The sequence below is a fragment of the Corvus moneduloides genome, chromosome 3 (genome assembly GCF_009650955.1).
Source record: "Corvus moneduloides isolate bCorMon1 chromosome 3, bCorMon1.pri, whole genome shotgun sequence".
Classification (NCBI taxonomy): Eukaryota; Metazoa; Chordata; class Aves; order Passeriformes; family Corvidae; genus Corvus; species Corvus moneduloides.
Window position 1 is genome coordinate 103,662,367 of NC_045478.1, and position 66,164 is coordinate 103,728,530.

A 66,164-nucleotide genomic window follows, 5' to 3' on the forward strand; every position below is an offset into this window, starting at 1 on the left:
CAGCTCCATAGGTGCCACCAGCAATACATCAACGAAGCTGCTTTTTTGTCCAATGTGTTTCTTTTTTCCTTCCTGACCTTTCCTTTGGAACCATTGCATTGGAAATCAATGGCAGGTTTTATGTTCTGATTTTTCAGCTTTGCTGTCACTGCCCAAAATTGGCAAGAGAGAGAAAATTGACAAAAGCCTTAACAGGCATTTGGCAGGCAAAGAAAAATTAACCCACATGCTGTTTTTAAAAATCTCACAAGCCATTCTGTGGCAGAAGTCTGGGCTCACGTTACAGCTCTAGGAGTTCACGGAATTGCTCCTGTAAGCAGTGGGCATCCCTCTGTATTTAGTGTGATGTGGCTGGAATCACAAAAAAAGGAACCAAGCAGAGGTGCTGCTCCAGACCTTTGTAAAGAAATGTGTATGTGTTGCTAATACAGCTCAAGCACTTCTAAGAAAGATATTGGATGTTGCTCGTGTTTGGCAAGTAAGCAGGAAAGCACTTCCTGAGCCTTTATCTGCCAAGCTGCTGGGCTCACATAAACCAATTTTTTGGAGCTACATCTGTGAGCAGTTCTGGCATCTCTTTCCTGTCTCCCAACGTATCTCCTTGATCACGTCCTTAAGGGACCCAAGGAATGCTTAAGAAGGGAATGTGACTTCGTCTTGTCTCAGATTTTGGGCATCTTTGTGCTCAGATCATTAGCAGATAAGGAAGCTGTTTGCATCCCCTTTGGCAGTGAGGGATCAGTCTTTTCCAGTAGCTCCTTTTTGAGTGTACCAGTTGAAAGGTTAGAAGATAATTATTCCTATTTAGGGCAATATAGGTGCTTAGTGCACATTTTCCAAAGAAATAGCACTGCAAACCAAAACAGGAAAAGACCTGGTTAAAGAATGTTTAGAGAAGTTATGACATCCTTAGGAGCAGCTGAAGTTTTTCCTCCTGCACTTCACAGTCAGGTGAGAAGATTTCTGCACCTTTAGGGATTATCTCTGTAAATTCTCTGTGGCTGAGGAATCAAGGAAGGCAAGAAGAGGAGTTCATCTTTCATGAGAGAATGAAGAACCAAGGAAATTGCAGTAATCTAATACCCAGAAAGGCAGAAGATAAAATTATTAAACGATATCTTAGTAGTCATCTAGGGAATAAACTGATAAAAACAGCCAGCATAGATTATTCAAGAACCTACTTTCTCAAACCATTTCTAATTTCATTCCTTGTCAGAGCAACCAGCCAAGTGGATAAAGAGGAGGCAGCAGATGAGATATGTCTTGAATTTATTAAGAGTATGACATTGTCTTGCATGACATTCTCTTAAGCAAAGAGAGAAATATGGCCCAGCGGGTGCACTCATAAAACTTGTGGTTGGCTCTGTGTCGAGAACAGCACCAAGAACTTTGGAGGACAGGATTAGAAAAGGCTAATTTAGCTGGGGAAAGAGCAGAAATCAGTGTAGATGACTTCGGTAAAGATAAGAGCAAAGGCATTCAGGCAGCTGTGAATGATTTCTTCTGGGGTATCTGCCACTGCAACATGAGGGGATTTGCTGTAGCAGTTCTTTAGAAAATGTTTGCCCTTCATCAAAATGAATTGTGTACTTTCTTTCCTTGAATGGTCACTCCACTGACCAATTCTTAGATTAGATGGTGTATTCAAACATCTAGGGCTGTTATTTTTCAGCTAGATAGAACTCATGGAAAAGAGCACCACTAACAAAACCCACATTTCCTGGGGCAGAGGAAAAGATGTTCGCTGGGGACGAATCTTCTTGGAGTAAGTAATTAATTAACCATGGCTTTCTTCAGTGCTGAGTCCCCTGTTCTGATGGAAAAATAGGCATTGCTGTGGAGTTAAATGCTTTGGCTTTATATTGCAGTAGACATTACCTTTACCCTTTTCATTTTTGAAGGATGCAGCTGAACTAAATAAAATAAAAGATGTTGGAATAAAGGATGCCATGAAAATAAATACAGCAAACAATAAATTGCTGGATTGAGTGGTGTATGCCAAAGCATATGCCAAAGACTTTTCATGCCAAAAACACTAAGTTGCTACCAAAGCTGTATAAATTCTTATTAAAACAGACAATAAGAGTTTAGGATATCTAAAAAAAAAAAAAAAAATCTGCTAGATTTGGTTATCAGTAATATCAGGTCCTGCTTGTCCTGTTTCAACAGCAGGAGTCACCACAGCACCAAGTGAGCCCAGGGACAATAATCACAGACACATCTTTTTCTTCACTTTTAATATATGTGACACAGCTCACACAGAAATACACCACTGCTGCTTACAGAGATAGAAGACAACAAATAGACTTGATTGGAGAATTATACTTTTTGAGGAAATATTTAGGTGGACAACTTTTTTTTTCCACTACATGTTGAGCAGAGCAGGAAGGAGGGAGAAGAAGGAGTGTTGGAAAAAAAACCTGCATGAAAACTCGTTGTTTGATGTTCAGCACACATTCATTAGCTGACATTAAAACATTCAAAAAACACAAGTAAGAAAGCCTAATTAAATCAAAAACCATTTTCCACTAAAATATACCAAGTAATTCTTCAAGGAAGTACCAAAGCCTTAACCAAAGGGTTTTCCTGTGAGCGCTGCAGGGTTCATTTCAAGGCTATCCAGTGCAGACTTACATTTTGGTCACTGCACTACCACCCACTCTTAGCTTGTCTCTTGTAGGGAAGGTAAAAGCCCTGAAAATTGGTAGTACAGCAGTAGATGTTCTGCACTAACCACTTACAAACAGTCTGAAAAGCATGAAAATCAAGTTGTATTTCAAGACAACATGTTTAGATATAAAACCTGGGAGCACATTTATGCATTCCCAAGAAATGTATATCCTGGAGCTCAGGCTAAACACACACAGACTTTGCCTGTTCTGTCTAGTATAAATTATAAACTTGCTTTTGTCTTTTTCCCTTGAGGGCCTTTGCAAAGTTAATTGTCCCTGACTTCTTCCCAGTATTACCTCAGTAAATACAATATATGTGCACTGGCAAGTGCCTTGCACTGTGCACATGTCAATTGTAATAGATCAATAAATTATTTTCCTGTAATCTCCAATCTAAGGTACATTCAAGAGAGTTTGCAGAGAGCATATCACTCTGCGGAGGTGCTGGTGTACAACCATATCTATAAACATATTAAAATATTCAGAAAGGTGTAAAAATATTTTTAGCTGGACAGCCTTCTGTCTTGGGTGTCTCTGGCAAGGCTGGATGACTTCTTTCCTCAGGAACTCTGCCCAAGGCATGGCTGTCTGTGCCTAGAAGTGGGCTTCCCAAATGGAGGAAGAAAAGTACAACATCATGACCTTAGTGCAGTTGTTTGCTCTGGATCTTGAGGTGCCCTGACTCTCCCAGGCAGAAATTCCACTGTACAGCCCAAGCTACACAGCCACTTGTTTCTGGACTTCCAGCTGGCTGCCCATATCATCACACTCCACAACCTGTCAGGAGTGTCCCGAGGTCTCCAGCTGCTTTCCTATGGCAGGTTAGAGCAGTAACCTCCTTCAAGTCTTTCATTTCAATGCCTGCATCATCAGAAGCTCACTCCAATGTAAGTCAGAGGATAACTTGATCCATTGCAAAATTATGGCTGAGTTAGCTCATCATTTCCCCCCTTCACGGCTGCATTCATTGCTCCTTCCCATTTGTCAGTTTTGCAAATTCTTTGTCAAAATTCTCCTCCACCATTTCGAGGTCAGAAGTTCCCCACTACTGCAGCAGTTTTTCGGGTCCAATTAGAGATGAATTGTTCATCAGAAAGATGTCAGAATTACTGAAGCACAATTAACCCTCATTGTTTCCAGGGGCAGGACAAGTCCAGCCAGCCCCAGGTGAAATCCCTTCTCTCTATAAATCCCAGTTATGCTCACATTTGCTGTTATCAATATGTGCAGCCTGACAGATGCATTTTTCTTAGGCTGTGTGCAATCTCCATTTGCATGGTAATGAGGCCTTCCAAAGGCATTCAGCAGGTGAGCTGGGAGATGAGCTCCTTCCATCAGCACCTGTGTCTCGTGATCAGCAGTGTTTTTCAGGAACAGGAAAAGCTCCAAGGGAGCTGTGCCTGTGTGTAAAGCTAAGACTTGCCACCACCAGTGATGGGACAAGCTGCCAAATCTGCTTGTGAATTAACCAGCCATATTTTAGGATACACTAATTTATATACACTCGTACTGATGCCATGATGATTTTTGCCTTTTCTTTTATACCCCTCTTATAGCCTTTTACAACTTCTGTATTCTTAGTGCTTTTTGCCTACATTCTTGGACTTGTTTGTCAAGCTGAGAGACTAAACATTTTAGAAGCTTCGTAGCTGGGGATCAGTGTGCCCCAGACCCCAAGGTCCTCTCCAGAACACATTCTGTAAACTAAGATAGAACCATCCAAGTGAAATTTCCTTGGGGAGGGGAGCTCACTCGAGCCTCTCATTGGGGAATCTTTGATAGATATGATAATTAGTAACACCTATAATGTTATACCTGATTAATTGTGTGTGTGCATTGTGGTGTACACTTCGGTGCATTCCACCTGGGCATGGTGCACCTAAGGATCCTTAAAATAAATACCAAGGTAAAATCCCTTTTCCCCTCCTAACCGTGTTTGACTCCTGATTTTAAGACCGGGAAAAGGCATCAGTACCATAATATTGCATTAGAAGAGTGGATAGGAGACGGAGAATAATAATTTAACCAAGCTCTGGTGGCCTCTAACCCCAGTTTCCTAATGAGGCCGGGTTTTCAAACTGCACAGCACCATTCATCTTCCTCTCTACATTTTGATGACTAACACTGAAGCTGCTGCCCAATTTAAAGCTCATCAGACATAACCTGAGCTCTGGAAGATAATTAAATTCCCTGGGTACTGCCCCTTCTCCAGCTGTTTTCTCCTGGGCTATCCTGGGCATAGTTTACCTCATGTATTCATGGGAGCCTCTATTCTCCAGCGCTCCCTTACCCCTAAATTTTCTCCATCGCTGTATTTCCAGGCTGATCAGCCCTAGTTTGCTCTTCCATGGTTTCCTTGCCCAAAATCTGACAGGCTCCCACTGTCCCCATTGGAATTTGCTGAAGCATCTCCTAAAGACCCTGCTGAGGTGAGCAGACAGGTTTGTTCCCCACTGTCCAAGGTGTGGGCTGACAGTAACCTCCTCCCACAGCCACGACCATGATATTCTCCAATACCTTCTCTAATGACTCCAAACAACAGATTTGTTTTTGCAGCATTGGTGTTGTTTATCCAGGCACCCATCATCTGTTTTCACAACTTTTCTGGCACAGGTGCTGTTCACTGGGTACGGTGTTTCCTCCTTCTGGAATGGTGCAGAAAACCAGGTCCCAGCTGTTTTCTTCCTGCTGCCTGGTAGTTCATCTGGGCTCACTATTCCCAGGCATTCCCACTATTTCATTGCATTATCTCGTGAGTTATATAAAGGTAATGGTGTACAGAAACTGCTTTCCCCAGACAGTGATTGGATTTTGCTTATGTCATTAAAGGATTCGTTCCTCTGTTGTTTTCTGTAACAGCGAGTAATTCCCATGAAATATTAAGTAATTGATTTGCAGTATATGTCTGGGGGCTTTCTTTTTTTTTTTTAAGTAATTGATTTATTTAGTCATTGCAATTACAGTCCTAAACATTGGTCCCAACACACTTTTTCCTTGGCGCATGCCTTAATCCCATGTGGTTTTATTGCTACACTTAGGGTTAGGGTTAGGGTTAGGGTTAGGGCTGAGAAAACCATAAAGCCTAGAGCTCCAGAGACACTGCAGCTGCAAATGGCAAGCCAAGTCCAGGGCGGCACTGGCCTAAACATTGCTCCCAACACACTTTTTTTTGGCACCTATCATACCCCCATGTGGCTTTTCATGCTCCACCTAGGGTTAGGGTTAGGCTTAGGGTTAGGGTTAGGTTTGAGAAAAATATAAAGCACAGAGCTCCACGGACACTGCAGCTGCAAATGGCAGGCCAAGGCCAGGGCAGCACTGGCATAACATTTCTCCCAACACACTTTTTCCTTGGCGCCTGCCTTACTCCCATGTGGCTTTTATTGCTCCACCTAGGATTAGGGTTAGGGCTAGGATTAAGGGTTCGGGTTAGGGTTATGGTTAGGGTTACGGTTGACAAAACCACAGAGCCCAGACAAGTCCAAGGACAATGCAGCTGTAAATTGCAAGCCAAGTCCAGGGCGGCACTGGCCAAAACATTGCTCCCTTCATCTTTTTTCCTTGGCGCCTGCCTTAATGCCATGTGACTTTTATTGCTCAGCCTAGGGTTAGGCTTAGGGTTAGGCTTAGGGTTAGGGTTTAGAAAACCACAAAGCCCAGAGCTCCAGATGCAAATGGCAAGGCAAGTCCTGGGCGGCACTGGCATAATGTTTTTCCCAACACACTTTTTCCTTAGTGCCTGCCTTAATGCCATGTGGCCTTCATTTCTCCGCCTAGGGTTAGGGTTAGGGTTAGGGTTAGGGCTGAGAAAACCACAAAGCTTAGAGCTCCAGGATCACTGCAGATGAAAATGGCAGGCCAAGGCCAGGGTAGCACTGGCCTTAACATTGCTCCCAACACACATCTTCCTTGGCGCAAGACTTCATCCCATGTGGATTTTATTGCTCTGCCATAATTTCCTGGAAATTGCCATTAATGACTGCAAATTACTTGCACACAGGGCAAATTTTCTTATCACTTGCAGGAAATGGAATTATTAATTTCCAAATGTTATTTATGTGTGCTGGTTTTTGGTGCTTTGCCACTGCCATTCCACCTAGCGAGCAATGCACAGGAAAATCCAGTTATTGAGGTCAATCCCAAAGCACTGAGATCCCTGGTGTTCCTCTTCTCAGCTAAACGAGGCAGTGTAAAGAGAGGTAAAAATCCCTAATGGCACTAATGTGGGAGTCTGAGCACCTTGCTAACAGGTTTAATCTCTCATCTGAGGACTTTCTGTTGTCTAATACGGCTTAACTTCACATTTTGGTTGTTTCATTCATGTGAAACATGAAAATTCTGGCAATGCCTCCCCTATAACGCCATCTCTTTGAGGAGGGGGGAAACCCTGTATGAACATATAACCTTTTTAATCTCTCAGCTACTGGTAAATCTGGTGGAAACTACCAAAAACAGCAAAAAGGGATGGAGAGAAGAGTAAGGGAGACAGATACCGATTAAAAAAAAATCACAGTACCCTTGTTTTTTTAGGAAACCATGTGAATAAATAGGTTTCATGCCTTTCATCTACTAAGATGCCAAAGCATCTCTGTGCTGCTGAGGATGGGATTAAGCCAGACCCCCTCCAGTCTCTGCTGCAACAGAGCTTTTTTCCTCTGAAAACTCAGTGCTGAGGATGGTAAAAATTCAGCCTAATTAGACTCAAAAGGACAAAACAGGTGGCTGTCTTGGGAGTCACACTTCTTTCCTCTCAGTCCTTTCTGTGTTTATTTTGAAGCATTAGTGAAATGTCCTTGCCTTCTTGTCACAGCCCCTGTGGGAGAAAAGCAAGTACAGAGAGGAGGGAGCTTGGGAGAAGGGGCTTGGGATCAGACCTTACGAGCCCACTCCTAAAAAAGGACCCAGGAATTTGCTCAATGATAAAGCATGTGATCAAAGAATCAGAATCCTGGAACTGTTTGGGTTGGGAAGGACTTTAAAGATCCATGGGCAGGGATGGCACTCACTCGGTCAGGTTGCTGAGGGCCCCATGCATCCTGCCCTTGAACACTTCCTGAGGGGAGAGGGTACAGCTGATTCTGAATATGCACACAGGGATTATAATCCAAGGCAGGACTCCACATCTGATAAAATCCCCCAGCTGTCCCTCTCACCAAGCTTTGGGTCCCATTTGGAGCCTGCAAGAGAGATGCTTTTCATATCAAACTGGACAGAAGATGTGCTCCAGGAACATAACTCACAGTGACCAAGGGGACACCATTTTGTCACGGACTTGAAGTCCTCAGTGCCAGCCACTCCACACCACAGACACAGGACCAAAATCTCATTTGTATCTCATTTTTGTCTTCTGTTAGGCTGAGTTTTTTCATTCAGTCAGTGGTTAAACTTGAAAACAGAAGTTTAGAGACATGAGATAATTTCATCCTTGGAAATATTAAAAGCTTGAACAGACTCAGTGTCATAGGTTAGCAAGCATAGTCCCGGAAGGGACGTCCTTGCTAAGGGGTGCTTACAGTTTCCTCTGGGAACTGATAGAACCTATCAGCTGGCCAGTTTGAATATGGACAATTCTCTAAGCCACTTAAAGTTGTGACCACCTCTGTGATCCACATTTAAGAATAGGCAAACTCCCCCTCCAAGCTCTCTCTCGTTTCCAGTGCTGGGACAGGTGGCTGCAGGCCCCGTGTGGGGGCCAGCGGGCTCGGCCAGGCCCTGCTTGGGCCAGGCCGGGCCGGGCCACAGCCATCCTGGAGCCGATGGACCTGTTCCATCCGTGGAACCCCCCCCACTGCCTTGCCGTGGGCAGCCGGAGCGGCTCGGCTCTCCCCCCTCTCCACTGCGATAAGAAAAATTCAACATTCCAGCTGCAAAGCTGCAAGGCCGAGGTGAGATTAACCCTTTTTACTGCTGTGAAGAGCTGAAAACCTGAGGGAAGAGAGAGAGGAGATGCTTAAAGCTGAAATTCTCTTGTGAAGCTATGATATATCAGAGTATCCTGTTGTAATTTCATGAAGATATGGGGGGTGGAGTGTTCAACTCGTAAGCAAAAGCACCTGCGCTGAGTTAGGCAGATGCTGACGCAGCTGTAATTTCATGAGAAGTTTGGACAGGGAGAGATGAACCAGATGAGGACTTTTGCTCCAAACGGGAAAGGAGAAAACCTCAGTCCCTAGAGATGCTCCCAGAGATAGTCCTAATGATGAAGATGATGAAGACCCTTTGCTCCCAGGGAAGGAGAAGGGCCTCTGTTTTTGTTTCTGAACGGCTCAACCTTAAAATTATACCCCAAAAAACTTCAAGAGTGGACCCTCGAAAGCAGTTGCGGGAAAAGCTGCAAGTCGGGGGAAAGGACTCACACGCAGGCAGAGAGACTCCTCTTCCTAAATGGACTGAACAATATTTGGAAGTGGGCGGCTGTCTCGTTGTGATAATGTTTTCATAGCATGAGCAAGAAGAGACTTCTCTTTCTAAATGGGCTGAACAAGGTTATTATGGAAGTGGTAAACAGACTGAACATCTTAAGGGTTGTCTTTTCACATTGTCAGTGGGAGAAGGGAGGAAGGTGGGGGGAGGAGGAGAGTTCTGAAGGTGGTATAATTTTTTTTCCTCTTTTAGGTCTGTTAATAAACTTCTTTATATTCTTTCAAGTTTGGTGCCTGTTTTGCATTTCTCCTAATTCTTATCTCACAGCAGATAAACAGTAATGAGTATTTTGGACCAAACCACTACACTAAATTGGTGTTTCCGCCCGGGAACAAACCGAACCCGCGACACTCAGCCATGAGCAACCTGCTCTTCCTGGCCTTGCTTTGAGCAGGGGGAACAGACCAGAGTCCTCCAGAGGTCCTCTCCAGTCTGAATTATTCAGTGCTTCCCTTGCTTGTGTCACATACTAAATACATTCTGTCTGAAAAGGCCTGTAGTCAGTGCGTCTTAATGAGGTCTCTCAAAACTTCCTGTCACACACAAGCCAAACTGCAGGATTTCTTCCTCTTCATTTCACCCTTGGTGTGCTTATGTGGGTGTCGAAAATCACTTCAGAATGTCTAATTAACTCTAATTGAACCATTCTCGTTTTCTCACCGGTCTCACTCACTCCATTGGCCAATCCTGAAGTTTTGCTTTCAGGTTCAGTCTCAGTTCTGAGAGGGATTTCCAGAGCAGAAACAAATAACTAATAATGCCATAATATTTACTCTTGCATTGCTGTAACTCAAAATTTAGAAGCGTATTCAGACCCCTCCTTATCCAGAATAGTCTTAATATTTCCAACAAATACCAAAATGTGTTTCTAAGTTCAGTGAAACACTGAAGAAATCAGGAACAGATGATTTACTCTGCACAATCAATTTTTTCACATTTTTCATAAAAAAGGGAAGACATTTGGAATGAACATTTCATTTCCAAATACCAAGAGGGAAATTCTCTTCTTATGCTGCTTGTTTTGCTTCTGATATGATTAACTTGGCAGAAGCAAAAGGAGTTCCTCAAATATGGCAGCAATGAGGAATTTACTTTTCACCCTAGAGGAAAAAAGTTCCAGCTGCAAAGCTGTGGCAGAGCTTTACTCCAAAAAGCCCTCATTGGCTTCTGTCGCCTTTGCGTTGTGCCTAGTTCCCCTGCATCCCTCTACTTCATTTATAATCCTCAGGACACTCCTCCAAAAGCTTCCCAGACCATCTTCCATGTGTCTTCTCACCAGCTGGTCATAAATCAGCTGCTTCTTTACCTTCTCCTTGGCATTCCCTGCTCCAGTGAGTTTCTCCATCACCATGCTTGCCATATTTCTCTGCTCCTCCTTGGCTTGCCTTCAAGTAAATTTCCCTTCATCATCATTCAATTTTCAGTTCTGTTGGAGACAAGACAAAAAAAAAAAAAAAAAAAAAACACACTAAATGAAAAGAATTCAGTGGACTGAACAATCAGAAGCATATTTGCCAGGCTAGACCAGGAATGAGTTGTTAATGAAAGTGAAGGATAAAATTGTAACAAATGCAGGCTATGCTGGGTTTTTTCAGTTGAAAGTCTTTCTAGCTTGGAGGTAAGAACAATCATTTCATTATTTCTGAAAAGACCTGGCAGGGGTCCAGGCCCAGAATTTGATAGTGTTGAGAACTGAGGTAGGCATAAAAGAGTTATTTCTATCTCAATGAGATTTGATGTTCCACTTAAAATCAGCAGATCCCTTGCTAGAGTTAATTGGTGTCAGAGAACAGTTTCTTCTGGAGCAGCTCAAAGAGACACCAGCAGAGAAACAGCCTTGCTCTATTTCCATGTTTTCCTTCCTTCCCTTTGCTTCTCGAGGGAAAAAAAAGCCCATCTGAAGTATGAACACAGATGAGAAGCCTGGAATTTATTGCTCCTGAGCTCTTGTAGGGACCCAAGCGAGAAGTAACTGTTCCAAAGGCCCCAGTTTGCAGGGCATTTAGGCACCTGTGCTTGTTCAAGCATTCCCTTCCCTGAACTGAGCCTGGAGTGTTCCCATCCCTTCAGCCCATGAGCCCAGGGAGGGCTCAGCAATGGGAATGTTAAACGCTTCAGTGTAATCCCCCCCTCGCTCAGTGATTCCTGGTGGGCGAAATGTGTTTCACAAGGCAGAAGAAAGACACGGTTTTTTTGCAGGGTGGCTCATTACTGTGGCAACCAGCACAGTGACCTCCCCTCGCCCTGCAGCACTGATTTCAGAGATCAGGGAGACATTTCTGCTGAGTGTGCACATCACTTCCCACTCAGCTGTAGTGGCTGTGCAGACAATCCTAAAACAGGAGCTAAATGGAATTCAATTAATCAACGTGCCCCACAAAGCCAAACTTCTGGATGTAGCAGCTACTGTGCTGTCTAATAACCAGGAGGTGACAAGGGGTCTGGAAGAGGTTTTTTCATCTCTATATGGTGATGGCAAACAACTGGCCATTGACACAAGCTAGAGTTCAGTTATGTACATTTTACAAAACCAGGGGAAGTTTTCAGCAACACCTTTTTCAGTCTGGGGAGGGGCAGAGAAAACAAGAGCCTGAGCTTGGAGAACGTCATGTTTCCCAGGCTGCGCAGGAGTTTAACTTTCCATTCAGGGCAAGATAAGCTTCTGAGAAAAATTACTTTCTTTCATATCTGCAAGAACACAATTTGATTTGTTTTTAAGAGAGAAAAGGGTTTTCTTCCTCATTTCCAGTAAGTGCCTAACAGTTGCCAGGTGAAACAAACAAGGCAGAGAAATAGTTTCACTCTGGGCAATCACAGCCACAGCAGCATTTAGCTTTTGCAGAATGTGCTGCAGTCTTAACCTGCTCATTTTCCTACAAGAGCAGCCCCAAAGGAACCATTTGCTCACTCTTTCACCCTGCTCTTAGGGGGTTGTTGTTGGTCCACCAGCAGCGGCAGCTTCTGCACTCAGAGAAACAGCCTGGACACCTGCTTATTTTCCTGTGTGTGCAGACAGTCCCTTCCCTTCCCACAAAACCTGCAAGGTGATTACCTCCCACAGATGTTCCTTGTGCCTATCTTGACATAACTTGGTCCTTGTGCCACTTTTCCTGCATCCCTAGAGACCTCTCTGAGATCACCTATTCCTTGGATACCAAGAGAAGGTAACCTTACTGCAGGGATGGGGCAGTCAGGGAGAATGGTGGGACACTCACAGGGCTGTGAAATTCAACTGCTGAAACTCAGAAATCTTAGATCTCTTGATATAAAGGATTATTCAATCCTGTCAGACTGTTCTGTCACAAGGTGTCTGCACTTTGTCACTCTCCAAGCTCTTGCCACAACCCACAATAGGCATTAGACTTCAGAAAGCATGAGGTAAAATGTTGCATGGAACCATTAAGTCAGTTCCTCGTTTCAAACCCATTGCAGCTGGTGCCTTTTCTTGGTCTTAAAATCAAGAGTCAAACACAGTTAGAAGGGAAAAAGGGATTTTACTTTGGTATTTATTTTAAGGATCCTTAGGTGCACACGTCCAGGTCGAATGCACCCCAATGCACACCACAATGCACACACACAATTAATCAGGTATAACATTACTAATTAGCATATCTATCAAAGATTCCCCAATGAGAGGCTTGAGTGATCCCCCCTCCCCAAGGAAATTTCCCTTGGATGGTTTATCTTAGTTCACAAAATGTGTTCTGGAGAGGACTTTGGTGTCTGGACACACGCTGATCTCTAACTACAAAGCTTCTAAAATGTTTAGCTTGACAAACAAGTCCAAGAATGTAGGCAAAAAGCACGAAGAATACAGAAGCTATAAAACGGTACAACAGGGGTATAAAAGAAAAGGCAAAAAATCATCATGGCATCCCAGCCAGAGGACAAACTCTGCACACTCACCCTGCTTCATCCAGTCTTGCCAAAAATTGGTGAGGGGTGACTTTGGCAAGCTTTGCACCGTCTCTTTCTGTCTCCTCCTGTGGCACACACACGCCTCATCCTCTTGCTGCATGCTCTGATGGCTTCAGCAGATGTGCAATCCTCCGTGCAGAACCAGTCTGCATTGCCTTGGCACTGCCAGGGGACTGGGCATGGCCATGAAGTTAAAATCCAACAGTAACAGTTGGGAAAACACCACACAGTCCCTGGAAACTCTGCTTTTCCATTGCCAAATTGACTGCAGCTGACTACCCTCAGATGTCCCAGATGAAGACTGTGCTTTTGCAACAGAGAGAGCTGCATTCAGACTGGATGTGAAAAGATGTGATTTTTGTTGTGCTGGACCACATTTCCATCTGGCAGGTGTCAGCATGCCAGAATTGCTGGGGCCATCCTCGTATCTATCCATCTGTCTGTATGGGTCATCACGCTTGGAATACCGCAGAGGAATAAAGTAAAAATCAAAATTCTTCTGCTCAACAGCTGCATGCTCTGGTGATTTCATAAAATGAAGGGAGGGTTGGAGAAGTCTGCCTTTATGTGGTCACTCATGTGTGCCCGTTAGTGTGGCTGTCTACAGCTCCACCATCTCCCTCCAGCTTTTGAACCCATCAGCTCAAGGCCTTGGGACACAAAGGAGGAGAGGTCAAGTTGGGCATCACTCATTTTCCCTGCTCCTGGTGTGTCAGATCAAGGCTCATGCCAGCACAGTGTACACACCTCCAGGCAGTGACAGATTTACAGCCCTGTCCCTCTCTATTATTAGGATCAAAGGGGCCCTGACCCTCAGCATCCAACACCCGAATGAAAACAGAGAGGTTGGACTCAGGTCAGTTCAGTGGAGAAGGTAAACCTTACTGCAGTCTGGATCAATCCTGCCAGGGGCAAACAGGGTGACAGATGGGAAAATAAGGTGTAAAATCAGAGGTAAATGGGCAAGAAAAGGCAGGGAGGAAAGAGGAAGGTCTCAGCACTGAAAAACAAATGAGCAGTATTTAATTTCAGCCCTGCTCTCTGTACTCAAAATATGGGCTATCTCTCAGAAAATAATGTTTGATTAACAAACATGAGCTGCAGCCTGGAAAATTTATCTCCTGAGAGGCCCCACACCTGGCACTTGCTAAATGCAGCAATATTTTGTGCAGGATGACCTGCCACTCATTGGCCAGAGTGTGGCTAGCACAAGTCCCACTGATGGCTAGCAGGTGGTAAATGAACATGCTGTAGGCAGGACTGAGACACTTCCAGGTAATACAGTAGCTACTGTGGTGCTTTAGATCTCTAATGATCTGACTGGTCAGAGCAAGATTGACCACTGACCATCATTACCTTGTGTGCACAATACAAGTTCTCAACATGCTTCAACTCACTTAGAATCACCAGGGGTTTAGGATTACTGTTAAAAAATGTTAAGGGTCACACCTATACATACACCTTCCTTGGATGTTCTTACGAGATTTTTACAATGCACAAACACATCCTGGTTACACCTACAACAATATCAACCCAGTGCACCTGGTGTCCAAACCCAGTCACAGCCAGAGCTTTCTGAGTCAGAGCAAGATTCTTCCAAGCCCCATTTCTCTATTGTCTGTTTGAGTCTCTGCTGTCCCTCTTTAATTCAGTGGCTCAGACCTTTGTCCAGTTCTGTCCTTTCATGACAGATCTTCAGCCACAGACAGGTGAGAGAAGGAACTAGTTACCTTTGGAAATAGCCTTTGGAAAAGCCTTCCTTCCCTCATCCCTGGACTGGACATTGTAATGGGCCGTGCTGAGAGTTGTACCAGGGTTCTTGTGGAAGGATTTCAACGTTAGAGAGCATTTGCTCTTTAACTCATAGTACTCAGAGACCACAATAAGCATAAATCACATCTGCATATGCCCAAAATCCTTCCTAATCATCAATTCATTCTGCAGCAATGATCCCTTTTCTGTTCATGCCAGCTCATCTGTGCTGGGGGCAGAGCTGCATTTTCAGCCTCAGAACCCAGAGGGCAAAAAATAAGAGGAACGCCCATTTATCACCTTCTACAAGACAACGAGCTTTGTGCCCATCTTACAAGTCTGGGGAATTGTCTGCTGCTCTTGAACGCACAAGCTTGACAGTGCTACAGTAAAAGCAAGTGGATTTTAAAAATTCAGTGGTCCAGGCTCTTTCCAGAATCTGTAACTCATTCTTTCCCCAGAGAGACAAGAAACTGAGATGAATGTCTCTGCTGGAGTTGTGCCACATGGATTAGTGAAGTGGGACTTTTCCCCTGTGTGCAGATTGACTTCAATTCACCCTGGCTCTGTTTCAATGAGCCTTGTCCAAAAGCAGCCACCTGGGAAGGACGAAGGGTAATTAACTGATGCTTTTGAGAACATTCCTGCAATGAAAGTACAAAAAATAAGCCAAGGGCAAGGAGATGTGGTGCCTTCATATACACATATTTGTGTGTGTGTGTGTTTTAGCAAGCAAACTTCAAACAGTGGCTGCCATCAGGGCTTTGCAGGAGAAGAAAGCCAACAGCAGTAAATCTAGGAAGCAGCTGTTTGACAATCTGTCTTCAGATAAAGTTTCTTCCAGACCTGAGTCCAGCCCTGGGCTTCCCAATACCCAGGCTCCTCATCTGTCTAGCTTTGACTCTTAAATATGTCAGAAGCACAGTAGGAGCTAGAAAAATACGTGGTTTCATTCAGATCCTATAGCACAGAATTGGCTGTGATTTTTAAGGAGAAAAAAACCAAACCAGGATTCCTTAATTTGTTATCTGGTGTCTCCTGTTTTTGCTCTCTGACCATGGTTCCCATGCTCTGTGGGACAGGATAGGAACCAGAGTTGCTCCCCCACCTCCACCCTGCTCAAAACTTTCAAACCTCAAATCTGGTCTGCCTCTGACACCAGAGCTTCCCATACTTAGTTTTTCCTTTTTCTTCACGGATGTCTCACTTGCAAGCAAAGGCAGGTGTTTGCCTCTGCACAGCAGGTACCAGGATATATCCAGCCAGATTTGGGAAGGGAAAAAATGAGCCTGGTACACCCTGTGGGCCAAAGGGTGCAGCAAAACCCCTGAGGGCCCGCTGAAGCCCTGGCAGGAGCTCTGGTGGGCAGCACTTCTTCCCCCAGAAAACCAATTTGCAGTCCTAGGTCTCCCAAGCATTTTTTTTTTCTGTTTTTCTGGCAGCTATATCCTGTCTCTTCTCCCCATGCTGGCTACTTTTCTCCATAAAAATCAGTGCTAAAAGTAAAATGGGGAAATTATTTTAATAGCTTTTAAACACCTAAAAATCACTACACCCCAGAGGAACCCCTGGCAGAGTTTAGCTCCCTTCATCTGTTCTGACGTCCACTGAACACTTAATTCATGAGTTTCTATGGCACGGGGTGATCAAAAGCCAATGACATTATTATTCATTGCATTTGCACTTTGTCTGAAGAACTTGCAGGTGAGATGAAAATGCTTATTCAAATGCAGGCTCTAAAACACTGTTCACAAATCCATCTGGACACCAATTAAATTACATCATGAATCCAAGATGTAGCAACTTCTTTTATCTGGAGACAACCAGAACAATGCCTGGGTGAGGAATTCTGAAAGCACACAGCTTCTGGTTACAACTTGAGGCTTTCATTAAGGAAAGGTTTCACTTAGTCTTTCTTTAGTGGTTTTTTTCATCTTTTGCTGGAAGTCCTTGAATCATTCTTTCTCCTGGGTGATACTGACAGCTCTTTTTAGAACAAGATTGATGGCCCATTGTCAATAGCCATCATGCTCCTGTAAGAGAAGTGAGAGATATGAAATAATTCGGTTTTCAATAATTCAAGTGATGTTGCTAAATTTGGAAAACAGACACTGGGAGGAATAGGGACATGACGGAACCTTTTTGGGGGAAAATAATTCAGGACTTGTCACTGAGTTTTAATTTGATCAGGAGTGTCGTGGCATCAATAGACCAATAGATTTGTATTCCAAACACTGCTTTACTACCAGTTTGAGTAATAATCACCTAATGAAAATAATCACCCAGAGAACACATAACACATAATTTGATACCTTTTTGGCCAGACTTTTAGGTATGTTTAGTCTTCTAGTTCACTTCTGTTGTTCCTGAGTCCTGAGTCCACCTTAGACTGTTGGGAGTAGAGCAGACATCAGCTCATGAACACATCCACAAGGTTCATCCCAGGACTGATTCCCTCCCTGCGCAGAGAGGTGCTCCTGTACCTACGGGGCAATGGAAACAGACTTCATGCTGCAATTCCCTTCCCTGTCCATCAATAATATTTTACTTTCCAGCTGGTACCTGCTGAGTCCTGCGCTGCAGGGCCAAGTCCAGTATTTGAACAGACTACTGATAGATGTTTTAAAACCAGTGAAGGTATGAAATAAACTTTAACAGATGGGAAAAGACAAAAAAAAAAAAAAATCCACTAGCATGTCTTTCTCAGTTGAATTTAATAGCCTCTTAGCAATTGACATGGTCCCTCCTGGAGGTAATTACAAAATGTAATCAAGGCACCAAATGACCTCCTTGTGCAGCATTTATGTGTTACCACTCAGTAATGCTATTGCTTGGCTCTTCCCTGCTCATGCTCTCCAACACTCTTCTCCAAGGGAGGGCAGGACACCATACCTGGAGCAAGCTACAGCTAAGCACAAAGGACCAGAAAGGCAATCCATCTCTGTCTCAAAATCTCCCCAGATTGTGAACACCTAGAGAATCTCTTTCTGCACCTGAGAGATGAGTAATTTTTTATCACTGGTTGATCATAGAATCACAGAATGGCCTGGACTGGAAGGGACCTCAAAGATCATCACCATGGACAGGGACACCTCGAACTAGATCAGGTTGCTCACAGCTCCATCCACCCTGGTCTTAACCACTTCCAGGGACGAAGCATCCGTAAGTTATCTGGGCAATCTGTTCCAGTGGCTCACCACTCTCACAGTAAAGAATTTTCTTTGCTCTCCTTTATCCTGACACCTTGGAGCTCCCTATTGTTCTGTCAAATTCTGCTGAAGTGAGGCTCAGAGTTACAGGTCTGAGACATGAAGCTCTGCTTGTGCCAGTCCACAAAAACACCATCACGAGCTAATTCTTATTCCATAGGAAACCAACCTAAAAATCTACTCACTAAAACACTAGAGCTGAGTTCTGGGCTTGGAAGACAGAGCAACACAAGCCTGGTGAGAGTTTTATTAAGATGATACACATCTGGCTGAGGTTCAGGTCTCCAAATGGATACCTTAGGAAAGGAACAGGCCTTCTCCTCCTGGGATGTCTTAGCACGGAGCAATCCAAACAGCATCCATATAATCGGAAGAAAGCTGCTCTCATCTACCACTGGGAGTCAAAGCAGGTGCCTGACAGCTTCTTATTACAGGTCACGCCTATATATGGGATTAAAAAAAAATGAAAAAAGAAAAAAAGAGAAAGATCAATAAAATAAATTTACTCTTCATGGTTCTCTGCTCTCATTCTGCTTTGATGATGGACGGAAGAATCAGCAGCAAAGTGACTGGAATTTCAAGTGGCAACATGAAAATTTAGCCAGCTGTCTCCTCTTCAGATCCCACTTTTCTCCCACCATTTTGTCTCCTCCTACCCCAGTTTTAGAAGTTTCCTTCCTAAGAGGGTACTTCCCAGGGGCTTGAGAGACCGTGGAAGGTCCCTTAGTCACCCCCCCCCTGGACAGTAACCCCCTTGCAAACCAGACTCCCTGTTCCCAAGCCACCCCCTGACAGCTCCAGAGAGTTTGGCTCTTGGAGAAGAGCACCTCTATGTTTCATAGCCCACAATTAACTTTTCTTCTTCCAAATTGCCTGAGCACTTTTTAAACCCAAACATGCACATGTTGGCTGTCACACCAAGCAGCGAGAGGAAAAAAAAAGGTGATTTTTGAGAAAATTGTGACCACCGTGTGGTGCCTGAGAGTGACTCTCAAGAACACCATCAGCACTTCCAGCCCCCAACAGATACAAGAATGAGTAGGCCACGATGCTTGCAGAGCACAACCATCCTCAACCCACCCCAAAGAAAGCTGCCAATTGGAAGCTGGGAGCACCCTGCTGGGAAGAAAGCCCAAATCTGTAGAAATCCTTTTTTTCATTCCATTTTTTTGGAGTGAAAGTCTGAATATAACTTTCATGACACAGAAAGTTCTGAATTAATTTCTCGTTTAAGCTAATTGTTGACTTCTCCACAGATGTTAAAATGAAACTGCTCCGTAACGTGTGGCAGATTGAGCAGGATTAAAATACACCACCATGAAAATGAAGTTTTTCCTTCTCAGGCCAAAACAAAGGACATTTAAGGCCAGAAAGTGCAGCATGCATACACTGCATTGTTTTTAAAAAAAAAGGCAGATCCAAAATGATTCACAGCAATTTTTTTCCCCATTAAAAGTATAATCAAACCCATCATATTCTCATAAAAGAATTTGCTGTCAAGAAACATGGCAATTTCTGATGGCAAAATCTGCTGTCTGGAAGGTTTCCTATTTAGCCACAGATGGAATGCACTGTGAGATGCTGCATTCTGGAAGTGCTGACAGAAAATAACCTGGTTTCTGCTCCCTTCCTCCTGTACATACAGCCTGCTGATCTGTGCTTGACCTCCTTCAGGAACTGTGGGATCGTTTAGGAGAGAATTGCACAGATTCCCGTGATGATTCTTTTTATTGATTTTGCCAACTAAGGAACTCAGCTATTCCTCCAGGAGCAGCAGAAGAGGTAGGTGATAACACAGTCAACACCAGTGAGCAGTTTTAGCAGGCACAACAACATCTAGGTTGCAGAGTCAGTATTTTGCAGGAGAGCTTGATGGAGTACGTCCTGCTTTTTTTTTCCTAGAATGTTCTCTGCTGAGAACTGAGGGGCAGAAGTGCTCCACTCTTCAGAGCACATGTAATTTCCCCTTGTGCTTGAACCCAAAATTTTTATTCCCTACCTCCCAGTCTAATCTTCCTCCAGGTGCAAACACTGCGGGTGAATAATACAAGTGTGTGCTGGACCTTAAGGGACAATAATTAAGGGGAATTAAAGGATGCAATCTGAAATGCTAAACCTGCAGCCCCTGCTGATAAACATTGCCCCTAACTCATGTTGGTACAAAATACTACTAAACCAGTGGGATTTGCTGTAAAAATTGCCTTCTTGCAGTCAGGCATCCAATTTTTGTCCTTCCTTGATGGATATTCCCCAAATAGGTCTTTTTCTTTTTTGACAGAAGGAAAAATGGGAACATTCAGGACAGTTATCTCTGCATAGTTGAGCTATACAGATTTAATCAGCTCCCATCATCTGAGCAGCACAGCTTCTACCAAGGACCCAAATGGTGCCGACTGCAGCATTGTGCTTATTAAAGACCCTGATTTGGCCTTCATTAGGATTAGTGGGGAGATTGTCAAAGACACCTAAATAATTTAGCAGTACAGGTCATTAAGGATAAGAAATGTCCTTCTGGCAAACCCGAGGCACTGCTGAAAAATCCCACTGAAGACTGCGAGATTGCGCACTGTCCAGGGCAGTTCTGCTGTGTCCCATGAAGAAAATCTCTTTTAAAACTGTGCATTCCCAAAGGCTGTTCAGTCGTGCTGTTGAGTCACTTCTCCCTGACTGCCTGAATGAAGTATTCCCATTCTTTTTAACAGGCCGTCTGCTTTCACAACTGTGCACTGCTCCATTAACACAGTGATGCACACATAAATGCTAGGAATGGCCACAAATGCTGCCATTGGCCAGGAGACGTTTTCTGACTTACTAACATACAGCACTGTTGAAATGAGTGCCATCCCATCATCAACCACTGGGAACCAGGGGATGATGAACACACTTTGCTGTGACTGTCCAGAGCACAGAGGGAAGAAGAAGGGTGCTTAAGGAGAGATTCCGAATCTTCTCCTCTTTCAGGGCTCCTAATTTAGAGGGAACAAGGCACCATCTTTTTGCTGTCAGAGTGATGGGGTTTCAGGCAGAGTAGCTGGGAAAAGAAATTTCCTGGCTGTAGGGAGCTGAGTGTCTCACAGAGCTGATTTTTCTGTGTTATTGGGTGCTGCTCTGACCCCTGTGGCTGTCCATATAGGGAGAGCTCCAGCAAGGATCAATCAGCTGCTTAGCTGAGCATAAAAGGGAACATTAGTGCGGCCTCAGGGATTTGTAGGAAAATTACCTGAGAAAATAAATGTTGCAAAGGAAGCATTTCTACCTGCTGCTAAAGTAACCCTGGCAGTAGAGAGAAGCTTTGCTTCATTCTGAAGCACCTGAATCTCTTCCAGGGTGCCTTGCAGCAGTAGTAGTAGATGGAAGGAGCGATCTGTGCCTAGCAGAATTATTTCCTTCCTGCCTGCTTTGGCAAGGCATAAATCTCTTCTCTATTACCTGGGCAATGTCTACTCATTGAATCAGGGAGCCCTTCAATTCAGCAGCAACACTCATTTACTCTCCATTTCCATGTGCCCAGTGCACAGGAAGCAGAACAGCCAGGAGCTGCAGTGGCAGCCCCAGGTCAGGGTGAGCTGTCCCTGTTGGCAGTTCCCACCTCCAGAGATCTGGGCTGCTGAAGGAGATGATTTTTATTCTCCTGTACCACCTTCCTGGATTAAGCTGAAGGGCTCCTTATCCACCAGGGCACAGCACCAAGTGGAAACCAGTCTGGTATCTCCACAAAGCACTGCGAGAAGAGGGAAAACTGTAATCACACCCTCCCCATCCCTCACCTTTCTCCCCTTCTCTCTGTCCTGTTCTCCAGCACTTCCACCTTCCTCAAGAAACCCTGCATAGTATCTCCAATGGTAAATCATTCCCCCAAGGGAAGATGGTGTCTCTGGCAGCAACAGTTTCTCTCCTCAGCCTGTCCTCAAGAGCCTGGAGAGATCCCTTGGCTTACGGCCTTTTCATTGTCAGGGGTAATCTCTCCCTCCCTATAGCCATGGGTCTGGGAGGTGATTCATTCTCTGGAGATTTGGTTCAGTCCAGCCCAACCAAAAGAGACAAAAAAATTCCCATGCTGGAATACTGCTAGGGAAGAAATCTGTTGGGATGATTTTTCAAATTTACCTGTGCAAATTTTGCTGATGCTGCCCAGAGGAAAGGTAGCAAGATGTGATCTTGTGAATTCCTGCCAGCCCTGCCCTTTGTGATTTACCTGCTGCTGGTACCCAGGGCCAATATTAATGGCCACCTGCGCAGCACTGATCTACCTGGTCATGAAAGGCACAGGAAGGTGGAAAAGGAGAGGAATGAAAAGCTGTGCTTAAATTTCCAGAGGGTCTTTCTTTGTCCTCCTCTGTAATTGTGGACACTGAAGAGTTTGCCAGGAGGAGTCCTGTCAGGTATGTTCTTGACAGGTGGGAGTATGAACACTGGAAGGGATAATTTTCCTTTCAGCACCTGGACCTACTGGTTTTCCAGTGAATGTTAAGTTGCTGCCTAGGAAAGTTTTCTTAACTTATCTGAAAGATTTCAATGGAATACAACAGAGAAGCAAATCATCCTCTCCCTCCAACCTTTTCTTGTCTTTAGCATTTCCAAGTTTCAGTGCACTTCTTCCTCGTACAGCTGTATTAGGTGTTTCAGTTACCCCCAGAGTGAAATATGCTCCTCTCTTTCTAAAAACTTCTAGATTGTTTGAGCAATTTGTTCCAAAGGCTTAATGCAGTGAATGAGGTTTTGTTTCTTGTCCTCTTCCCCAGTGGTGTGCTGATCATCCTTTTCATAAACTTATTTCTTGCTTCAAATGAAGTGAAATGACATGGGAAATAAGCTGGGATCTCTACATCGTTCATAATTGATTTGATACAAATATTTGATCATTTGAGCAGATTGCAGAGTATTTCTCAATACTCACAAAGAAACTGATTTTTTTTTCCTTCAGAACTGCCCCTCTTGAGAGTCTTTATTCCTAAGGTTTCAGCAAATTGACACAAAACTTTCAGAATACAATTGAGCAGAGTGGGTTTTTTCATCTATTTTTTCATCTAGACTGTCAAGACTTGAATTTCTCATTAAATGGTTTAGGACTTTTGTCAAGATCCACTTTTCTGAAGAAATGTTATTTGTTTACTCTGTTCTGTTGAGGGGGTTTGTTGTTAGTTAGTGAGGAGAGAATTGCACTAATTAGGACTTCAAAATACGTATTTTTTTGCCAGTGGTTTCCCATTAGAAATGATACAACAAGAGAGTCTTACTCATGAGGGAAATTAGATGTATTCTCCAAAGGACAGCTCCCATGTCACTGTCTGGCAGTTTCCCCAAATAATTGTATTTCCATATACCCTACAAAAATCAAATCAAGATTCTAATTTCACCAACATTCTCCATTTTTGGGCAATTTTCATTATGACAGTTTCCAATAGGAAAAGAAAACCCAAACAACACTTTCTGTGGGCAAGGCAAGCAGGAAATTTTTGACCAGCTTTGGGGCAGCACAGCTGGCATGCAAGAAAGTCATGTGAAACCTTCTTCAGACAGGCAGGAAATATTGTCAACTCCCTGGACCTCCAGTTAGGTGGTCACCACCTTCCTGCTGTTTAAGTCAAAAGGAGATATTATACCTCTGGGAGAAAGTGGGCCCCTGTGGCCACATAAATTGTTCAACTTACAATGATCTATTGAGTAGGGTAATATGTGTGTTGTAAAAAGAACAACATGTGGAAATACATGTAACAATCTTGAAATTATCTCTTTTGCTGGGGATTTACTTTGAATGAAGGAAAGCTAAAAATTTCTATACACAATTAGCTACTGTGGATGTTACTCCAGAGTCTGGAGTGGCTGGAGGTTGTTGTGAAGCTACGAGAGACATTTCCTGCTCTGAAAACCTTTCAGGCAAACTGTGCATGGAACTCTGAATATTGTATGAAGTGTCATCATTGTGACATCATTAGAGATGAGAAATGCCAACACAGGGAGGTGATGTGAGCAGGAGTACACCAAAATTCAGTGGCAAAATAGTGACCCTGGCCCAGAGACAAACACCATATCCCCCGTACCCACCAGGAGGCTGCTGAGGAGGCAGAGCCCCACTTCATCCTGGTCCATGGAAGCAACAGAAATGAGCTGAAATTATAGAAGCTAACTGGATTTAAGGAAAAATATTTTATTATAAGGATAGTGAAGCACTGGAATGGCTTGTCCAGAGAGCTGGTAAAATTTCTGTTCATGGAGAACTTCAAGTCCCCTCAGGAGAAAGTGCACAGTACCCTGGTTTGAATTCATAATTGACCCATTCTGGAGCACACACCTCCAGAGGTCTCCACCAGTATGAATAATCCTCTGATCTTGTGCAGCATGTTAACCTCACCGCTCTCCTGGTTTTTCCCTCATTTTTTTTGTGTCTGTGCTCTTCTCTCTGCCTGTGCTTGGGTTCCTAGAGGGTGATCAATACAGGTCAAGAGCTGGACTGGCAGCTCTGTGCAGAAAGAGGAAGAAGAAGAAATATTTGCTTATTGTTACTGCAGCTGAAACCACATCAGAACACAGTTTCTCTCTCATTGATAATTTAAGAAGTAAAGAGGCTGCACCAGGGACACAAAACTGGTGAGCTGGTGAACAAGCTGCTGTCAAATGGATTTGTAGTATTGGTAATTATGGTTGTGACTGATGAGTTGAATAAACTCTTCTCATAAAATTGAGACAGCTTCTGCTAAGCACATCACAGGCATGTAATCATCTTCTGCACTGTCCAGGGTGTTACACCCTTCAGTAAAGGTGAGCTGTACACCACTGCTCAGAAAAAAGGCTTGACTTGCATGAAGCCAGGAAACCAGAAAAGAAGGAAAATAATGCTCAACAAAACCAGAGAGAAGAGGAGCTGGAGAACTTTCCCACACTGTGCACCTCTGCACCACAGCATAGAAGAGCTGACACCACCCACAGTGGCAAAACAGAGCCCCAAAGCCATGCTCCTGGTGCTCTCACAGGCAGGGAGGGCAGAGGACAAGCCACCTGAGGCTGGTAATATCACAGGGCACATAATGGCTTTAAACTGAAGCAGGGTCAACTTAGATTAGAAAGAATTTCTTACGACGAGAATGGTGAAACACTGGAACAGGTAGAGGTTGTAGGTGCCCTGTCCCTGGAAACATTCATGTTCAAGCTGGACAGGGCTCTGAGCAACCTGGTCTCAGTGAAGATGTCCCTGCTCACTGCAGGGGTGTTGGGATTGGTGGTCTTTAAAGGTACCTTCCAATCCAAACTGTTCTATGACTCTATAATGAAGTCACTTTCTGAAAACTCTTCCCTTGATAAAAATCCTCTCTCTCAAGAGGATTTATCCCTTGCAAGAGGGAAATAGCACTGGGAAGGCGTCACCATCCCAAATTATCTTCAAACACCTTCAGTGATGCTTGCTTCTGATGCAGCTCCTTCAGCATCGTCTGCTGCAAACACTCTCCTCACATGCAGCTCAGTGCCTGGCTTCTGCTCCCTGATCCCTGCCACTTCCCTGGCCAGCACACACTGTGAATCCTGAAATTGAACAGATCGCTCACAACTGGCTTTCTGTGGAGTAGCCGTGCTTAAATTGGCCTTCCCTGAGCGTTCAGCCCAGCGTGCTGCTGGCTTTTGCAGGAAATGAGCCGAAACCAATTCCTGGGATGTTGAAATGAAATCCAGCTTTTGAACATTGGCCGGAAGAAATCAGGGGTGGCTGAGCTGCTCAGGAGCACCCTAGCACGCTTGAATCCATCCCCTGCAGTCCAGGGTTGGAGGGACCCACAGCTCCCTGGAGGGCAGGGAGATGGGGCAAAGTAGATCTGCATAACTGCAGCTTGGGCAATAACCATAATGGCACAGATCGGGGACGCTGATCCCCATCCACGGGGAATATCAAAACCACACCCCAACCCTTGGCACGTGGAGCTGCTAAGATTTCAACCTCCAGAGACGAGAAGCAGCACATTGCGTACAGCTGCTGTTTTGGTGCCACACACACGCTGGACAGTGTGAGGGTGGGTAATGCCGTGTGCGCGAAGGCAGGAACGCACCAGGAGCACGGTGCACAGCCAGCTGTGGGAGGTGAGTTTATGACTCAAAACCCTGGATAGCTCAGGCTATAAAACACCCAGGATTTGGGTGGGGGTTTTTTTAACTGAAGGTCCATTGTAGCGCTGCATTTCCTCACTGCTTTTCTTACTAAATTGTCCGCCTTTCCCACATTGTCCCGCCTTCCCTGCCCCAAATCCTGGCCATACCCTCGGGTTCTCCCTATTGGTTCCAGTACCCCAACTCCGCCCATGTACGGCCCCTGCGCCCTGACAAAATCCCCGGCTCCCTGACCGTATGGGCTGCGTGCCTTTGGGAACAGGCTCTTCATCATGCAAATAAATCTTCCTCTGAGGCCGCTGTGCTGGGACCCTTGTGCCTCCTTTGTTGTCACCGTGTTGCGGAGCCCAGCGAGCCGGAGCCGGAGCGCGGGGCAGCCCGAAAGGGCTGCGGGAGAGCGGAGCAGCCGCTGTCCCGGGAGCGGCCCCGCAGCGCTCTCCGGGAAGGCTCTGGCTTCCTAAACCAGCGCAGGAAGCTGAACCACCGCAACAGTCCATATCTAATATAGAATGGAAAAAGGCCTCTTTTACCTTTGCAGATGACTGCACAGCAAAGGGGCTCCTGCAAAAATGAGTTTGGTGCTGAAAAACAGAGATGAGCAGCTTTTTTATCTGCCCCCATCTTTCCCTTTCTTCTCCAGCCTTGGGCCTTTCCTGATTAGCTCTGCAGGAGGAAAAGCTCACTTCTCAGCGTTATTGTTACTGCCCTATTTTCCCCAGTGGAAGGAGACCAAAATTCCCATTTATGGCTTGGGTTTTGGACTCTTCCTTATGGCAAGCTCAAGAGAAGTCACGTTGTTCTCTGCTTGTCAGGTAGGATGCACCACAGGGGCAGCTCTGAAAGTGAGCGGGGCAAAAAGCTGAAGCACCACCCAGTTGGAAACATGGCACAGGGACAGAAACCACAGGGCTGGAGGGGGTTCCACAAGGGATGAGACATTAGCAAGAGGGGCAAGGGAAGGTGCAAGAGTGTGGAGCAGTCACTCAGCTGTGGGAGGAAAGCCAGAAGGAGCTCAGGGCTGCATGGAGAGCTGCAAGAGCAGAACAACCCATACCTTCCTTTAGCTGTGGAAGGTCCCCACCCACACAAACATCCCTGACCTGCCAGTGGGAGGCTGGATGATCCAATTTGCAGTGAGAATGTAATTCATTAGAAGCAGGAAGGAAAAAGGACACATCATAAATTTGATGGAAATAACACAGTTTTGAAGGTACTGACATGAATCACAAATTGCAGGAAATTTGTTCAGTAGAACTGGGTAGCTCAGAGTGATTCAGATGTTTCATTTCACCTTTTCTTTATGCAAGTGCATCCATCCTTCTCTTTGAAAGGAGACTTTTATTTCATATTTTAAAGCGATAATAAAAAGAGCTAAATAACCTGAAAGTTATATGAACTATTTTATCAAGAGAAATCCAAGGGGTCCACGGTATAATGAGCACTTGAATAATAGCATAAAGCACTTATTTTACCTCAGCAGCGACCCCAGCATACCAGGTTCCCCAGAGCAACATGGGCCAGAGCCCTGAAGGGCTCTGTCCTGCAGAAAATGTTCAGGTTTGTGCCGATGAAATGTGAGCATTAGTGCATGAAGCTTGCAGAAGTCCCTCAAAAGGATGAATGTTGCATGACAGCCAGAGGCAGAACAAAATCTCATTCCCCATTCATCAGTATGGGTCCATTTTCTATGAGCTAATGCTGGTTCAGGTAATAATTAAAGGAGGTGGGAGGGACAGAAAAGCTTCCTCTTCCTCCCCTTTACAAAGTAAAAAAGTTTCTGAGTTATGGGATGCCTGTTTTAACAGAAGTGGCACCTTAAGCTTGTGATCATCCCTACACAGTTTTTATTTTGAAATCTAATTAAGCAGGAAACTTTTATCATTACTAATCATTTATTTGCAATTAATACGATGAAGATGTTTTTCACTTCAGTGTCTCACTTCAGAACAAAAAGGAATTGCAAACCATCCACCTTCCTCTTGGAGCTCTTGGAAAAAACGCCCCTAGGCCTGAGAGGAGCAATGCTTTCAAACCCATCTCAGCTGACACCCTGACACCTTCTGCTTTGAGCAGAGTTAAAAACACCATTGTCCAAAGGCCAAATCTTTTTATTAAGATGAGAATTAAATAATGTGAAATCAATACAGCACTGTCAAACTTCTGCCTCCAAGAAGATTTCTGCTAGGTCCAGCCTACAGCTGGCTGGGGGTTCGCTCTTCAAACACATCTGCACTTAACACCTGCATATGGCATTACTCAACTTCCTTCCTGAACAACATGGGAGGAACACCTACATTTTCCCCAAGGCAGTGATTCATGATCCCATCTCTCCTGCTGCAGCTGCTCAGGAGTGACATGGAGCCAAAAAGAAGCAGAGAGGGAAGAGCAAGAGGTAGAAAGGTTGTGAATTCCTGTTGGATTGTGTTTTCCAGCAGTCCTGACTGAAAAGTAATTTCTGTCCACAAATTGGAAGCGCAGTTGTGCTGAGAAGGATGTGTTCAGAAAGAAAAGCCAATGTCAGAGAGCTTGAACCACACTGCCATTTTTCAACAACTTCTTCATCTGATAGTCTCCAGAATCAATCAGAAAAAAACATTTCAACTCCAGCTTTCCTCTGTAAGAGGAAAAGTCTGTAAGATTTCTGCCAACTGTCAGCATGTCTGGCTTATCCAGGAGAAGCAGAAAAACTTCTAAGCAAAAAGATCAAGTGATCCAATTCCCTGAACATTTAACTCCTCAGGCTGGGATGCTGAGGGTTTATTTATCGTGGGGTGGAGCAGCCAATTAAATATCTGAAGCTTCTGCAGCCTGTCAGGGAGGTTACCAGCCTCAGTTACCAGCATTTGTAGCCAACAAAAGGAATGAAAAATGCACTCTTTGAAAAGCAAGGCTGAAGATGATAGGTAGGGAGTAAGCCAGAAGGATGCAGGCAGGAAACAGCAGCAACCTGCCCTCTCTGCCTATCTGCACGGGGCTGAAAAAAATGGGGATGGAGTGACACTGGCTCTGCTGGAAGGGGATTGCCAGCCCCTCGAGCAGCAGTGGGCGTGGCAGGAGATGACAGCTCATGGCTTGCCCTGATTTTCACTCCTGCTTTCAGCCCCAGTGTAGCCAGGCCCTTTACTGCGCTGCCACCTCAAGCCCTGAGCCCGCAGCTGCCAGCCCCTGGCTGACACTCAGCTATGCAGCAGAAAGCAGATCTGGATCCCTGGCCAAGGTCTTGCACCACCTGAGAGATCCAGCCTGGTGTTACCCCTCGCATGGCTCTGCCCCAGAACATTTGCATGGATGCATTTTGCATACATCTTCTGTGGGTGCCAAGGGGATGGAGCCAGGCTCTACTTGGTGATGCTGAGCAACAGGATGAGAGGCAACAGGCAGAAACTGGAACGCAGGAAGTTCCACCTGAACGTGAGGAAGAACAGGTTGCCCAGAGAGGTCGTGGAGTCTCCCTCACTGAAATATTCAAAAAATATTCAAGAAATGTCTGGACGCAATCCTGTGCAATGTGTTAGAGGATGAACCTGCTCAAGCAGGGAGGTTGGACCAGATGATCCTCTGTGATCTCTTTCAACATGTCCCATTCCGTGATTCTATTTGTCTGCCCCTCTAAGACACATCTGGGTGTTGCTTTATTGTCCTTACAGCCCCTCCAACAGCATCTCTTGACTGGAAGAACCTCCTGAAAACGGTAATAGCATCCAAACCAGATCAGGAGGAAGGTGAATCCTCACTGGCTCTTGTTGCTTCCTCCAAACCTCCTTAGAGCAAGTTTTCAAAAGCGCAGAAGATATAATTAATTGCACATTCTCATGTGCACAGCAGATGCTGGTAATTTGTTCAGTGTAAAACTTTTAAATAAAACAAAACTGCAACACCAAAAAAAAAAAAAAAAAAAGAAAAAAAAATTCCTGCATTTCTTTATGGAAAATAAGGGTCCTGCCCTGCATGAAATTATTATTTTCCAGTAAGGGGAATGAATAAAGCCTATCCTAAATCATTTTTTAACTCACTGAGAATTGAGAAAGCATCTCAGAAATTTATAGTCAGATATTCATTGGAAATTGCTGAGGCATCAGCAGCACTACCTAACAAAACCAATCCTAAAGTTTCATGGAAGTATGGAGGTGGAAAGATACCAATACTGTATAGCACTATTAATTTCTCCAAGTAGTAGAATGACTCCTGTTTCGTAAGGGTCAGATTGAGAGAGTTAGGAAATGTTCTTCTGCAAAACCTGAAAATTGTTTGCATTACTGTAATGAGGCAGTTTATTCTGCAGTCCCCAGAACAAATTAAAAGTTACATATTGACAAAATTGCCCCAAAAAATAAGAGCTCAGCTCCTATGTAACTGCAGCATTGAGTATTTATTTCTACCAGCAGGTCCCACATGAGTTTGGGATTATTATTTTGGGCAAGGGAGGAGCACCTCATTATTACAGAATCATAGAACAGGGTTTGGGGTTGGTTTAGGGCCATCTAGTCCAACCCCCTGCAATAAGCAGAGACATTTCCAACTAGACCAGGTTGCTCAGAGCCCCATCCAGCCTGACCTTGAATTACTATCACCATTTTACAGGCTAGGGAAACTGAGGCACAGAAAGATGAAGGAACTTGCCCAAGATCACCCAAAAGGCCAGTAGCAGAGGCAGAAAATAAGTCTGTTAGGATCCAGTCCTGGTTTCTGGGACACTCTGTCCCCTCTGGGAAGCAGTTTGGCTCCCTGTTGCCTCCACCAAGGCTCTCTGCCAAGCTGAGAACACCCACAGGCCAACCTTGCCAAGGTATAAATCTCAGCACCAGCAAAGGACCTCCCAAAAGCCAGCAGTGGACCACCTGCAGCAGGGGGATTCATGGAGCTGTGTGCTTGCCTTCTGGGTGAATGTGGAGAAGTTGGACATGGGTGTCCAGAATTTCATCCTGAAGGTCCCAAATGCAGAATATCCACTAGGGACTCAGGGGAGCAGTGGCAGTCACGCAACAGCCTGAAGCCTGCAACAGGAGAACCACAGCATCCACTATCACATCCTTGGAAGAGTCAGAGATTGATGCAGACCTCCTTGTACTACTGGGAATCTGCTCGTAGGTCCTCTTGTGCCATCCATTCTCCAGGCTGAGCCTCTCAGGGTGTCTTGGGGTCACTTTATGATGTGTATCCCATATCGCTGTTCTATGCCCAGAAATTAATTTTGTGCCTTCCTGTGCCTTTAAACTGAGCCTGAGAGGGGGGAGAGAAGAAACCGAGCAAACACTTCAAAGCAGTTTGCAGTTTGTTTTCATGTTTTCAAGGACATGGAGATAGAGACAGCTCTGTGTTCAGCTGTGGCAAGAGGAGGGGAGGAAGCACCCAGCTTGCTTTCTTTCCAGCCAGCTTTTGGCCAGTTTTCAGCTCCTTTTCCTTCGGAGAGCTGAACTTTGTTTTCCTGGGACTCCAATTTTTCCCTTCTTCTCTGCTGGACGGTTTCAACATCAGAATACATTGGGAGGACTTTCCACCGAGGCCTTGGCCCTGGAGGTGGGCCCACCACCCTGTCCCAGCTCCAAGGAGGGGGAGAGAGAGAGATCTATGAAAGGACTCTGAAATTTTCCCAGGTTTCTCTCAGCAAATCGAGAGGTTTTATTATTTAACATTATTTTCCTTTTCCTGTGTGTTTGTTAAATAAATAGTTTTTATCTCTTTCACTTTCCTTTGAGGAAAATTTATTTTTTCCCGAACCTGGTGGGGGAGGGGTGGTTGTAACCTGCCTTCTCTCAGAGGATATATTTCCAAATTTGGGGACAATATTTACCAGCACACAGGGGAATGCTCCAGCCCAATCACCTCTCCCGTTTGCAAGGCCTGGGGCACTTCAGAAACATGGAGAAGACACAATTCTTCCCCAGCACAAAAGGGGCGAGCCAGGATTTGTCCTGGCCCACGAACACCTCTGTGCATGCAATCCATTTTCTCCTGATCCATCCACCACCCTGCCATCCCAGTTACTATGCAGCAGCCAGATCAGTGTGGAGCACGTTTCCCTCGAGGATCAGTAATTCATCTTTCCTTGGCAGCCTCTCAGCTCCTGCAAAAACACTTTGTTCAGGCCTGCAGGGCTGAGAGTTTGAAGAAATGTTACTTCAGCTCTAGCACAGCCCAGTAAATGTGATTTGTGCCAATGCTGGTAAAAGGCCACGAGCTTTCTACTGCCCTGACAAGGCAAGAACTCAGGGCATGCTAATACAGGAGGAAATGCACTAATAATAACACATTTTGTGACATTTGGGTAATTGGTTTTATGAAGGACTATAAATAAATTCAGGCAACAGTTTCTGCATCCTTGCAGAAGTGGTAGCAGTCAATCAGGGAGAAAAAGTGGCACTGCCACCCCTGCTCTAACCACCACCAAATCTGTGTAAACATGCCCAGAACCTCCTTTTCCATCCCTCACAGCCTGAGATGTTCCTCCAAATAATGTGTTATTTTGATACACAAATGGCTTCTGCCTTGGGAGCTAAGAAGCAGCTTAGGAGAACCAAGGAACCAGACACCACCCTTAGACATCTTTCATTTTCAAAACTGTTAGGTTTTGGTGCAGTCTGAAGGTCTTACCCACATTTTATGGTACTCCATAATAATAAAAATTGAGTATACCAGCAAAACTGACCTATAAAAATAACCCTAAACTCATTAAAAGTAAGACATGATAAAAGTCAAGTTACTCCTGAGATGAACTAAAATTAGTGAAGTAAGTGTTCTCTCAGATCTGAAAATCCTCAAAAAATGGTAGCTGGTACACAAATCCAGAGAAAAAGGACAAAAACTTCACACCTGAATGTGAAAAAAACACTTTTCCTCTGCTCTGGCAATGGCCTCAGAGCACATTTAGCTCTGACCAAGGGTTGAGCCATTCTGTGGTAAGCACAGAAACCAAAAGGTTTCCTTCAATTGAAGAGTAGAAAAAAAATAATCATGAGTCTGTCTGCTCTTACTGAAGATTTCTTTCCAAACCCGGTAACTGAGGACTGAGATGGTGACAAGACAAGCATCACTATAAACTTTCTGCTGTTCAGTAGCTGTTCAGCAGCTCTTTAGCAGCTGTTTTGCCTCCAGATAAGTAAGAGATTTACCCTTCCACCACCCCAAGCAAGTATTGAAGAGAGGCAATTTTGTGCAGAGCTCTCTGGGGACTCCAAAAAGGAAAACAGCTTTCTGAACAGTCCACAGGAAGGCTTGGAGGGGACATCCTGGCTCCCCCCAACACCACCATCAGAACACCACAGCTGGCACTGGATCATGCTATCAAGACCTCCCATCCTTTACTCAACACCTTGTCTTCACTCACATGCACCTCATTAAACTCTGGCTGTTAGCAGAAAACAAGAAATTTAGCCATGCCTAACCAGGGCACAGGCAGTACCATCCCCAGCCAAGCACTCCCAATTAACATTTGCACCTTCACAACCTTTACCATTTGATAGGAGACAATTTGCAGTTTTCCCAGTCTTACCTCAGAGTGGGGACTTTCACCCTCACAGGGAATAAATGAGCCCTTAATTGATGGCACAACATCCCAAGAGTGAGCAAGCAAGCAAAAAAAAAACCACCCTGATTTTCATTTCTTCTGCACAATGATCCCAATTATGCCATATATCACAACATTTGCATTGCCACAACACAGCCTTTTATATCTGCTTGAGTTGCCAGCTATTTAATCTCAGCCTACCTTTAAAAAAAGGCTTGTAGAAAATGAGATGCTTGCTTTATGCTGATGCAGTTAAGAGAGCTAATTTCAATTCCAAAGCAAACAAGATTTATGCAAGTCAATAGACTGAGGTGTCCAGGAGCCAGCTAGAAAAAGGCTCTTGTTCTGTTTTAATAATCCATGGGACAGTCCCAGGAATTTACATAAATTGAATCCTCCAGATCTCATTTCATTTTGGGCAGTGACTTCCTAGGGTTTGGAGGACATTTACCACTGACCTCAGAAGTGCACATACAACTTTTGCGGGCTTTGCATGTGGCCCTGAAACATATTTGGGGCAGCATAAAGACAGTTTCCCACTTGGTGCTTGTTTACCAGGATTAAATGCCACTGGGATGGAAAGAGGGCAGTTTCAGTGTCTGCAGAGCCAGTGGTTTACCTGCCCATTGCAGGGTGTGTTCAGGAGCTCCAGTGTTTACAAACAAGGCATGCGTCGGCCGCTGGTTTTGGGAAGGCCATGCAAAGTTCTACAAAGGCACAACAGGCTGCATTTCAGTTAGACCAGAGATCTGAAGAGTCACTAAAATAATCTGTCATTAACATATTATAACATCCAGTTCCTGCTTCTTTTCTCATGGCAGCGTACTAAAAAACAGCTGATTATTTCACCAACAGAAGTTAGTATTTTCCTATCTGATCCTGGTTGTCCTGAAGAGCTAAATGTAAGGAGATATCTTCAGTGTAAGGTTTTCAGCAGAGCTCAGGAAAGTTCATAGCCCTTCCCTGCACACATTTATGTTGATAGCTGTATAAAATTTGTAGCAGCCACAAATACAATTTGTCAGTCTCTGGGTTAGAGTGCCTCTCCAGGCACCTGCCAGGTACAAGGGTAGTGGAGGTTCAGTGGTCAAGGATGCTCATATTTCAGTATCCCAATTCCCACACTTGCTTACACAGCCTCAGGATTTCTGCTTGCAGGGACAAGACCGACAGAAGCTCTGCAGCTCTTCATCACATCTGAGCTATTGAGAAAAACACATTTTCTATTACAAAGCGAATAGAAATCCCATAGCAACAAAAGCAATTTTTATCATGCTCTCAGAGAACATTGTAAACACTCCTCCACCTAGGGGCAGATATGTTTGGGTTTGCTCGTTGCACTTACACAAACAACTCTCTTCAGAAGCAGGACAAGAAGATGGGGTAAAATTAGAGTAACTTCCTTCAGTTTGCAGAACACCTGGACACAACTGAGAGGTGTCTGTTGGCAATGGAAATACCCAGGCAAAGAGCTACAAAAATGGGTGCTGATCCTTCAGGAGAGCATCTGTATGGGACATCCAGGATTCCGAGGGGACAATTGATGTAGTCCCCTCAGTCGCCCTGACTGAGCACAGGACACTGATCAGTCCCCTCCAGTGTCCTTCTGGCCAGGTGATCAAAGCAGGCTCCATGCAGGCTGGATCAGACCTTCCTCCAGCAGACACCTAGGACTAGACGGACGATTACCTGCTGGGATAAGGAACAGGGCTCTGGCAGATGCTTGGCGCTGCCTTCCTTTTGCTGAGGGTAAGAAACCGGCCTGTCTGCCATTCCTGTGCATCTCCTGTGAGATGCTGACCCCCTGTGGAAAGAGTTTAGGTTACATGTATGAGGCTCCAAGAGTTGGGAAAGGAAGGCTTGACCTAGTCCCAGGTATCTGGGGGAGCCAGGGACCACTTTTCCATGCTGGAAATTCATCCAGTACTGTCACTTACCCTGCTCCTCCCATGTGCAGCAGCAGTGCTTTCTTCTCTCTTCCAGTGCTGGGAGGCACAAGTGTGACAGTCAGACATCTGTGTTTCAGGAGGGCTTGTGAAACAGCATCTTTCACCAGATAACACAAATGCCCCAGTAAAATGCAGACAGTGATGATTAAGCTCAGGGAAGAGCAGCCCAGAGGGACATCTGGTCACATCTGCAGCTTCAGTGCTGGTTTCAGATGCTATCACACAGCATGTTCCCCAATGGTAGGGGTTCCCTCAATATTCTCTATAAAAATAAAATTTTAAGAGGTAAAACTAAAGATATAAACCTTGCTTGCCTGTGTCAGTATTTCTGACCAAGGCCCAGTCTATGTTTCTCTGCAGCAGGCATCTGGAACGTGACCAAAACATGTCAGTCTGGGGCCAATGGTTAATTTCTCACTCACTGCTCACTCTCATTATTTCCCGATCGAACTGGCTCTGTTGATAGATGGAGGATGCTCAGTGGAGCATCTGAAAAACCTGTCAGGCATTTTTCCTCCCACCTTTCCCCCTATCATCAGCTGAACAGCTCTGCAGTTAATACTGAGCTGACATTCTTTGTGACCCAGTGAAAAATTTGGTTTCCAGCAGCCACATCTCTTCCCTGGTGAATCCAACCATGGCAGACTCATGCCTGTGCTCTTCTCCTCTAATATCTGAATTCCTTGCTTTCCTAGAACAACCATCTGCAAGAAGCATTTCCTACATTTGGAAAGTAGTTTACAAGAGCACAGAGCAAATAAGCTTCTTGCCAGTTCTTCAATTTCCTATCAAACTGAGATCCCAGATAGTTTTGTTCATGCAAGCAGTTGGGCAAAAAGCGTGTCAGAGCTGTAGAAACATCATGTTTCGTTATTCTCTCAACATCTCACAGAAGAAATAATTTTCACCGAACCATCTGAGGTGTGCAGCAGACACTGAAAATGTCAGATTAAATAGGAAAAACATTTCCATCTATGTTATCTGGCTAACACAGAAAGCAGTGAAAAGACCTGCCGTTCAGCAAGGAAAAGGGAAAAGTAGGTAATTAAAAATCTGTAGTCATCTTAACCAGTCCCATGGGTTTTACCAAGGGAAGGTCAGTGCAATTAGCCAACCTGCCCAGCCAAGCCATGCTCAGAGGCCCCAAACTAATTTCATTTTATAGGTTATGGCTTGTCTTGAGAGAAGCCTGTTCCTGAAGAGTTCCCACATATCCCTTCTGGAACCAGCTCTGTGACCCCCAAGCTCACCAAATTGTGTTTCTGCACAGATGGAGCCTGGTACATCCAATTTCACCCAGGTGAGCTGCAACATGGTATGTGAAGAGCATCTGTCCCACTGGCTCTGGTGCCCCTTCTCCTCTGAACATGCTGAGAACTGTATGGCTGCATTTGTGAACCACAGTCACCCTTAATGCCCAGCCAATCTTCTCTCCAGCCTCCTCCTGCTTTTAGCCAGTTCTAGCACTTGGAGATGGTAATTTTCCTCCAGGGATGCCAGGGCTTCCCTCCTTGGCCCCACAAGAAGGGAAAAATCCACACAACTCACCTGTAGAGATGAAGAGACTTCACCTAAGACAACAGAGAGGGACATGCTTAGGGTAAGCATCACTGTTTCACTGAAACAACTTTTCTCTTGCTAACTTTTATACTCAAGACACAGAATCCATTCCCTGACATGTACTGAGTCCCAGTTTCTTCTGCAGCTGGGTGCTGGAAAGTGTTGGAGTTGGCAGGGCACAAGGTATGACGTTTCTCAGCCTGTGGGGAAGAGAGGACAGTGCCTCCCAGCAAGGCATAGTACAGTGAGGGCATCATGAGTCACTGGGGGTTTTTCTCCAGCTGGAAACAGGGAAACGTTTTCCAGTTGTCAGCCCTATGCTCACACACCCCCACATCTGCCTCCAGAAAGCTTAAAAATAGTGTCCAGCACACACCCCAAGACTCATCCACCAGCTTATCACGGGGACGAGCAGCTGAACTTCTCTTCTTCCCTGCTGCAAAATCCTACCTACCAGCAGGAGCCCATCAGCTCCCAGAGGTTGGGCAATGCCACATGAGTGAGTGATGACACAGAAGAGAGGCTTTAGCATGTGTCACCTCAAGCCCTGGGTCCTGCCCCAGGTCTGCTGTCCCAGTGAGCTGTGGCCCATGCCAGAGGGTCAGCAGGGAAGCACTCATAAGGGATTTGTGAAGCCTGCAGGTCCTCTTCAACCCTTCCTTGCCCAGCTGGGACTATGCTGCCCAGAGAGGAGAAACAGGCACCTGCCCTCCCACCTTCTCACCTGCAGGCCACCACCAAAGCTGGGTGAAATGAGTCATGGAAAGGCTCAGCACAGCCAGCACTAGGACACTTTCCTGCTTAACCCTGCAGAAATGATCTCCAGGTGACCATTGCATCCCACAAAGAAAGGGACATGAAGTCTTCCCTCTCCCATGCCAAGAGATAAAGCACCAAGATTCAAAACTGGATGTGTGTTTGATGGGTAAATTTGACCTTCTGAGGGATCCACACTAGGGATTCTAAGGCATTGCATGTTAACAATGAATACAACCAGCCAAGCATCTTTAGACACTCACTGAGAGGTCTCCATGTCTTAGGCTAAGGAATATTGTGTACACTGAGCCCATGCACATCAGGAACAGCTCTGAGTGGCCTAGACTGAGGGCTGCAGGATGACCCAAATCCTCACATGGTCATTTCCTTCCATAATTGCAGGAAATTGCAATTTCAGCTGTGTGTACAGGGAGGTGTCCATACCTGGCAGGAGTGCTGATACAGCTTCAAGAATCTCAGAAAAACCCTGCAGGGCCACAACCCAGGGAGCAGCATGAGCAGGGAATGATGACCCAGGAGCTGGGAGCCACAAGTCCATGTGAGCACAGGCCTGCAAGTGCAGGCAGTGCTAAGGAGAGCTACACTCCTCACATGGTTGGCCCTAAACCTATCCCTGAGAACCAGAGCCAAGAAAAAGCCTTGGGTTCATGTAGCAGCAGCAAAGCTCTAACCCCACTAAGTTTCAGGAAGAATGGCCCCAGAATTGATCCATCAGATGCAAGCAAAGCAAAGCAAGAGATTACATGAAACAAGCACATCCCTGTTCACATCTGACACTGACATTTGAAAAAGTCAGGCAGAGAATGCAGCTAACAAATGAGGGCTCAGTGCTCAGCTGGCCCCATCACCGCCAGCCAGCCAAGCAAAAAGACCTGAGGAGCAAAATGCTCTTGGCAGAGGAACTTCCACTAATGCTCTTAGCCTGTTGCAAATGCAAAGTAACACAGCCCACAGTGGAAGGTGTTTAAATTAGGTCAGGCCTTTTTGGCACTTCTCCAGGTGCAGAGCACACAGGGATAATCACCAAGGCTGACACTCAGCAGCTTGTGAGCATGGAGTAATCTGTGCCATTCATTCATGCCCTTAGTCACTGGCATTTCAACAGGAAAATGCAAGACCTTTGGATTCAGGAGCTCCTAACACTCAAACTCTCATCTTCTCTGGCACAGCCATTCTTTTTCCCACGTGCTGTTCTGAGCTGATAGCTAATAAATAGAACAGAGTGCTGGAAATTACTCATTATGTCTATCTGTACCTTCATTTCTTGCCTAGACTCTTTTCTAAGGAGACCAATGCAATTACCTGTCCTCAAGCCAAGAGGATAACAGAGGCAAACTCACCTAAAGCACGAGGGAACCCCTTCATCACTGCCTTGTGCTTGTACAGGTGGAAGCCAGGTAATAAGCATGTATGAACTGAGGACTTAGAGAAGGACAAGTGAGGACACCTGAGCAGCTTGACCCAGGACTTCCAGGGCCAGCAGATGGAAACATGCAGAGTCACTGACCTGGCTGGCAAGAAAAAACAGGCCACCTATATGCAGAGCACTGAGAATGGGGTGACGAGGAGGGAAAACAAGGATTTATTCCTGTTGGATCTGAACACAACCCAGATGCAGATCTCTGGGGTCAGGCAACCAGCTCATCCTCCCAACAACATGAATCAAGATGTTGCCTGATGTTCACTGCAAGCTTGGCAAACCCTGGCAATGATGGGAAGTTGCATTTCCCTTGGGAAGAAGAGGAACCCACGTAAGATGCACTTCCCAGGAGCTGGACTCCCTGTATGCGTGGGTGAGATTTACACCAAAAGGCTTACTTCAAAGTACAGAAAAGCCAAGACACAAGATAAAGCAGGAAATGTACTACCAGGACTGTGAAAAAACAAGAAGCACCCCCACTGCTCACCTCAGCACCTTCACCCACTCCCAAGATTCTCTGTTGACCTGGCACCTTTCCCCTACTACTTGAAAATGTAATTTTTTCAAGGGGATCCTCCTCCTTCCTTACAGCCTTACAACAAAACAGCACAGCAGCCAGAACCCAAAACCATTACAGTCTCAGGACCAGCTAATCTTCCCAAGATCAAAAGTTTTCCAAAGCAGAGTTCCTTCAGTGAAAACAGCTAAGGCTTCCATCTCTTACTCAAAACCTGAAGCCAGGTTAAGGAAGAAGGAAGCATGGTTTGTTTCCTATGGGATCAGAGCCACATATTCCTTCTCATCCCATTCTTTGGGCAGGATAGCATAGGTGACAAATAAAAGCAAGCCCTCCCTCCAAGACAGCAGACGATCAAAGAAAACCACACATCATGGCAATTATTAATTAAGTTTTTATGTTTACAGTAGTCATTTAACGTGGATACCAAGGGGTTTTAATAAGAATTCTGATGTTGGAGTGAATTCATTGGGAAAGCTGTAAGAAGACCAAAACAGCTGCTCTAAAATAATAATTCCAAAGAAGAAAAAGTTGAGATCATACTGTGCTTTAAAAGTGAAGTTACATGGTTTAATTTGCATAGCACAAGCATATGTCAGTAGCCAAGTTATAGGCATTGATAAAGCCCATCTCAATTTGTGTTATTGCCTCTTTCTTTTAAATCTGAAGAACTGGTTGCTGGTCTCTGCTGGAATCTAGGTAGGCTTACTGGCACTTGCTCTCCAGCAGCTCCACTTGGTTTCGCCAAGGAACATTCAACACTACGAAGTTGCAAATGGTGTGCTAAGGAGAGGAAAAAAAAAAAAGTAGTTATCAGAATAAGAGCATGAAACAGTGTTATTTACCACTGTTCTGCACTCCTGTGGCTCTCTAGATGTGCCCTCTCCAGACAAGTATTCTGGAGCAGCACTACAGGGCTCAGGGCAAGTCACATCTCTTAAATAAACCCTAAGAAATAATCTGATCCTCAGCAGTGCTGAGTGCTCAGCTTTATCTCCTTTATCCATTCACAGAGGAAAGCTTTCAGCACAGACAATACTCAAACATAAGCCCACAGGCACAGCTAAGCCACATGCACCTGTGTCAAATCATTGCAGTTGCTAGAGTGGTACAGACCAGCTTCGTGTTTCTCTTATGTGCAGCTAGACCTTACACACGTGCAGGAAAGGGCACATACAGCCCATCACTGCCATCAGCAGAAGGAATGAAGCACTATGGAAAAACCAAGGCCAGACGAACTTGGTGTTCCCACCCAAAAAGCTCAATTACTCATTACAAAATGCCTGTGTAATAGCTTGGTGGGCACAGAGAGATAGGGTGATCTGCTTCCTTTGGGCAGTGCTTTGCCCAAAGCTCTATTCACAGCAATACAAGTCCCACAGGAAAGCATGCCAAGCATGTTTACATCACCAAGGGAAAGAAGAGATGAGAATTTTACGGGGACTGAGGACCCTGGACTGAGAGCCAGGAGGCTTGGCAGAGTTTCCTCCACATAGCCTTCTGATCCAGACCATGACTACTTCTTAAAAGGACTGAGACACATGCAGTGCTCCAGCCTGAGCTCCACTTACAAAGCAGCCAAAAGGCCCTGCCTTCTCTGACAACTGGCACGACAAGTTCTGCAAGGGCAGAAATTGCTCTGCCTTGTCAAGGATAAAGGCATAAAGTCTCTGATGTCGGCTGAGGCAGACAGGGGACACTGACCACAGCCATCTGTATTAAGCCAGCCAGTGGGATGGGGGTGGAAACTGAAGCAGTCAGCAGGCTGTACCCCGGAGCTTACCTTGGCCATCTGGGGCGCCTCATGGAAAGCACAGTGCTGGATATCAGTTGCTGGCTTCGTGCAGGTTGTCCGGGCAATCTCCACTTCCATTATGTACTTGACTCCAGCCACGATCTGCAACAAGACAAGTCAGCAGAGGCAACTTTACTCACAGCACACGGAGAAGGGCTCTCTGCCGAGACAAGCCTGGCAGAGAGGCAGGCAGTGTTCCTGTTACATGATAGAAAACAGACTCCGAAAGTACAGAGGGAATCGTATGTGGCAACCTCCACCAAAGAGGCACTTGGCATCCTCTCAGAAACAGGAAACAAAATCCAAGTAAACACGTCCCTCAAAGCAGCTTCCTTAGCAATAAACAAAGACACGTGCTAACTCACGAGCAGCACAGGGAAGCCACTGGCTACTTCCACAGCGCGCAGCACTCAAGGTCACTCAGACTGAGACAAGCCAAGATATGAAAAAAGACTTTTAATCCCCTTCTGTGGGGAAAAAACGACAGCTTGAAGAGGCCCTCAGACTCGCCGTGTGCCCTTTCTCCAAAGGAATCCGGCCGGCCTCATTCCCAGCCCCGCGAACAGAGAGGGCCGCCCCCCGGATCGCTCACCTGCCTCTTGGCGCTGATGATGCGCACCACCCGGCTGGAGTACATGTCGTTGCTGGCCCTGTTGTACGCCGTCATGGCGAACTGCAGAGCCCGCTCCAGCCCCTCATCGTTCTCGGGGTCGTCGATGGTCTGCGGGGCGCCCACCAGCCGCGGGCGGAGCTCGCCGCCTCGCACGGCGCCAGCGAAGAAGAGCAGGGCCGCCGCCAGCAGCACCGCCACAGACACTCTCTCGGCAGCCATGACTACGCTCTACCAGCTCCCCCTCACGGCCGTCGCCATTTTAAAGCCGCGGGGCGGGGCGGGCGGTGTTTTGGGCCGAGCCCCGCCCCGCCCCGCCCCGGCCGGGAGCCTCCGCCCCCGGCGGCGTTGGCCGAGGGCTTGCACAGGGTCAGGGGCGCGGGGGGACGCAGTGAGGGGGGAGGATGCTTTCCCGGACGGGCACGGGAGGTTGGAGGCTTTTTCCAGACTCTGTCTCCTCGTGGGTTATTCTTGTGCTTATTTCCGTCTACTGTAGAGGGAAAATAAAAGCCACAGAGCATTTTAAGGTACCGGTGTTGTTCCCAGCACAAAACACCTTGAGTAAGTTCCTACCTCTGCCTCCGCAGCGCTGGTGTTGCCTCACTTACGCTTCGAGGGGCAGAGGCGGCTTCCCAGACGGATGGCTTCGCTTCCCGTCTGCTCCCATAAACACCAACAATATCTCCGTCGTCCCATCAGGAACCCTAAGTTTGGAAAGACAGGAGTTAATATAGCACGAGAAGCCAGCTCCGGTGAGATTTAAGGCCTCATGGAGTTGTTAGGCTGAGAGAGGAGGAGGTTTTGCACCTGAATATCCACAGCTTGCCTTATAATGGAAAGGGCTTGTCTGCTGACTGGAATGGCTGCCTGCATGCCAGCATTTTCCAGCATGGAAAAACCCCTGCAGCTGGCAACAAGCTGAGCTATCAACACTGACAGGACATTGGGGTCGTTCTTATAGCAAGAGATATAATCATAAAATGGCTTGGGCTAAAAGGGACCTTGAAGATCATTTCATTCCAACCCCCCTGCCATGGACAGGGACACCTTCCACTAGACCTGGCTGCTCAAAGCCCCTGGATGAACACCACCAAAATCGCCTGCAGACACCCAAACAGAAACAAGCTGCATTTGTTGACTATTGCCAGTCCAAACCCCACAAAATCAGGACTTGAAACAAAGCAATTATGAGGAGAAAAAAAGGCTTGGCAAAAAAATTGTGTTCTACAGTTGATGAATAAAGAGCACCTGGTTCATGAAATAAAACTCCATTTTGCCCATTTGTTTCTGAAGGGTGCAGGGGTGCAACTATCTTGCTCTATCGGAGGTGCTTTTTTAAAAATATAAAACAGAAATTCCTGAATAAGCAGATGGCCAAAGAATCTAGTAATTAAAGAATCTACCAAGCAGCAGGAGACTAATGATAATATTGCAAGAGGTTGTAATACTGTGTGCTATCAGCATAACCAGAAAAATAGTGGGTTAGCATCTTCTTTTGTGGTTGGTTCAACACCACTGGAGCAATATCCAAAATATTTTCATCTGCCTTTTTGTCTGTGTTTCAGTTTCACTCAGGACTGCTGAGATTTTTATGACACCAGGCTTACTAATTTCTCCAGATAACTGCTACATTCCTTGTCCTTCCTCTTGACATCCCTCATCTCTCTTTCACCATTCAAAAATATAGTTGTCAAACATGAAAGTTTCACTTTTACAACTCTAGCCATTACAATATGTGCATATGTGCAGAAAATCCTTTAAATAAATGTTCTGTAGCCTCTAGCCAAAGCTTCTTGCCACCTGTATGGGCACAGAGATCCTGTGAAGTACAGTCAGCCAGGTCATTGTCCAGCTGGACAGTTATATGGACAGCTCTGTGTCTGTGGGACTGAAAGGTAAAATGCTCCATTGAATTCTTTGGTAAGGTTTGTGGGATCAAGCCCATAAAGACCTGGACAACAGAAATGGCAGATGGAAGTAGGATGGCCCACATCCTACTGGGTAGTGTTGCTGTGGGCCATGTCCCCAGGGTACTTTTCATGGCACAAACATTAACTCAGGGGCTTGTGTTCTTAAGGAAAAGAGTGTCTTTAAATGTGGAGATTTCTCCCCTTTGCAATTCCTCACGTGTACACAGGGCTATTCTCTGAACACACTTCCAGAGATTGGTTGAACTTCCCAGAAAATTCTCCACTGTGGCAGCCCCTCACACATTATCTGAGTGCCTCCCCCTCCAGGGCTGCTATCTGCGTTTGTCTAAAGATAACAGCCTTTGGCTGGTTCCTGCAGGGCTGCAAAGCACAGCCTGCAGAGCTCTAATCTCTGCACGGCTCTCAGACAGAAACGGGGCCTGCAGGAGGAACAATGGCTTTTGTCGTCACCCACTAATGAGAAAGCAAACCTCAGATACTGAAAAATAATCACGCTCCCTACAGGTAGGAGATTACCTTTGAAATATCTCTAACCCCATACACTCTAAATGCTTTTTTAATCTGCTTTTTGACTCCTTTTTAAAATACATCAATCATAAATCAAGGTTAAATTTCCCAGTTTTCCTCTGTCAAACTGGCAGCCAGAACCAAATGCAGAGTTTGTATATGTTCACATGAGTCCCAGGGGCTCACCAAAAAAAGGCCTCTTGAGCAAGACAGTCAGCAGTTTATGAGTTGGGTCTGAGAGTGATTCAATACCAAAGGCAAACCTATTTCACTGCTGTAGAAGAGTGTCCTCTGCTTACAGAAACGAACCCGCCCCATATCAGCTTATTGAGTGATGCTGGAGAAACAGAGTCTCTGCCTTCCTTTTAGACTCATGATCACCACTCCCTGCTCTGGCATGCAGAGGCGTTCTTTTTCAGGAGAGGAATGGAGGCAGTGCCATGACTTGTCCACACAAAGAAAATCAGGTCTCTGTCTTGTCTCTCAGCTTCAAAAGGGTGGCCTCTGAAATCCAGATAGCTGATTTGAAAGTGCCCAATGAACCAGGACACAGCCACATCTCTTCTGCAGGTACACAGGTCCTCACATACTGGCAAACTCTTGCCACAAGCCAAAAGCCAGTAGTGGCTTTTCTGGATAGGCTGCAAGGTGGTTGTTAGCTGAAAAACAGTATATGCCAGGAGAGGCTTCAAGGGCACCAAATGGCTGCTCTGAACACATTTCAGTCCTGGCAGTACAACCGGATTACTAAAGAACCCCCTCTCAAGTTCAAAGACTGCCTAAATAAGCTTAGCACTTAGCGCTTAGTGCTGATTGCACCTTTCAGGCGATTCCGTGGGAAAAGAGCTATTGGGAAACACAGGCTCTCAGTCTAGGTGTGGAGTTCTCTTGAAAGCACAGCCTTAGATTTCTTGGGAACTGAAAAAAACAATTGACAAAAACCACATCCGGGTAGCACCGAGGGCTGTTCAGTCACTGGTGGTCACTTTTACAGATTAAATGCCAAACATCTCTCAGCACTGATCTCAAGTAGGTCAATGATTATCACCCTGCAAACAGTGATTCAGGACCCAGACAGCCCTCTGCTGAGCCCCACGCTGCTCACATCACTTGTGGGATGACAGCAGCACCTGCTTAGAATCCCTTTCCCTTATGCCAGTGCAGAAGATAATCTCCCTCTAAGAAATGGGTATTCACTTGCAGACATCTGCTTAGTAATTACTGCTGTTAATCTGCCTTTATGCCCGTGAGGGGAGGCATTATTGTTTACACACAAGCAGTAAACAAAGTAATTGGCAGCAGGAAAAGCTGCATTTCAAATAACTGCATGCAATCAGTTATGGTCAGATTGTGCAACTGAAACAGTGAAGCCACGGTACTGATAGTGGGTGCTGGTTTAAGTGAAGTACTGGTGCACTGGGGGTTTTAGCAAAAAATCCCTCTGCAGCAGCATCCTTTTTTTACTCTGAGAGAAATACAAATACCACCACAGCAATGGCATATATTCAAAATTATCACCAGAGATTTTCTGCAATCTGTGCCTTTGACAACTACATTACCTTGTATTTACTAAAAATAATTTGGCCATTCTCTTTTCCTCTGTATTCTTCATCTTATGTATTTGTTTGCCTCAGCTTGCAGGAGAGATAGCTTTGCTTTGAATCGTCAAGGTAGCTTGCAAACAAAACCAGTCACCCATACCACACAAACTGGGATACTTGGCCACTAAGATTTTTCCTTCAAGAAAGAAGTGAAATTGTGAATAACCTCAAAATTCACCCTGCCAGTTGCTCACTCGCATGCACATCCTGCAAAAAGCCCACGCCAATAAGAGTTGTATTCATTAGCTCTTAGTAGATGCTTTTTTCATCCCCAGGAATTGTTTTGATTCAGAGCTGACAAAAAATGAGTTCTGTCCTTGGTCTCAAATCCAATCTCAAGCACAAAAGTGCATTTTTAAGCTTAGCTTCTGAGGACTACCAGTGACTTCACATGACTAAGGAGAAGCCTAAAATGAAGCGTATGTTTGTGTGCTGTGCTGAAAGTGGCCCTCCAGCAGCCTGCTGGGATACTAGACTGGGATACAAAGAGTAGTATTTGCAGATCCCTGGAAGCCCGGGGGAGAAAGCGCTTCCTCTGCAGTAGCATGGTGTCCATGCAGAGTTCCCCCAAGCTCCCCAGGAGCTGGTTCACAGTCACACCACTCTTGTTCTCTCCATAAATCAAATCATTTCTCTCCTCCCTCAGCAACAGCTTGTAGAGTAACTTCAATACTTCAAAGTCCAAGGGCTTCAGGACATAGCACAAATTTGTGTGTTCACTAAGCATGGTATCATGCTTTAAGTACACGTATTTATGATGAAGGCCCTTTTTTCAAGAGCAAGATGACAAATCCCTAATCCTTGCAAGAACACAATTAAAAGGCCATCCAGGACCTCAAGTTTTCATTGGCTCAAGTCAGCTCCCCTGCTATGATCCCAGCAGAGCCAAGCCAGGTATCAGACTGCTTTGGATTGCATGGCACTGCACAGACAGACGCAACTGCTTTGGTTTTTTTCATTCTGGGGTTGGGGAGGTATGTTTGATTGTTCGTTTGGTTTTGTTGTTTTGTTTTTAAGAGACAACTGTTGCGCTCTCAAATAAAAGATTTCTCATTGGAAGACAAATCAGTGGTACACAGCCTGGATGTTTTCACAGTCCCCATATACAACCAGAGGTACAACCTCTGTTCTAAGTGTTGAAGTGGTTACAGTTCCTGTCTGCCCAGCATTTCAGAGCACAAAACTCTGCCTGGTTAAGGCTTTTTTGCAGGGAATGGGGAAGCAAAACTTGGATCTATAAAACATCTGAGTGCAGAGAACAGCCTGTTCTCAAGGGGCTGACTTGCCAGCAGGATTCCTCACTGCTTCTCATTAGGAAGCACTTAAGCTCTTTTCTGCATTGTGCTTGTTGGATTTGAAGCATGGGAAGGGGCAGGAGCACCTACTGTGTTTAATGATTGCAAGAGAGGAATTGTCAAGGTAGCTTGCAAACAAAACCAGTCACCCGTACCACACAAACTGGGATACTTGGCCACTAAAATTTTTCCCTCAAGAAAGAAGTGAAATCGTGAATAACCTCAAAATTCATCCTGCCAGTTGCTCACTCGCTGCTCTATGCATGCACATCCTGCAAAAAGACCAGCCCACTCCAAAACATGAAGGGGCCTTTCAGAAGAGTTTGTATCGTCACACATAAATAAGATTACTGCATCAATGATCATTATTTAATTAACACACAGTTAATCTACAGGCCATGCTGCAGCCCACATTTATAGTTATCCATCCCTCAGGTTTCAGCAAGCTCAAGTGCACAAGTGAAGACTCACTTTCAGAGCAGTGCTTTTACTCAAAGAAGTGGTTATTTGTGAGTGAGATGACTGCTTCATATCCAGTGGCTGCAGTCAGTTTGCTTCAGTTCAAAAGTTTCTGTCATCCAAGCAGAGACAGAAAGCCAGATCACAGCACCTAACACAGTGGATGACACAGAGCTATAAAATGTCAACAGCACACTTAAAAAAGAATCTTAAGAGGGTGGAGGGAATAGCAAAAAATGTGTCTCACAACCTAGGAGGGCAAAACTTACCAATGGAGCTGCTCACAAAGACTTGCACAACATTCTCCCAGCAATCTACATAACACACATCTGTAAAAAACAGATTTAATGCACTGGATTCATTTGAGCAGGCATAATTAAAATGTGTAAACATGAGGAGGAAAAAATAAAATTGTGAATATTGAAAAAATAAAATTCCTTCTCAGATTCCCAGCTGGCTAATAATTAGGCTTTGATGAACATGGCAACAGGGCAAAGACAAGGAAGCTTTAGTGTCATTGCAGTTTACTGGGGAGTTGTGTCCAGCTCCTGTAGGAATAGCTGCATGGATCAGATGTTTCATTCTTAAGAGCTCAGCCACAGTGCTATGGTGTTGGTGAACAACAGTTCAGAATCCCAGGATGGGTCAGCTTGGAAGGAACCAGTGGGTCATCTGGTCCAACCTCCCTGCTCAAGCAAGGTCATCCAGAGCACATGGAGTGTGTCCAGACTGTTCTTGAGCATCTCCAGTGAGGAAGACTCCACAGCCTTTGGCACCTGCTCTCCCTTTGCAATTCCTCACGTGTACACAGGGCTATTCTCTGAACACACTTCCAGAGATTGGTTGAACTTCCCAGAAAATTCTCCACTGTGGCAGCCCCTCACACATTATCTGAGTGCCTCCCCCTCCAGGGCTGCTATCTGCGTTTGTCTAAAGATAACAGCCTTTGGCTGGTTCCTGCAGGGCTGCAAAGCACAGCCTGCAGAGCTCTAATCTCTGCACGGCTCTCAGACAGAAACGGGGCCTGCAGGAGGAACAACGGCTTTTGTCGTCACCCACTAATGAGAAAGCAAACCTCAGATACTGAAAAATAATCACGCTCCCTACAGGTAGGAGATTACCTTTGAAATATCTCTAACCCCATACACTCTAAATGCTTTTTTAATCTGCTTTTTGACTCCTTTTTAAAATACATCAATCATAAATCAAGGTTAAATTTCCCAGTTTTCCTCTATCAAACTGGCAGTGAGATCATAATGTAGTATAATGAATAGCAAAGTTTGCATATGTTCACATGAGTCCCAGGGGCTGGAACCTGAAAAAAACCCTGCAAATTACTGTGAGATGTCTGAGGGGAAACAAAATCCGTAAGGCTGTGATGATACATCACTGCACCAGCCCAGCAGCAACATGTAGTGTGCAGATATACTTATGCAAAATAGGTTTTGTACTAGACTAAGAGTAAACTAATAGAACCATCCACACACAGACACCTATCCAATAAACAAAACACTACCTGAGTGAGAGCAGGAAGGAGAACAAAAATTACGTGTGCTCCTGTATCCTTGAGACATTTTTAAAAGCCCAAATGCCACTCAGCTGTTCGAGTGTTACTTTCTGATTTGGTAGGCAATCTCATCTGGAGAATGCACTGACATTATGCATTCAACCCTTCCTCTTTTCTAGTGCAGGGGACCTCCAAAATCAGAGAGGACAGAATTAAATTAGGCAGCTGGGTGTGGAATTAAATAACCACATTAACACTTGCTGGTTTTTTTTCCAGTTATTCTGAATCATTTGGTGTCAGGTTGAAATATTCCATAGGGCACTTGGATACTGGCTGTTGAACTTCAGGACTCCAGCTGATCAGTTTTTTACATCGTAGGAAATCACTCAACAACAAAAAGACCTGATTACCATGGCTGCACTTCACTGGGAAAATCGAGAGCAGCTGAGCATGCCTTGAGGCAGTCATTACAAGGACATCACAGCCACTTCAGCATCAAGCAGCATTATCCACCCACAAGTCCTGCTGTGCTGAGCAAAGCAAGAGCCTCACTGTGCCGAGTTGGTACAAAGGAGGAAGCCTGGAGGGTTTACAGCCCAGCACTTCAGTTCTGGGCTTGAAAACACACAGGCAGCCATGTAATGCCATTCTCTCAGGTGGGGTAATGCTTTCTTGATGCAAACAGCAGAAGCAGGAGTAATACCTTAGCCATCCCTAACTTTGAACGATGAGGACATGTCTCCTGAACCCTTTGTTGGCCTCCCAAGAAAAAATTTAATTCTCCCCCCAAATACTCATCTAAACTCCTCACAAAGACACCTTGTCTTTTTCCTTCAAATTCCAGGATAAAACTTTGCTTGGATGAGAAACTAAAGCAGTGGACAGGATGGCAGTGCATTAAATCCATTATTTCTGCTCCTTGCCCCTCGTGCCTGTATCTTGCTGTTCCTGCTATACAGTGAGTTGAAACTCAAAGTGGGAAGAGTTCCTTCTTCCTCCTATGCTGGTGCATTTGCAGACACCAACAAGGAGTTCAGTGCTTACACGCCACAATCCCAGAAATCATTTGGAGTTCACAGGAATGAAGTCAGCTTATGGTGAGTGAGGATTTGTCCTGTAGGGTCTTCCTGCATTTTTCTTGAAGATCAGATCCTTCCTGGAGAAGTGAACTGTGAATTTGGGGAGCTGTCAATATGATCATTAATTGAACTTCTAGTACAACTGATGGCTTGTAAAACCAGTACAAGCAAGGTTATTGCCCAAGAACACAACATAGCTAAATACATTGAATGAGATTTGACTCAAGGCCCAAAATCAGGAGTGAGAGATTGAAAATACGCCATAATACCTCTCATTTAATAGCATTATTATTTATTTCTTTCTTCCTTCAGCATATTTTGTTTCAGCCACAGGGGGAGAGTCCCCCCAGGAGATCATTGTTAATAAACTAAAAGGTGTATTTCATGTACTTCTGATTGGTCAACATCAAGGACTCGCTCCATGCATGCAGTAATCCAACCTCACATGTAATTAACAGTATCCACTTTAATAATGTCAGGAATGCAGGCTCTCTTCCCCCCACCTCGAAGGATTTTGGCTGTAAAAGGGTCCAGTATTTCAAGGTCACCTCAACAGTCTCAAGTTTGGTTGTAATTCACTCATTTGCTGACACAGCCTTGTAAAAGGTTAAGGGGCATTTTAATCCAGGTGAAAACCAGGCCACCCTCTCCTCACAGCCAGACGAAGGCACGTGGTAGGGCCCCAGTTTCCAGAACCACAAGAGAAACTAAAACAGCCTTACCTTTCCTATTACGAATGCTTTAGAGGATAAAAAGAAGGTTGCAGACCTCTTACCATGGTAGAGATCATTGCCAAAAAAATGCAGAAAACATCTACATGGTACCTCACTGCCTGAAACCCAGGGACTCCAACACCTGCTTCTGCAAGTCCTTAAACACACAACTTAGAAACCCCATCTGCTTCATCATGAGCAACACTGGGGCCCTTCTAAGGGGGTTTCTATAGCCAAGTGTGTGAGGGAGCATCAGCCAAGGGTGGGTGGAACCATGTCGGTGGTCAGTGAATCAGTCTCGTTAAGACACAATGCCTGTGTAACTGGACATTCCCAAGCAGAGGGTTTGGGGAAGAAAGAGCACCAGGATTCTCACTGCGAGGGAAGCAAAACCAGGGGAAGCACAGCCCTCTGCATGAAGCAGAAGCTGAGGTTTGCAGGGAATCCTGCAAAGAACAGAGGAGGCTGAGAGAGCAGCCAAAGAATCATGGGCGACCTGTAAGCTGTCCCTGTTTTGCTCCCTTTCTGACTCTAGCGTGGGGATCATGCAGGGTCCAGAGAGATGCCTCCAGCTCTGATCCCATGCTGTCCTCCCCTCTCTGCCTAGGCCTAACCAGCTCAGTCACCATGTGTGACTCAGTGCTGTGGGAGTTGAAGCCTGTGGCAGAAGGGAGATCCCACTGAAGACAGAGGCCTCTGCAGTCCTCTCTAACCCTGACCCCACATGAAAGCTATTTCTCCAAAACCCAGTCATCCATACTCAAGGGCATAGCCCAACCAGTCCCCTCAACAAGCCATCCTCTGTTGTGAAGTTCACTCTCTTGGATTTCAATTGTGAAAATGTCCTGCCACTGTAGGAGTCATGCAGTCACCAAAAAGCTGAGATTAGAGATTCTGGAAAGAACAAAACCAAGCAGTAGTAAACTAACAGTTGGTCTCAGGCTCACAGAGGAGTCCCAGGCTGGGAAGAAAGAAATTAAATTATTTACATAGGGTTCTCAAGCAATCATTAGCAGGGCCAGGTACACATACTCCACACAAACTGGCAAGTGCCTCCTTTCCCTCTCTTTCCCAAGCCATGAAAACGCTGGCCAACCTCCCAGTTCAGTCCTCTGACTGCATGACAATGGAGCACTCCTTGGAACTCCACTGTCCAAAGTGTTACACTGCATAGAAGTCTGTCATTCTTCTTTCCCAAATATCACGGTGTCCCGCAGTGGTAGGGAGGAGAAGACAGATCCAGCAGGCAGGAATTGTGCAGCAAGATTGATTTATTTAATTATTTTACAAACTCTTTTAACTTTTTTCTTAGTAGTCTAATTGGTCAAAGGATCAGCCACCCCCTGGGGTGATTGGCTAAAATCCTAAAACATCCATTGTCAAAATATTTTTCTACTGTACCATAAACAAAGCTCTGCAAGGTCACAGGTGTTCATAGTTTATAGAACTCTGCTAATATCTTCCCTGAGAGAGAAAAGTCTCTCGCGGGACTGAAAAGAAGCAAGAAAAATTCTTGCTAGCAGCATATTTGTATCCACACCCAAAATCCTTGGTATTTCCTCTAAAATTCACAGCATGGCCAGGAAATTGCCTTCTTTCCCTTCTTGCCATCCCTAGCAGTCAGGCAACCCTCCTGGATGCTGCAAGTGGCCACTTACAGTAGGATAAGTAAGCCCTGTGGCTCAGCCAGACTCAGTGCACCCCTTCACCTGGGTCAGGTTGAGCAAGCCTCCCCACAGACAGTCCCAGGGAGACCTTTTATTTATGTGGAGTGCAAGCCCACAGTGAAGATTGTGGTGCCAGACAAGGCTAGAAGGAAGCAGTGGCTCTGCAGCAATAAACACAAACCAGGAAACATGGCAACCAGCCACACCCTGTCTTGGGGCATGGCTGTGAGGAAGCACAGAAATGTTCTCTGGTGAAGTATCTTTGCAACACAACATCCCCAAAGCCAAGTGCAGAGGAGTCAGGACGAACCAGGCACAGAAGGGGAAGTAGTGCAGGGAGATGCCAGATTTTGTAAAGGCCTCTGGGGTCACAGGTGAGGTCACATCGCCTGCAAATCCCCACAGCCACGGTCCTGTCTGCAGCGTGACAAGGCAAATGTTTTCCAAACCTGTCCTTGACACCTGTTGGAAAACTAGGGAACACAGGACCCACATTTCTCCTTTATCTGGGGAGTATCTTTTCGACTTTTCTGGTTGCTTCAGAGATATACCTCCAAAAATATGTGTGCACTGGGGGCTACCAGGAGACATAAAAGCTAGCAAGCCATCTTCTCAGAGCTTCCTTCCCATCTGGCCTGACACATTTGGACAAGAGTTCAGCACTGTTCCTGTGTTCCCACTGGGCTCCCTCCATTTCAGTCATTGAATTCACACACATCTCAGGATGCATGCAAAGGTAGTCTCCTTTTCTTCCAAACCTCCATCTTCTACTTGCTCCAGCAAGAATTCTGAGTACCACCAGCTCCATTCTAAGGTGATGCTTTCTACAAAGTCCTCACTTAGGAATTTTAGGTAGCAACTCAGAAATTAATGTTTTGAAAAGGCCTTGTCGCCTCCAGTTGCTCTGGAGACCAGCAAATGCTACAGATATTTATAGACCTGGCCATGCCATCTCTAACTGCCTATCTCTCTCTTTGCATGCTCAAGCGCTTCTAATCGCCGTATACCACCCAACAACTTCCTCTGAAATGTGTGTGCTCACCACCTATTAAAGGCTGGCAAACACAGGTAAGTGTTTTGAGGCATGACCTGATGTATGGCTCAAATGAATGTTGGTTTAAAAGGGGAGTAAAGCTACCCCTGCCCCAACCTTCTGGCAGCCTGACATACATTGTTTAATGTATGGTTTGGCCCTTGCCTTGCATCCAGCACAAACAGGGCCATATGAGGTCAGTAATACTGGGAAAAGCCTGAATTAGATAGAATGTAAGAGCTTGACTGCTAATTATCCATATGGCCTTGAAGCCTTGGACAGCCAGGGGTCTACTACAGGATAAACTACAGGATGATAGATACAAACACTTGGGTTCTGAAGACAAGGACTCTGATGAGTAAGATCTAGCAAGTCTGTCTATGGTTAAGACATTTCTATCTCATGTATATGATGCCCAGAGCTGCAGATCTTACTCTTACCTTAACAAAGTAACAAAAAACATCTGGAAAAAAAAAATCACACCAGGGACAGTACTTTGTATATCGTAAGCAATGGATGATCCAGGTCTAAACACAGTGGGGGACAGAGAGAATGTTTTTCATCCTCCAACTTCTTTCACACCACCCAACTGCTTAACTAGAGGTGCAGCCACAAAGTTTGCCACTACAGACTCTCAGGGCCAGTTCTGCTTGGAGAACTGTAATTCCCTCTCTGGGAATTCCTGCACTGTGCATGTCTTTCACCAAAAATTCAGTCATCTCCTCTGGGAAAACGAAATAAGGCAACAGCTTTCCCAGTCACAAGAAGATGAGCTCAAATGTGACTTTGGGTGGCTGCACTGAGCCGCCTGGAAACATCCCCTGCTCAGCTGGTAAAAGGCAACATCCAGGTGGAACATCACCCACAACCCAAGGTGGGATTTTACAGCACCTGCTCAAAACAAAGCTGGAAAGCAAAGAACAGGGTGAAACCAAAATGAGGGATGGAAGAAAACACCAAATCTGAGGTCAACATCAAAACCTAACCAAATATAAATCTCCGGACAGAAATGTTGAAGTCCAGAAGGAAAGAAGAATGAACCAAAAAAGGTTCAGGATTAAATACTCAACTCAGAACAGAACAAAATTAGTTGAGGAACAAAACGAGACAAAATGGGACGCAAGCAATACTAAAGAAAGTTTGGAAAAAGAAGTGTTCTCATCAGAGAAATATTAAAAAAATATATTTTGTTTTACAGAAGTATTTACTTTTTATAAAAGTCAGTATTGTTAATGAAAAAGAGACTAAACTCTGATTCCAAAATCACATGTGCCCTCATGCCTGCAGTCAGGTCCCAAAAGTCAGACATTGATACATTTCCAAACTGCAGGATTTCTAAGCCAATCTAAGGCTGTTTGTTTGCTGTCTGGAGTATAAAGCTATGAACCAAGTTTTCCATTCTGTTTGGTTATGATTTCAACATCCTATCTGGAACATTCAGCTCATGTTTTCATGTTTTTCTAAGCAACCATGAGGGTTAGAATTTTTTTTTTTTTCAATTAGAAAATGGAGTTTCTTATGCAATAGCTTTCTTCCAGCAGCTTTTAAGGAAAAAAAAAAAAAAAACCTACAACATCCTGAGACTGGTGGCAAAGCCATAAGGCTTAGTAACCACTGCCATATGCCATAAAAAATGCTTTTCATTTCCCCTCCACACATAACTCACTTATTTCTGTCATTCAATCTCTATCCCAAAGGTTTTACTGCAGTTTTTGCTGAACCAGTGTATTGCAATGAACTATTTGTAACTTCCTTAAAGAATTTCCATTAAAGCATGACTTGGATGGCTCAACAAGTCAATATCATTGATACTATACCTGTCATAGACAAACAAACATCTGTGCTTGGATGGGATGAAGACATCGTTTTATGGAGAAGCAGTGCTCCCAAGACCACCACAAAGGCACATGGTGCCCATGAGTGCCAGATTTTAGGTTCACATCTCAAAGGAAACTCAAAGAAGTGGAAAATCACAAGTAGACACAAAGCTCCTTCAATGATTTCATCAACAGTTTAGAAGAGCCCTCTGCTGTGTTTGTTCTGGCAAATACATGAAATATCTAAGCCTCATCAAAATGCAAGTGTTGAAGCATGTAAATAAATGATGAAGCAAGTTCTCCCACTCTAGAAGAGCGCTGGCTTTTTTTGCCAGTGGATATTCCCACACAGATGCATGCCAGCATATGCTAGTCTTCCAACATATGTCCCTAAACTCACCCTAACTTGAAACATTTCCCCTTGTCTCCCCTGGACAGCAAACTCCAACCAGAGTCAGAAGGAAGTCACATTGGACTGAAAAGTGCCAGACCTGTGTCCTTGGTTTCCTGGAGAAAAATTGCTCTCCTGGGAACTACCTGGATTTTAAAGGATTTCCTTCTCTTCCCTGGCATGATGTGACTCAGTTTCCAACAGACACTGCACACAACTTCTGTGGATCCATGACAGGAAAGATTCTAAGCCTAAAATGAGGAGACTTGCCAGGTCTCTAGAGATGTCCTTCCACCCTTCTGTCGGTGTGCTACAGAAACCTTCGCCAAACATGTCCTTTGACAGACTATCTGAGGCCAGGGACAGGAATGACACCATTTTTTATACTGCTTTTTAAGAACCTCCAAAAAAGGACATTCATTTCTTGCCCAAGTAATTTGGTGTGCTGCTTTGCTATCCTCATCCCTGGAAACACTTTTCTGATTCCAAACTCTGATGTCCCTTGCTGTGATCTAATATTAATACAGCTAGCAGGAACACAGAGAACACATTACTCTGCCACAGATGAGCTCACATCAATCACACCAGCCCCCAAAAAGGGAGCAGAGTCATTTTTCCAAACTTACTGTAGTGTTCTGACTACTATTTCTTCACCAATTATTAATTAATTAATCATTATTCAATTATACCAATTGTATTTCAACTATATCAATTATCTTTTCCTTGAAGTGTGAAAGACTTGGGCGCTCAGCAAAGTAGGAATGTGGGAGGTTGAAATACGTGTTTGCGAAAGTGCCAGGTAAGAGCAGGAAAGAAACTAGGCATTGAAAGGCAGGAGAGTAGACGGAAAAGGTCAGAATTACATTGTCTGGGGGAGTAAATGCTTCAACCCTGTAATCAAACAGAAAAAGTCCTATCACTGGTGATTAAAAACTCAAATTAGCACCAAACTAAACCTACTGCATGTGCCAACACTCTTTCTAGAAGCACAGGTGCCACATTCTTCTCTGTAGGTCAACTAGCAGCAAGGGTATGGCTGCAGGCAGACCTTCTCCAGCTCTGCTATTCTATCAGCAAGACTGTCCAAAACCACCAGAGTGAGGAGAAATGCATTGCTGTCACCACATTTCCACCTGCTCACTGTGTTTTCTCTCATTAGCCAGCCTCAATATTTCCAGCCTCCATGTTCTCCCATTCCTAAGAAACCTGCAATGAAAGGGAAAAACTCACCCAAGCACTAAAATAATACTGTTTTAAAGACAGAGCAGTCACCACAGAGTCCGGCCCTTACTCCGAGAGCTGGGATCCGGTGGAGACTCAGGGATTTTTTTTTGCCACGATGGCCTCTGTTTTCTCACCATAGGCCTGGTATGAGGAATGGGAGCTCCCTGGTGGCAAAACGTGAATTTGCAAAGATGGACTCTCACTGGCCCCTGCTCATATGGAAGTCTCGGGATAACAGGAACACAGTCCTGTGCTGCCCTCTCCCAGGGCGCTGAGACCAGTCACCCCTGAGCACTGAACACGATGGTGTCTGGTGCAGGTGTGCCTGTTTCAGAGCCCAGCACAACTCCCAGCTCCTCCTCACAACCCTGCATCCCTTTCTCCAGCCCAGGCATGCACACTGTGCTGGGACACACATTCACAGGCCAGGAGGTACCTGTGTTGGGTTAATGACAAAATCAACAGCAACCAGATTACTGTCACCCATCCAGCTTTCACAACACCCCAAAACAGAACCAAGACCCAGCCACAACCCAAGGGAATTTGGGAGAAAAAGAGCTTGGACTGCCATGATTTTCACAAAACAAGAGGCCTCCACTTTTTCCTACCTGATTTTTAGCACTGCCTTCTTAGGCAACAGTCCAGATCAAGTGCCCAGCAGCCCACCAGACCCCAGGGGATCTGGAAGAACCAAACCACTCCACCTCACACAGACAGTTCACATACAAGATTTACTCCTCAAGGCCCACCTTGACATCTGGTTCTGAGCTGGGTCCCACTGCTCCTCTCTGCCTGAAGATCAGCAGACCCACAATCTGGACACTCCTGGCATATCCAGTCCCTCCAAGGGATCTGGAAAAGAGAGAAAACAAAGACATGTGACCAAGCCTTTCTGGAATGTGCTCTGCCCTGCAGCCCCAGCACACAGATGAACGATGCTCATGCAATCGTGGACAGCGCTTTAAACCCCAGCCCAGGACAGAGGTCTCCTGCCCAACTGCACCTCCAGAAGGTGTAGCAAATGCCAGGAATCTTCACGGATTCAGATGGAGATGAGTCAAAACCAGAAGGGATGAAATCCACAGAAAGTTATTAAAAGTAGAGGCACAATGCCAAACTCAGGCCATTCCTGCCTGCACGTGGGAGGTTGTCAGACCACCTAGATGATCTCCTGCTGCCTGCTGACTGCCTTTGTCTATCCTCCCCAGGTATCTCCTGCCAGGAAGAGGAGACAGACTAGACAGACCTCTGATCCAACCCAGGACAGCTCTAAAGGGAGCAGAGCTGCCACATCTCAGACTGTAGCAGAGCCTGCCCTTGGGCAATGCCCTCTGCAGCTCTCTAATCCTTCTTCCCAGACTGAGAAATTGCACCATGCTCCAGGAATGACCCAGAGCTGGACAAGTTTGTCAGCTTAAGCCTCTCTATAAGAAATAGTCACAGCAGCTGGGGAGAGACAAGAACAGCAGACAGGTGGACAAAGCCACAGAGGCTTCCGAAGGGGGGGAACAGAGGAAAATAAAAAGGAGACAAAATATAGTTGGAAACTGCTAGTTTGCATCTGGCTGAGAAAGTCAGGAGGGCTCTCTGACAGACGTACAGACAAATTCCTTTCGTGCCACCAGATGGTGCCGTGCCTTCAGTCACCAGCAGGCAGCTGGTCTGGGACAACAGCCCTCCGCTCCCCTCCACTTCGTCCCATGGGCACTGCCCTCAAACTGCTGGGAGAAGGGAAGAGACAGCCTCGCCCTGCCCCAGGGCCCCGACTCCCCAGCGGAACATCTCCCAACTGCAGGGCCACTTCCACCCTGAGCCGGGGTGAGGCTGACGCTGAATCTGGGACTGAGACAGTCGGGATCCGGGAGAGGAGTGGAAATCAGCCACCTGCCTGGAAGCCGATGGAGCTGGAGGGAAGGTCAGGAGTACCTTTTTGAACACAGCAAGAGCAAAGCATCACATGATGGGAGAAAGACTTCTGTGATGGGCAATCTGACAGGGGAAGCACTGTCCAGGAGCTGTGTTTTGGTAACATTCAAGTCTTTCGGAACCAGCAGAAGTGTCAGAGCCCTAGGGAAGGATGACAGGGTAGCTTGCACCGGGAAGAAGTTGCTCTGGCTGGCCAGATTCAGCCCATACACCATCGACTGGCAACCTGTGCCTCCAGGCCCCCTTCAGAAATGCAGCTGTAACCCTGCTCCTTGCCACCACCCACATGCAGCTTGTTGGGTGACCACCCATGGAGAGATCTGAGCTGTGCCACTCAGGCAGTGCAGAGGCTCAGAAGGAGACCATTGCTTGGCTGAAGACTGGGAATACACAGGCTCACCCAGCTGATCCATCCCCCCACACCAGCCAGCCTTCCTCCACTCCGTGTGCCTGAAGAGAGCCAGCACACCAAGCACAGGCCACCAGTACAGACTGAGGCACACAGAACAGATCTAAAGAGGGTGGTGGGAATGCTCTATTCACACTACCCTGTTTTTCAGTGGAGACTTCCCCACAGCCACTTCCCCGGACAAGAGCAACCACAGCAGGTATATATAGCTCACCATGACCCTGCTGTCAACCCAGAGCTATAAATACAGCTAGAGCAGAGATACAGCTATCAAGCCACTCTTGACTCCATTCAGAATCTGTGCAGAAAGACCACATCCTGCAGGCCCACAACACAGATAGGAGAGGTAAAGGGAACTCTCAGAGACTCCCATCCACAGCACGCTTGCAGGAAACACAGCAAGACCCTCTTCTTCCCATTTTGTCTCTCTGCAATGTCCTCCTACTCCCCCACCTCACCCAGCACAGCCTAAGTGGCAGTAGTGGTAGGAGTGTTGTCCATCCATGTGTGAGGCTCAGGTTCACCAGGAAAGCAAAGCCCTTTTTGAGACTACCTCATGTATCGGAAGGCAAAAAAACTGATTTGCTTGCTCTCCCCAGCACCACCCATAAAACACTGCTGGCACAGCCAGCTCCCATAGCTCTCAGATCTGTGCAGTCCCAGACTGTGGGCAGATTTGTCCTGCAGCCCATCCCAGTTGTGCTCCACAGGCACTGCCAGTGCTGTGGCTTCTCTCCAGTGTCACAGCACATGGCTGTGCTTTGGAAATGAGTGCTTACCTCTCCATACCCACCTCTGCAACTCAGGCCTCCAGTGAATTCTCAGAGCATTCCCCAGAAATCATATTCAATGCTGCTTAATTATCTTTTGTCAGTTTTGAAGGGCCTTTCACTACCCTCTAGCAAATCCTCCACAGGTATAAGGCTGATGTTTTCACTACCCTCTAGCAAGTCCTCCACAGTTAAAAGGCTGCTGTTGATGAACATCCATAATGCTGACTAATATGTCTCATTGCTTCCTTTTTCATTACCCCATGCATTTCTTATGGTTAGACAGTAAGCAGATTAGGGGTGGGGATTTTCCAGTCTATGCCTGTACATCACCTTGCCCTATACATAGGGTAGGGCTAATTCACCTCCCATCTAATCTTACCCTCAGAAGCCCTCCTTAAAATGAACTCCCAATTCCAACAAGAGCCAAGCCCCCCTCCCTGTTCCAGAGAGCCAAACCCAGACAGGTTCAATAAGTGGCCACAGCCCTGACAAACTCAGACAGGCCTGCAGTTCCCAAGCCAAAACAAGGGTCCATCCTGCAGGAACAACACACGTCCAAAAAGTTTTGTTATTCTGATGCTGCTGAGCACAAACTGTGTTGTAAGAAAACTAAACTGCTACAACAACCTTCCGTCTGGGTTACAGTGTGAGGAGTGGGGGTTCATTAATTCAGGAAATAAAATAATTATTAATGGCATTGCAGATGGCAATTACTAATGGCATCAGCAGCAACCACCTCCACACCTGGAACAAAGCCCACATAAGCCACAAATGCTTATTCTCCAAGAAATCCCTGCAGTCGTGCTGCATTCAGTGTAGCAGCACTATCATCTTACATGCGCAGAGCAGAGATGGCCCGAAGGGTCGGGTGTTACCCGGTAAAGGCAGAGAAGAATTCATCACACCACAAATTTCCTGCCCGGGGCTGTGAGAGCCGTGCAGCCTCTCTGGGCTCAGCCCTCCCCCTCTATAAAAGGGGTTGCACACACAGCCCTGTCTCACGGCAAAAGCTCTAGAGCACAATCACAGAGAATTTTCTGCTGCAAAGCATTCGAGTAATGCAGGCAGAGATGTTGCTTAAAGCTTTACCCACTGGTTCAAGGCCTCTGTATTCAACACGAGCCTCCCTTCTCAGACTGACAGGGATTTAAGGTCCAATTCCCGTGTATGCAGGGAAAACACATCATTGTAAGTTTTGTACATTGCCTGTTCTCAGGATTTAAGCGAGAGTTGAGCAGTGGCCAGCCCTTAAGCTGATTCTGGAGCAAGAGGCATTTCATTCTCACCATAAAAAGTATTTCAGACGGGCTTTAGTGGCAACAAAATCAAAGGGGAAAAAAAAAAAAGCCAGGTAGAAGAGTAGCTTGATGACATTCTTGCTTACTTAAATTGACATGAAGCTGTTCCACTCCTGAGCTACCTTCTTGTGTTATTTCCTCCTTTGTCTTTCTAGTGGAGAAAATGCCCCAGGGGTAATGAAGCATTGAGCTACCTTCCCCATCCCACTCAGTCCAGACCAATTCTGATGAGGCTGATAAAATCCACCCAGTTTTACAGCAGCAGGCAGGGTCAAATTTTAGTCTGGTTGTTCATAGCCTGCAGTTTTCACCACGCGGAAATTAGAAGGATTGCAACCTGCAGCAATTGTGGAAGCTGATAGCAAATTAAAGGGAATACAAGTTCTGGCATTCATCTGTAGCAATTTAGGAACAGCCTTTTCATTACTGTAAAAATAGCAAGTACTGATAAGCAGCATCTAGCTCTGATTCTACCCATACTGTAACACACTAAATCTCAAATTGCAATACAGAAAAAGCAGGAACAATGTCAACGCTTCAAAAACAGGAACATAACCTAACGGGGGAAAGCAGCTTGTCCAGACTCACGCCATAGGCTATGAGAGGGCTTTGGACCAAACATCAGGTTCTTGGTTCCTGCATCCTGTCTGCTGCACCACCTCCTCAGCAAAGGGATGGAGCATCACAACAGTTCCCAGAAATCGCCCTTAGAGTCTCCTGCCCCCAACTTACCCTTTAAATTTTTACTCCAGTGCACCTACTAAGCAGAATGTTTCAGCAATGCACAGCCATGGGCTCCTCGTGGGGTTTTTTTCTGCCAGTGAAATAGCTATGACTGTAAGGTTTACAGAGACTTTCTGTTCCTGTCTAAAATTATCTTTGCTGATCCTTGCGACGCCAAGACCACAGAGCCAATATTCCATAAGCCCTGAGAAAAAGGCACTGTATTTCAGGCACACTCAGCTAGTGTTGTTACAGCAGCATCCATCACCCACGACCAAAGCTCTGGGTCACCACCGTGCCAGACCTTGCACAAGGGGACACTGCCTGTTCCTTTGCTGCATCAGACAGCACAGAGAGTCAGAGTCTGGGTGCTCGGTGGTCGTTCAGCCAAAGAGGAGCATCTGTGATCCCCGCTCCAACTGCGAGATCAGGGCAAAAGTGGATGAAAAGACGGCAGGTGGATGCAGGCAGATGGGGGAAGCGGGGCTAAGAGGGAGACAACAGCAATTACCATAAGCAGCGGCAGCCTCAGCTCACCAGCTGCCTTGCCGATTGTCTGCCTCCCCAATTTCCAACAGCAAAGCAGCAATTTGCCGACGAGCACAGTCAGTAGCCAAGGCTGCCCCTCAGGACTGAAACTACCAGGGAAAACAAACGATTTCCATGGTACAAAAGCATGGCTTGCAGGGCTGTGATGTAGGAGTTTGCCTAAGTAAGGCATGGAGCACGCAGCTCAAAACAGACACCAAATACTTCAGAGTGAAAGGCTAAAAAAGGAAGGTTTTAGAGGAGGAAATGAGTCAGTTGCTTGGAGGACGGGAGGGGGAGTTCAAATAGCTGAGGCATATAAAGTAAGCAAGTAGTCACCATCTCCAAAGCTAGAAAGTCAGCAAAGTGGATGTATTGATCTCAGGTTTTTGTTGATGTCGGGTCTCATTCAAAAACTGAGTCCATGGGTGACTTTTTATATTGACCATGCTGGATTTTGCAGCGATCCTTCACTGGGCAGATATTTGCCAGCTGCAGTTCGCACTGATGTTTCTGACTGGAGCCGAAGTGGTCACCACAAGCTACAGGATTGCTGGAATTTCTCAGGGTCCCCCCTGGCTGTGGGATGGATTTTTTGGGGGGCGGGGCGGGGGGGGGGGGAAGTTTCAGGCTGATTGCAAATACCATTTGCCTTAAGAGAGGGAGGGGGATTCACCCTTCATGATGGTTCATCCAAACATACAGCTTGAGCTTCCAGCCTAGCTTATTTATAGCACTAACACTAGGGAAAAAAAGGGGCAAAGCTGGTTCAGTATTGAAAAGCAGAAGAGCTAGTAAAAAACCCCTTCCTCTCCACAATGCAATTCACAGCATTCATGTCTGTCATTGTGACAACCTCTCACTGCACTGAGAGGCTGGGGACAAAGGGGTCTCACCCCAAGGAGGCTTTAGCCTTGCTCACCATACACCAGAACAGCGGTAACAGGGTGCACAGCACACTAAGCCAGGGGCGTTGGTGTCACAGTGGCAATAACTTCCTCACCTCTGCCCAGGCCCTTGTCCCATCCAAAAGCTGGCACTGATAGAAAGGGGACTCGGAAATAGAAACAAAACTTCCTCCTGCCCTCACCAAACCAGGGAGCTCCCCCTGGGTTCAGGCACCAAGGCAAGAGCTACAGAACAGCTTCGACAGGACCCTGCTGCAAGCCTGGGCTGAGGGAACCCCAGCACCCCAAAGGGTTGGGGTGATGCTTAAGGTGACAGGCACGTGAGGAGAGGGCTGTCAGGTCAGGGAGCAGCACAGGGCTGGAAAAGCAGGCTCGGTTTCCCTACACAACCAGCAGCACAGGACAGACATGCAGCAGGGCTTCCCAAGCCATGCCATACACACTGCTAATCCCCAGCAGGCAGCTCTGGGGCAGGGCTGGAGCTCCCAGTGCCCGTGCTGGAAGAGCAGTGCAGGGTCTGTGGAGCCCTGTGCTACAGCAGGCTGGTACCACCGTAACCACACACTTGTCTATGTATTTTGGTGCACAGTTCCTGCCTCAAAGCACCACATCCGCTGTGTTTAGCCTCACTGGGCTATGCTGCTTTGTCTTTTGGGGAACGAAACATTTCAAAAAGCCACTGTGGTTGTTGGTGAGTGACTGCCCTTCCCAGAGCAAGCACATCATTCTCATGAGGCAGGAAAAAGTGAGATATTTCTCTTACTTTGCTGGTGAAGGAGTTCTTGTCCCTGCTGAATTTCCAGTTAGATACCTTCTCAACCTACTGCAATGTTTCCAAAACCACCTCTTGGAAGAGACTGAGCCAAGAGGCCAGTTCCACCTCATTTGCCCTTATAAGTACACAGCATGAAATAGCCCCAGCCCTGTTCGTGGCCTTACATCATCTCCTCCCCAGGATGTCTCACTTCTGTACCCCTCTGTCAGAGTGAAACCCATCTACAAAGAGCAAGCCTGGAATAGTAACAGACAAATTACCTGCATCAGTTACGACTAGAAAGCACAGCTGCCCCAGGTTTCTGCTATGTGCCACTGGAGATGGAGGTCTGCCGTGGCACTGCCACATGGCACTGACCACCACTGCCTTGATTTCCTCTCCAAGCCACAATCACAGCAGGGAGGCAGGATCAGAAGTTGTCCAGAGAAACTCAGTCACAGGACTGAAGCTCTCCCTACTACACAGGCACTTTATCTGACTTGTTTCAAAACTACTTTTCAAAAGGGGAAAAAAAAAATTTAAATATGTCCCTATTCATTTATTGTTAATACTTCCAAAGTAAGTCAAGATTTGGGGTCAAATTTAAGCATCCCTTGATTAAATGTATCAGAAAAGGGCCTAGGGAAGAACTATCCACTCAGGCCAACTAAAGTCATGCTGGTAGGTCTTTTGCTAGTTTCATTAAAAATCTGATGCAACAGCTTTTGCAAAAAGGAACCCCTGGCCACAGTAACTCACCCAACAGCCTAATGAAATTGGATGGCTTTTTCATTACACCCATCTTCAGCATGGGGTCTTTCAGCAACTTGTCTCATGTGAACAGGCCTAACACCATTTACAAAGAGCATCTACTGGGGTAAGCTGCAAAGAGGGGAAAAATCAAATAAAAATCAAGCCCCTTTAACTAGAACAGCAATATGGATGAAAATTTTAAGGTGTGTAAGCATTGCTCACACCTTTAATAGTGAAGCTTCATGATAGTTGTAATGAAGTACTGCTGCCTCATAGCCCAGCCCTGAAAATGCCGCCATCGAGTCTTGTTTTTGTTGCCTGCTTACAGGGAGGCACAGACTCGACAAATAAGCTTTTGATGCTGGGGGCTTTTTGTTTATCGATTCAAGCCGGGAACATCACTGCAGTCAGGATTCGGTGATAAAAACCTAACTTTTATACATTTTGTAACATCAGCAGATGCCTTTGTACTCTGGTTACAAGCACCCCGAGCCTCGCTGGCCAGAAACATTAAGGAATGAATATTTTCGTCAGAGCGGGCAAGACTGCCGTGAACACGGAACAGCAGCTTATGCGAGCAGCAGCGTCTTCTCAGGGCCGCCTTTGTCCCGAGGACAACCCGCTCGTTGTTTCGGCCGCCGGGATGAAGCAGCGCCGGGACCCGGGCT

The 66,164-nt window shown here is 45.8% G+C and overlaps 1 protein-coding gene and 1 long non-coding RNA gene across 2 annotated transcripts; both read right to left on the minus strand.

The window, feature by feature from the left end:
• Positions 1 to 17,082: 17,082 nt before the first annotated feature.
• LOC116441339 lies at positions 17,083 to 31,281 on the minus strand. The gene is made up of 3 exons (XR_004239036.1): positions 31,127 to 31,281; positions 18,271 to 18,415; positions 17,083 to 17,248 (listed from the first exon to the last, which is right to left on the minus strand). It is a non-coding gene; the product is annotated as an uncharacterized LOC116441339 (long non-coding RNA).
• An 8,890-nt stretch (positions 31,282 to 40,171) lies between these two features.
• Positions 40,172 to 42,465, minus strand: LOC116441342 (cystatin-like). Its single transcript, XM_032103114.1, has 3 exons — positions 42,183 to 42,465; positions 41,579 to 41,692; positions 40,172 to 40,578 (listed from the first exon to the last, which is right to left on the minus strand). Exons 1-3 carry the CDS (start codon positions 42,420 to 42,422, stop codon positions 40,501 to 40,503), a joined length of 432 nt encoding a protein of 143 aa, XP_031959005.1. The 5' UTR covers positions 42,423 to 42,465; the 3' UTR covers positions 40,172 to 40,500.
• Positions 42,466 to 66,164: the final 23,699 nt, after the last annotated feature.

Bases quoted from the DNA above. Each gene is read 5' to 3' on its own strand.
- LOC116441342 (XM_032103114.1), bottom strand. From the start codon at position 42,422: ATGGCTGCCGAGAGAGTGTCTGTGGCGGTGCTGCTGGCGGCGGCCCTG. The intron at 41,693-42,182 runs GTGAGCGATCCG...GTCTTGTTGCAG, and splicing joins TCATCAGCGCCAAGAGGCAG to ATCGTGGCTGGAGTCAAGTA. The intron at 40,579-41,578 runs GTAAGCTCCGGG...TCCTCTCCTTAG, and splicing joins AGGCGCCCCAGATGGCCAAG to CACACCATTTGCAACTTCGT.